This window comes from Brachypodium distachyon, chromosome 1, assembly GCF_000005505.3.
Source record: "Brachypodium distachyon strain Bd21 chromosome 1, Brachypodium_distachyon_v3.0, whole genome shotgun sequence".
NCBI classification, from domain to species: domain Eukaryota; kingdom Viridiplantae; phylum Streptophyta; class Magnoliopsida; order Poales; family Poaceae; genus Brachypodium; species Brachypodium distachyon.
Genome location: NC_016131.3, coordinates 71,325,083 through 71,386,030, shown reverse-complemented (window position 1 = coordinate 71,386,030; position 60,948 = coordinate 71,325,083). Strand labels below are relative to the sequence as shown.

Genomic DNA, 60,948 nt, shown 5'->3' with positions numbered 1-60,948 from the left:
AAATTTCAAAGAGAAAAGCCGGCTTAAGGCTTCCTCAGGCTGAAGCCAGTGGCGGATCCACGTTAGAGCTCGTGAGTGCAGCTGCATCCACATGATTCAGATAACCCCTTTACCATTCTTTGAATTTCATGTGTTTTTAACTCTATAGATCGAATAATAATCAGTGTTTTTGCATCCATTGCACCCTCACATGGATCTGAAGCTGTTATGGACAGCTAAGCTCGAGCTTGCCAAACCGTTTCAGAAGGTCCCGGTACCCCCTTTGGATTCGAAAAGAGAGAGGAAAATCAGAAAATGGAATGAAGCATGTTGGAGCTGCCCAAAGAGGGGCCACCCCTAACAAACAAAAAGGCATTCTCCACGCGCCAACGAACCCTCTCCAAGCAAAGATAGACCAAGGGTTTTTGTATTTGCCATGCAATTGGAAGGAGGAGTCATCGTTGGAGTGGGACGTGGTCACGTAGGGAGGCCCTGGAGGGGCAAAGCAAAGCCGAGGTTGAGAGAGAGCTGATGGTGGAGTGGGGCGAATCAAAAAACGGACCCCTGAGGCCACAAACCCAACTTGTGGCTCTCGACCCCTCTGCCCCACGTACGCCACGGGGCCGGGCTCCACCAGCGTTCTCCCTCCTTATTAAACACCATGCCCCAATAATCCCATCCACACTTGCACAACTCCCAGAGTTCGTCAGGAACAAAAAAATCTCAGCGCCGTTTGCTTGCTTGCTTTGCCGCCTTCTGCTACTGCTAGTAGCTGTTGTCTGCGAGCGAAGCATAGGAGAGTACTAGCTCTGGTCCAGGGGAATCCAACAAGGAAAACTCGGCCGAGAAACAGAGCGCCGAGCGGGTATAGGAGGAGGGAGAGATGGGGCAGTGCAGAGCGGCGGCAGGAGGAGGAGACTGCCTGTTCAAGCTGTTCGGGAAGACCATCCCTGTGCCGGCGGACTCCTCCGGAAGCGTCGTCGATAAGGTTGGTGTTTACATGCAATTCTCAGATGTGTTTTTCTTGTATACTCCTATATCGGTTGGGGTTGGGGAGTTGGGATTGAAGCGAGGATGAGCGGGAGAGAGCTCTGGGCCCTGTGATCTGGTGATTCTTCTCGTCATGGGGCAACTAGTTAGAATCGTGTTTGAAGTGAGATCCTGGGAGTTTGATTGGTTTATTGAGAGCGTGGAAAGAGCTCATTTTTTTTTTCAAGGCCGTGTTTGGATTTGATCACGGTAGAGAGTCATATGAAAAGAAGCTAGTACTAGGGTGTTTAGCTTCCATTAGCGAGATGATTCTCCAAAGTGTCTCCGCTTTTCGCTTTGCCTTTGCTGTTCTCTGATAGCAGTTTCCTAGCACAGGATTTAGTTTGAACTTCTTGGACCCTTTCTATTTTTTTTACTTAACCCGCTGGACTCACCCACTACAAATTACAGCACCCTAGCTTCTTTTCATAAGCTACAGTTCTGAACATGTAAAGTATACAGTTCACTATCAGTTGCATCGAGCTCCAGTATTATTAGAGTAGAAGTTAGATAGAGCAGAATTGAAACAAGCAAACTTTGTCAAACTTTACACTGAGGGGTGGGGAAAGCATGTGGAGTCACGGGGTCAATTAACCCGAATATACACCCTGTGGGCATGAACTTACAGTTCACAACAACATAATTCACAACTTAGACTCAGCAAGATTTCTGCATCTTTACAGGACCAACAGCACAGTGGCAGCAGCACGGCTGAACCAAAAGTACAGGAAAATATCCCTGGGGACTCCACAGGTTCACCTACACTGCCAGAGGTCGTGGACACCGACGACTCGTGTGCTGTCAAGAAGTCATCAGCGGATCAAGAAGAAGAACAGAGTGACACGGCCAACCAGAAGGAGAAGCTGAAGAAGCCTGACAAGATCCTGCCCTGTCCTCGGTGTAACAGCATGGACACCAAGTTCTGCTACTACAACAACTACAACATCAACCAGCCACGCCACTTCTGCAAGAAATGTCAGAGGTACTGGACGGCTGGTGGTGCCATGCGCAATGTCCCCGTGGGTGCAGGCCGCCGAAAGAGCAAGAGTATATCAGCTGCTTCCCACTTCCTTCAGAGGATCAGGGCCACCCTGCCCGGTGATCCTCTCTGCACCCCAATTAAGACCAACGCCACGGTTCTCAGCTTTGGCTCCGACACATCCACCTTAGATCTCACAGAACAAATGAAGCACCTAAAGGACAAGCTCATTCCAGTAACCCAGATCAAGAACACCGATGACCCATCAGTAGGGTCTTGTGCTGAAGGATGGGCAAAAGGAGAAGAGCAGAACCAAATGAACTCAAGGGAGGAAGTTACAGCAGATAAATCCACAAATGTTGCGCAGCATCCATGCATGAACGGGGGAACCATGTGGCCATTCAGCTGCGCACCTTCACCTGCCTATTTCACCTCAAGTGTAGCAATTCCGTTCTATCCAGCTGCTGCTGCTGCTGCTTATTGGGGCTACATGGTTCCTGGAGCTTGGAACACTCCATGGCCACCGCAGTCTCAATCTCAATCTAGCTCATCACCTAATGCTGCTTCTCCAGTATCCACAATGTCCAGTTGCTTCCAATCACGAAAGCACCCTAGAGATGGTGATGAGGAAAGAGATACCAATAGGAATGGCAAGGTGTGGGTGCCAAAGACGATCCGGATCGATGACGCAGACGAGGTGGCCAGGAGTTCCATCTGGTCACTGATTGGGATCAACGGCGACAAGGTTGGGACAGATGATGGCAGAGGGTGTAAGATCACGAGGGTTTTTTATCCAAAGGATGAGGCAAAGACGACAACTCACAGAGTTAACAATAGCCTCCCGTTCTTGAAGGGGAACCCAGCTGCACTGTCACGCTCAGTGACCTTCCAAGAGAGATCTTGAGCACCATCTAGAAATTCTTCATGCTGCCTTCTGCTTCTATAAAGAACATATAGCATGATCGAGCTGAAATTTTGTACATTAGAGAATTGTAAACTAGGTAAGGGGAAATGGAGTGTACAACAATACAACATAGCTATAACCTGACCCAGCAGCTGCACTAGGTAACTTGTAGATAGCTATTTGAGCTGGGGGAATATTCGGTCGGTAGTTCCCTTGTTTGTAGATAAATATGATATAATTACTGGAATATTTAGCCAAAAATTTCTTTGTGCGACAGCATCTACAAAATAGGTAGCTGTGTAAATCCAGTCTATAAAATCAGTCCACTGCATCTTTGGAAATATGATACTTTTGAGCACATCTCAAGAATCCTTCCATCTGTCAATTTCTTCTGTAACTAGAATTTGCTCAGACAGCAAAAAATCTGATATATTAGTCCCATATCGTATTTTCCTTATCTTCCTTATCAGTTTCTTTTATTTGTTTCTTTCATCCTTTTAATTGAGATAATTGGATCATGAAAGTGATGCAAAAAGTGGAGGAAGGCATGGAAGAAAGGAAGAAAGAAAGCGATAGACAGCTACTTGATGTCCCACTGACCTTAGACGTGGGAACGAACATATTATCTCCTTCACATATGCTGCACAGGCTGTCCTGTAAAAAAAATTCAATAAGTAGAGGTCTGAACAAAGAAAATCTTTCAGTTCACACAGGCTCTCATATAAATAATTTTTTTACATGCTCATATGAATATCTCGTTAGGTGTCCTTCAGTTATCAACATGTTATCATCTGATAAGAACATCAGGTCCTGACAAAAGAGTAATATCTGAAAGTTGTACCATCATATCAAGATATTACATTAATGCTAGACGAAATTTCTTAACTGTTAGGTAACATCCTACTTTCAAATGTTTCAATAACATGAATTATTGTCCCCATTCATTCTGCTTTTCAGTCATTGACATCTGGCAGTGCAACTTCCACTTACACCATTGTCAATCAGTTTGACGTTTAATAGGCTAACATGTTTGACCTTCAATCAGATTTCCAATGTGCACCGTACTGCCATTCTATAATTATCAGAATACAAACAAATTTGCAACCTCTTCCCTTCCAAAGAGAAACTAAGGCAAAAGACATAACCAAAATTCAAAGATCAGTAAAAAATAATCAAACAATTAGTTTGGGAAGAAAAGACACTAAAGATTTTCCAACCAAGCATGCCTCTCAGTATCAATATTCTGACTCCTTCTCTATGAACAGTCTTCTGGTGGTGAAAACTCATGTTAAGCATGATATGCTAAGAATATCTAATTTTTCTTCATGCAACGTGACAGGAAAATAATCCTATTTTCTCAAGTATTAGAGACGCAGTGGCGCATCATGTCTATGCTTGTAACTTTCGGCCATGATATGAAACAAGTGAAGCAATCCTTTGAATATTTGAAGGTCAAATACAACAAGCAGTTGCCTTTAGGTGTCTACACATCATTGGCAGCTAAAACCTTAGGACATTATAACTTTACTAAACTTTTGTAGAGCACTTTCCCATCAAAGGCACGTATTCCAAAAGCTTCACTATAGTGCTAAAGTGGACACACTGTTCTTAGGAAAATAACTATTTTCACAGTACACACTAAGTATTTAACAAACTCATCGTACTTGCTTTTGAAAAATATTCTATGCATGAAGTCAAAACCTGATACCAAGGAAAACGAAAAATATATATTAACAGTGAGGTTTCAACATATCCACCATGGACATGGTTAGAGCATTGAGCACTCATCCGCAAAGAAAGAAAGCATGCACTACAATGAAATACCTAGAAAACTTAATTTGTAAACGTTTCAATTCCAGGTTTATCTATGCATGAACACGAAACGAAAAATGGACAGAAACGGTGGGGTTTGGGTTTCTTATACTATTAGTGTGTATCACCAATTCACCATTCATATAGTTCCTCTAGATCTGGAACATCAGATGGCCTGTGCGAAGTTCCAGCGAGCTTCAAACTAGGGCTATACCAATCCAAAATCATATAGGCAAAGAATATACAATTCACATAATGAAGTTCATAGATTTCCTCATGTTTCATACATCACATAAATGAATATTGTAGCTAGCTGCAAAAGCTGTAATTTGAGTATAACTTCTGGATCTTATCTGGTGTATCTCCTGCAAGTAATTTGAAAATTGACTGATAGCCCCAAACCCTTCAGCACTATTAATTTTGCTAGCTAATGTCAAACTTGGGGTAATCTCGTAGAATACTTATTTTCAACATAAACAAACATTAGCATGTGATATTCAATGTAAATACATTATACATATGGCATGTTCTCAAAAAAGATATTTCTCAGGAATGGCAAGTTCGTGACTTCTGATGAATTAAGTTAGTTTATGAACTATCAATAAACTTATGAAGCAAAAATTGGCATTACCACTTGAGTATCTCAACATATGAAGCACAGATCTATTCACACTACAAAAATTCAGAGCAACGAGACACCTTTTGCATTTTGTCTATTCCAAACTACAAAAAACATGCAGTAAATTACAATAAACTCCAACTCAGAAACTGAAGTTAACTAATACTCAGATTTGAAATTTCAGAAGCGGTCTATGGATGTAAAAGAAGTTTTAGGGCATACTGAAAAAAAAATCCCAACACAACCAGTCATTGTCGCTTCAGTGCCTGACTTCAGTGGCACCATCATGCCTTGGATCTCAATTGCATCATTTGTGGGTTGCAAGGTAAGATCATACATCTCCATGAGTTCTCATCCGCTCATTCATCTGTGGATGCAAATGTTAGATCAATCAATTTGTGTGGAAAGATTGCATTATATGTGTCCACAATCCTGTATGCGTTAAAACAAGAGAAATCGGTGGAAATGTGATGTTTTGTGGTTAAAGCAACTGCATTATATGTACTTGCGCTGACTGCACTTTGAATTCTTGTATTGCAAACAAAACAATAAATCCCTAAATCAGGATTTGGTATCTTTGACCACCATCTTGTCGTCTTGTCAAGTGCAGCTAAGATGACACAACTCACATAACAACCCTGATGATCAATCCTCTGGAAGGTGGATGAAGAATGCACATAGCTTCTCAGTACAAGATGACCTCAATGGAGTTCTTACGAAATTGAGTCACCATAAGACAACAAATATATACAGTAGTGCAAATATTAAGAGAGAATACACAACTTATCAGCTGTCAGTCCCAACGTTAGTCAAATTGAACACTGTTCCTATGAATAGTTTTACTCGCATTATATTTCCACATAACTCATATGATAGTAAAGTCTCCATGCTGTAGAACTGGAGTAACAAGAAAAGGCACTGAACACAACTGATATCGGGCTGCAAAGTAGCAGATTTTTTTTCTTCGATAATTCATTCGGAGCGTCAAATTAAAGACAAATAACTGAAAATACTTGACACAGACATCAACCAAGCTTTCTTTTCTCAGATTCGAGGCAACTGCCTGAAACTGGTTAATATCACGCAACCCTATCTTCTTCTTTTTTCCCTATCTTCATTGGATTTTGCAGCCCCCTGAGTCTGGGCCTCGTCGAACATTTCCGAAGGCAGAGAGTTCAAAGAGATCCATATCACGTCCTGAAAGTACCAGAAAGAGTTGCTTAGCAAGTTTGGGTACCTGAATATTTAAATTTTGTGCTAGGTGGCTGCTACACTAAAGGCAGCAGGCTCATTTAAGGTAGATACTACTTGCCTGAAACACGACAATATGCACTCCTCTGTGCCAGCTCAGATTTGGATATCTCAGTTTTGTTCCCTTTAGATCGATTCACGGTAGCCTGCAAGCAGGAATTGATATATTAGCCGTGCTTTGTAGAATAAACTGACAAACATCACAGTACTGAATAATTATACAAGCATGACTACTTCAACAGATCTGTGGCTGAAGAAAGCAGCACACATGCACAAACAGCACGTTATGAGGTAAACAATGGAGACCAGAGTGAGGCAACAAGGAATATGCACCTGCAAAACCTGGCAGTTCTCCAACGTGCTCTTCCCGCCCTGTCAATTTAAGAGGATCAGTGACACGGGAGAACATGCAGAAACAAGTATCAAGCAAATAGCGAGAGAAGTTTAAGAGCAGAATTGGAATTGGAATCGGTCTTGAGACCTTGGAGTAGGGGACAATGTGGTCGTAGTCATGGCAGAGGCAGCCGGGGCAGCCGACGAGTTTGCGGAAGACCATGTTGCCGAGCGCGTCGCGGCGCCACCTCTCCGGGTCGCGCCCAGGAACCTTCTCCGCCTTCTCCCAGCACTGCTGCTTCACCGCGTACGAGAAACTCCGAGGCTCCGACGCCGACGGCGGAGGGGCCGTGAGGAGCAGCCCGTCCAGGTCGGCGGAGACAGAGGCGGCGGAGGCGGAGGTGGGGGAGCGGGGGGAGTTTGGCCGGGCCGTGGCTCCAAAGGACTGCGACGGCGGCGGTGGCGGGTGGTCGGCTCGGCGGCGGCGCATCGGCTTCCGGCCCACCATTATCTTCCTATCTCGAGCCCTCGAGGAGTTCGTCGCTGTGTGCCTGTGTGGTGCTGGGATTTCGAGGTATGTTTTGCTCCGTTTATTTCCAAGAGGCTTCCCGGTGGGGTCTATTTTGATTGGAGTAATTCATAGCTGGCCAACGGGGCCCGAGCCGGCCCGCTCTGCTGCCTACCGGGCTTAGCCCAGCCAGTTCCTAGGTCCGCATATAAACGGGTCGTGCCGGCAGAAGGCAGATACAGTAGCCCGGCCACGCCCGTGAGGAAAATACAAATAAAAATGTGAAAAAAGGAAAAAATGCTCAACGGCCCATACCATCGTCAGCCCGCAAGCAGAGGCCCTAGCACGGCCCAAGACGGATCACGGGCCAGCACGACCCGTTTAGCCGCGTCACTAGCCAGGCCAGCCGTGGGGCTTGTGGCCAGTTATAGAGTAGTAGAGATCACTAGTTTTTTTTTCTGCTGCCAATTTGCGTGGTTATGTGGTTCAACGACCTGCACTTTTAAGGTGACAGATCACGGGCCAACGATCTTCTCCTGCCCAAGTACGTTCAACATTCATGACTTTTCATCTTTTTAGTTGGACGACTCAAGGAGCTTTTTGAAATCTTTGAAGATAGTCAAGTTTGTGGAGTGATACGAGTGACGATGATGCCGCTCCAATCTAATTGCAGTCTGTTTGTTCAAGCCTGGACAGATTTCGTGTTGCAAAGATTGATACCACGAAGAATATGTTTTAGACATATTTCATCGTAATTCTTAGTCATGTGGGTTACTTTGTAATTTTTTGTGTTTATGACCCGGAGCATTTTACATGTAATGGTTTTCGAGTTTGAATAAAATTATAAGTATTACTAAAAAAAAGGTAGATTTTTTCCTAAGGAATATGGCATGTTATTAATCACAATGTCAAATCAAGCTCACTACATCCATTAAGAGATACATATTGTATTAATTTGGTATAGTAGATTTTAATAACTTTTCTTACAAACTGGATAAAAAAATAATTAAGTTTGGCGGTCAACAAAATTTACATCCCTATATTTCATTAGGAAGAGAGTATTAGTTCATTCTCGTGCTTACAATGAATTTCGTCTAACTAACTTGCCACTACGTTACACGTATTGTAACTTTTCAATAAATGTGAAATGAATATTGCGAGTTTTCAACAAATGCAGAGTAATATCACGAATTCTCAAGAAGATAAGAAAAAAAATGGATGATCTATGACTAAACAAACTCAAGCTTTCCATGTCTCTCGCCTTTCTTTTCTCTCTATGACAAATGAATGTTGAGAAACAACCGGGGGGTTGAGACTAAAACATATGCGGCACCTCCAGTTGCACCGCACACACGTTGAGGACCTACCAAAATGTCTTACGTTTAGTAACATAGAGAGTACTTATCAAAATGTCCTGCATTCAGGAACATAGAGATTAGAGAGTACTTGTGTTCTTTGCATTTTAAGGCCACCGCCTTGCAGCATTAGTTGAACCAGACTCACCGGCAAAGGTTATGAAATAAGAATGGCAATGATTATCGTCTATAACAACACAAATCAAAGGTGTAATGTTTTAACACATCACCGTACTCTCCTTCATATATACATAGTACGTTTTATAGTATAGTAACCTTTAGTAGCTCAAAACAGAAGTTACATCATGCATCAAGGCTACAATGTTCTCCAATCAAACATTCGGTAAATGGCGCCTGGCACTGTGATGTTCACCTCTACAGTACATTAATCCTTTGCCATGATTAGAAATGGCTCTCACCCGCATGATGGCCTTACCAGCTATTTGGAAAACCATAAGCAGCCGTTGGAGGAGGAAGGAACAATGGCTGGGGCTGGGTGAAGGGTACAGCTGTAGGTGCTCGCATCCACACCTGAGGTGTCATCGGTGCGTTCAAGGGCACAGCCTGGAGCGCTACCATCCGAGGAAGTTGCGCTAGGAAGCGGTTATCCAGCGGCATTGAGAACCATAGTTGGCCATAGGCGTCAGTGTTCAGCACTGGCATTGGGTACATTGACTGAGCGTTCACCGGATGAAGATATCCTTCATCAAAGTAATGTTAGTGATAAGTCGGAATGCATATAGTACATCCAATAGAGCAAAATTACGGAATGCATACACCTGGTTTCGTGAATAAACTAATGCTTTCGAAGTTCAAAATTCAAAATCATCAGGTGCGGGTGACCTGTTAAGGCTCGTCTTCTGTTACAGCTTTTGCAGACTAGCTACATTCAGCTTTCTTACAACAACTTCATTTGCAGTTGAAGGTTTGTACTCTCGCTTCAGTATATGTTTTCCCCTGTTGAGAGTTTAACGGTTTTTGCAAGTCCTAATTTAATGACAGTGTTCTTATTGATTTGGCAGGCCAAAAATAGGGTGCAATTTTCAGCACAGATTATTACTTCAATTCTATCCCTTTTGATAGTGATGCTAAAGAGAAGCTCCAGTATGTTGCAATTTGACAGGTCATGAGAGCTGCCAGAGTTACAACAGGAAAACAAAAGGTGGCCCTTTTATCATTATACACAGCATTTTGATTTGATTACTTATCTCATGAAGTTCTGTCCAGAATTTCAGGCTTGACAAACAAGGGCGTGAAACATTTAGTTACACGAAATTTCAACCAACTTATAGTATCTTTATGGTAATATTGGCAACTGTAATCGATAGAAAACATGGCAAGCATGGTGGGTAAATCTTTTGCACGTTTTTCTTAAATTATGACATCAAAGACTATAAGGTTTAGTAACTTCCAATATCTTGAATAAAAAAGAAGGGATAAAGAAGAGGACAGCACCATCTCACAAACATTTGATAATTTTCTCACCTGATCCTGATGAAGTCAAATTGGTTTGCGGAGTTTGTGAAAAATTGCACGGACATATGAACTGGGGCTGCAATTGGATTGGCTGCTGGGAGTCGTGGTAGCCTGGGTGTGTGGCATCACAATGTTCATATGAACTTCCATAGTATCTACCTGCATTCTGCATGTTTTGTAGTGGTCTCTGTAAATAATTCTTTTCTAATAGAGATGGAAAATGGAAACATACCTAATTGAAACATGCTTACCAGATTGTTTTCATTGTTATAGCCGGATGGAAGATGATCATTCGACACAGAATCTTGAGCACAGATGTCTTCTTGCGCACACAACCTTCAGCAAATAACAAGAAAACAAATATGTCAACGCCTAGGTAAAATGATTTGTGGGGAATTTGGAAAAAAGAATACTCCCTTCGATCCATATTAATTGTCGAAATATTACATGTATCTAGACGCTTTTTAGTCATAAATACATCCATATTTGGAAAAATTTGACACAATTAATATGGATCGGAGGGAGTAGTAAATTTGACAGAGATGTATCATTTTGTACTAGACGAACAAGTCAGAACGAAAAACATGCCTCGTAGCATTCAGATATCTGGAGAATGCAAAGGCAAGGAATGCCTTCTGGTACAAACTGTATCTCCCAGCAGAAAATTGTTCAAGTACTTCAACTGTCTTCTTTCCAAGGTCGACACCAACAATCCATTTCTTCGTATCATAAGCCCCGACCTTACAAATAAGGTATACCACATCACTACCATCAATGCTAAGGGCCGGGCAACAAGTTCTCAGGTTCCTCAGTGTGTATCTTCCAATGTCAGCATCCCACAGCTCACGCAACATCATATAATGCTTTGGGTAATTGTCCAAGATGTCATCAACATGAACGGTGTGCCCCTTGCGCCAATGGTTCCAAGAGGTATGCCTAAAACATGTCTGGATCTTCCAAGAATCAGAGTAATAAGTGGATTCCTCTTCCATGAGATCCTCATCATCATCGACTAAGAAGAGCTCTGAATCATAGATAATATCTACGCTGTCAAGATCCGTCGTCGTCTTGAAATTCAACTTCTTATTCCTCTCAACAGTAACAAGTGTCTCATTATGCTCTATCTCAACAAACTTGATAACACCATTACAACAAGTGGCATCACGGATTTGTTGCGGGCCACCTTCCCCGCGCAAGTTGAATTCAGGCTTTGGTTATCATGCCAGAGAGAAACAGAGTTGCCACTTGAGACAATACACTGAGCTATTTGTATAAATCCATCAGCTTGAGGCAATCCTTCCACCAAAATGAACCAATGATATTACCAGGAAATGTATCATTGTGGTAGTAGGCATTCCAAATAAGTTTAACCCACGGAATGTTATGTTTATTGAAAAAATTGTGCAAATTCTTCATGATAAGTGCTCTGTTCTGAGTTCTCATATCTCAGATACCGAGTCCACCAGCAGTTTTAGGTCGACATACCTTTTCCCATTTAACCAGACATTTACCACGCTTATTGATGTCTTTACCACTCCAAAGAAATCTGATAGTTAATGGAAGCATGTTTGCACACATTGCATATGTGGGAATGGCATTGATAACAGCTTTGACAACAGTTAATCTCCCATCATATGAAATCATGGTGGGAGATTCAGTTACCTCTTCATCTCCACCCAAACACATCTTCGTCTACCCTTCCACCCAGGCAATTTCTTGGCGCTTCAACGACGACGCGGCGGCCGATCACACCTCGTCGGCAACTATTTTGTGAGGATGCCGCCCGAGCCATGGCTCTCGGTAGGATGATGGATCACCACAGTATGTGTTAAGCTCCTTTTTCGCCTCACATCGTTTCAATTTTGGATCATTTTGGTGGGGTTTTAGATAGGGTTCTCAGTAGGCTTAATCTTGTTTCATCTAGTAATTTAATGGTCTCAAATATGATGTGTTTGGGTGGAGTTGTAGAGATACCTGAAAGGGGTTTATTGTCAAATTTACATTGAGTCACTTTGCCTATGTTACCGGGAGACCTACGTGTGATTGTTACAGCCCAAGGGGCTTTTTGTGAAATCCCCCCCGCTCCGATGAAATTGTAGGTTGCCGTCACGTGTCCAGTTCAGACTAATTGGCACATCATCAAAGGTTTAGAACTAGTTTTCCCAAGTTGGACTAAAATGATCACACCTCTCAAGTAGTCCGACCAGTGGTGCAACTACCTCTATTTATAATTGAATTTAGAGCTTTGGTCGTTGTGAGGAGAATTCAATGGTACATCTGTTATTTGTCACCGTACAGTAGACTACTAGGGAACTCAAATGGCTTGCATTTGAAAATAAATGCGTTGACGTGGCTATGTGGTGGGCTTACTGAGGTAGCCTGCTTGTATGTTGAGAAAAATCAGACAATGAGATCTTCTATTTAGATATAGAAAAATATGGGCCAATCAGAATCAAACATTTTAAGTAGAGATAAAAAGCTGCCTAAACAATGAATCATCTAACGTGGAACAAATCTGACACAATGACGTCAAGCCAATATATGGGTTGAAGTTTAGTAACAAAATCCCGAATCCCTGCTTCCTTTGAAATGGTGATCTTTGGACAATAAAATCAAGATTCATCTATATGGGTGGTTGTAATGTTGTATACACCCTCAGTTGTAGGAAGAATAGTACTGTGACCATGTATTTCTATGGAATAATGAACTCATGCATAAAAATATCAATCAAAATCATAAATATTTGTGTGGCTTATGAATGCCTATCAAAAATTGATTCATCCACTCAAGAGTAGACATAATAATAAGGAAGTGTCTATTTCTCAGTCGTCTAAGAAATAGTTATTTCTCAGTTGACAATCGTAGCCATCTAATGAAGATTTTCCTATCCATCGGACATACATTGATCTTACACGAATCTCAATGATTGAATCAAAATGTTGTTATCGTCGACTAAGAAATAGTTATTTTTCAGTCGCCTAAGAAATAGCAAAATCATAATAATAAGTAAGGGAAGACTTAACACTTTCTAAAACAAATTAAGAAATGTAAGTGGTCTTATACATGTCTCTTTTTTTTTACGAAACAGCCGCAATGAGCTATTTATTGTCAATAGGAGGGTTGAGAGAATCAACCCCAGGAGAGGGTCTCAGCAAGCTTGTTTCGGGACCAGACGATGTTCCTTGATATTTTTGGGCTTTCTTTCTTCCTAGTGGGCTAAATTCTCTCTTATAGATGCCTTTTCATCCACTGAAGTCGATGATCTTGGATAACAACGGCGGAAGAATTTCAGATGGGAATACAAACCAGCATGTGTTACGTTCACGGATAAAGAAACCAGATGAGTATCATAGAGAGGCAACATTCTAGGTAGGAGAGGCAGGCAGGAGACGGGGACGGACCGCTGTATGTCGCCGCGCACTGCCGCCACTTTGGACGAGAGGGAGTAGGAGCCTCTGTATGTACCGGAGCTCATGGGAGGTTGCAGGCTTGATGGAGCTTGGTCGTAAATCTCGACGACGACGAGAACGATCATTGTTCAAAGGACTTCACGGCAAGGACCATACGAAAGGCACTACAGTCTACAGGGCAGCGTCGGTGTTGTCCACAGGACCTCACTGCATGAACGATTCCAGAGGCTCTACATGCGGGCTGCAGTGGGGCGGGTGTGCCGTGTGCTGCTCGCTGAAGATGGCGGTTCTAGTCCCTCTTTGATGGAAGGGGAGTAGCACTATACGCTCGCTGAAGATTGCATCTCCTGCGGTACAATAGCAGACGGACCAACACTAACAAGTGGAAGGACAAATTACGCTAGCAGCACTTCTAGTGTGGACATGAAGGAACCCAAACAGCTCCTACTACGAAACATGAAACATTAACAGCTCCTACTACGAAACATGAAACATTAACACCTCCTACCACGAAACACAACCATGATAAACAAACTCTCTGTTCTTGTTAACACGGCAGTACAACATCGAGATATTCCTTAAATAACTTGCATGAGAGAGAACTTAGTTAAATTACATGTCAATACTCTACAAATCTGCAAATTATGCAGGAGGCAGGAACAGCTGGGGTTGGGTAAAGGGTACGTATGTGGATGGTTGCATCCACACCTGATTCATTGGTCCGTTGAAGGGCACAGCCAGGGATGGTCGCATCGGAGGCAGCTGTGACATGAAGCGGCCATCTAGTGGCAAATGCATCTGTGTATTGAAGGGCACAGCCGGGGGCGCTGGCATCTGAGATAGGAAGCGGTTATTCTCCAGCGGCCTTGAGATCCATACTTGGCCGTGGGGGTCAGTGTTCATCACTGGGTACATCGACTCGGCGCTTACAGGATGAACATATCCTTCAGCAAAGCAATGTTAAGTCAAAATGCATATTACATATTCAATATAACCAAATTAATTGACACACAATTTTAATTAATAAAATAATGCATTGGAAGATAATGATAATTTTAAATAATTAGCGGTAGTAACCTGTTAAGGATCCTCATTTTTCAATGCTTTTGCAGAATGAGCTAATTTTCGTCTTTTCTACAAGGACTTTATTTAGAGTTCCAAATTAGTACTCTCTCCTGCCTTCCCTTTCAAGAGAAGCTGAAACAAACTTTTCGTAAGTTATATTTTCTTAAGTGCAATAGTTTTTGCAATTCCCAATGATTTTTTTTTAGTTCATTTGATGGCTTCTATTGTTTATTTGGCATGTCAAAAGCCAATTTTTGACACATGTAGTTATTTCATTTATTTTTTCTTTTTTTATAAGATGATGCAGTTTTTGTCATTTGTCTCTTGTATAATTACTTCCAGATTTGACTGGTGAAGAGAGCTACCTAAGTCACAACTTGAAAAAATGGTCATTTATCATAGCACACAATCTTTTCATGTATTTATATATCTCATGACGTTCTGTCAAAGTTCAAGTCTCGACAACAAGAGCGTGAAACATTTGATATACATGAAATTTCAACCAACCTAGTATCTTAATGGTAAATCTGGAAGATATACTCCATATAAAGCATGGCACTATGATGGGTAAATCTTTTGCACAAGCTTTTAAATGACAACAAATACTACTGTTTAATAACTTGCAATATTTAGGGTTAAATATTAAAAAGAATGGGTAAATGAAAAGGACAGCACCATGTCACAAGCATGGATAATGTTCTTACCTAATGCCGACGATGTCAAATTGGGCTGCAGGCTTCGTGGAAAAGAGCACGGGTGTACAACGAACTGTGGCTGGATTGGGTAGTTGTTGAAGCCTGGGGGCGTAGCATGACCATGTTCACTATAGTAGCCACTTACAGTCTGCGTGTTCTGCTGGGGTCACCATAGAGACATAGTAAAATCTTTCTGAATACAGATGAAAAATGGACGCATACACAACTGAAAGATACTGCTTACCAGATTGTTTTGAATAATATATCCTGTCATATGATGATCATTTGGCAGAAAATTCCGGCCAGAACTGTCTTCCGGCGCACATGACCTTAACCAAATAACAAGAGAGCAAAGATGTCAGATGCCATCAGGTAAAATAATGTGGGGACTATGGAAAATACACAGTTAGTTTGGCAAGTCTGTAACATGGTGCACAAAGATTCATGGAACAAACATATATCAAGAGAGACGAAGAAAAAAAAACATGCCTTGTAGCATTCAGATATCTGGAGAATGCAAAGGCAAGGAAGGCCTTCTGGTACAAACTGTATCTCCCAGCAGAAAATTGTTCAAGTTCTTCAACTGTCTTCTTTCCAAGGTCGACACCAACAATCCATTTCTTCGTATCATAAGCCCCGACCTTACAAATAAGGTAGACCACATCACTACCATCAATGCTAAGGGCCGGGCAACAAATTCTCAGGTTCCTCAGTGTGTATCTTCCAATGTCAGCATCCCACAGCTCAGGCAACATCATATAATGCCTTGGGTAATTGACCAAGATGTCATCAACATGAACGGTGTGCCCCTTGCGCCAATGGTTCCAAGAGGTATGCCTAAAACATGTCCGGATCTTCCAAGAATCAGAGTAATAAGTGGATTCCTCTTCCATGAGATCCTCATCATCATCATCATCATCGACTAAGAAGAGCTCTGAATCATAGATAATATCTACGCTGTCAAGATCCGTCGTCGTCTTGAAATTCAACTTCTTATTGCTCTCAACAGTAACAAGTGTCTCATTATGCTCTATCTCAACAAACTTGATAACACCATTACAACAAGTGACATCACGGATTTGCTGCGGGTCACTTTCCCTGCGCAAGTTCAATTCAGGCTTTGGTAGTGGAATAAAATGGAGAACAGGGTGTCGTTCAAACACATCGCAAACGACAATGCCTCGCCAAAGGTCGATCCAGCCGATTGTACGTGATCCGAGCGCAATCACCTTGTGGGGTAAGCTGGGCAGGTCTTCCGTCACGACAGGAGAGAACTGCAACTCTAACGGCCTTGAGATCCACTTGTTCGTCTTGGAAGAGAAGATGTGGAGGGTGTAGTGCCCAATATTCCGTGTCATAGCAAGATCGGCCACAAGAAAATTCCCATCATCTTCGTGGCACGGCAAGATGCTGGCATACGATTTAGTCTTGTCAGGCCTATGGGTAGTCGGGATCGGAGTAAGCGACGGCTTACCACGGCCAGTCTTGTAGACGAAGTATTCAGCCAGATGAGGATTGAGTCGGGTGCTTCGGGGGCCGACGGTGAAGGCGAAGCGGAGGAGGACGAGGTCCTTCGCCGAGAAAACAACCTCGGGTTGGAGGCCGTAGCCCCCGATGTCGAGCTCAGGCATGTCAACGGAGACACGGGAGAGAGCCGGTGGATCTGCAAGACGGAAGGTCACCTTGACGTTGTGGCCGGTGCTCGTCTCGGCTTCAGCGGTGGTGGCGTTCTCGCCGTCGTCGTAGAAGGCCCCTGGCTCGAGGAGAACCCAGGCGGGATAGCGGGGGCTGCCCGTGGTTGCAGCAACATCGATGGTGGGGCTAGCCGCGGCGGCGGTTGAAGTGGGGGTTGCGATTCTGGTTGCTGCGGCATCGACGGTGGGCGGCTGGAAGAAACCCTCCATGGTTGTCCTTGTTGTTGACAGCAGACCGCAAATCAGAATTTATGAGGCGGATAACGGCGTGCTGGCGGAGCCTGGGTTGAGTTGGGTTCGTATTGGAAACGATTTAGATCGTCCGTCCGAATTGACGATTAAGAGCAGATTTGGAATTGGAATCGGTCTGAACACCTTGGAGCTTGCGGACGACCATGTTGCCACCGCTCCGGGTCGCGCCCACGCACCTTCTCCCCCTCTCTTCCACTGTTGCTTCACCGCGTACGAGAAGCTCCGGGGCTCCGACGCCGACGGCGGAGCCCCCGTGAGGAGCAGCCAGGCAGCTCGTCCAGGTCGGCGGAGTCGCCTGCTCGGAAGCACCGATCGGGGCAGGGATGCGGAGCAGGCAAGCCCCGTTCTTCACCGCCCACGCCATCTGCACCCATTTTATTTACCAATCACCTGTTCTCTTTTTTTCTTAATCCCTCTTGCCAAATGATTAGTAGATGGATGGGTCTATTTTTCCTCTTTCTCTCGTCTGTCCCCTTTTTCACACCCCGCCTCCATCTCTCATCGCCGCAGATGGCAGATCTCAGCTTGCCGCGGCCGTGCACACGATGAACTCGCATTGTTTGTCCGCTCGCCTCGCCGCCAACTAGTGGCTCCTCGTCCTCCCTGGCAGTGGACCCCGACGAGGAGGAGAATGCGCAGGGGTGAGATGCCGCAACAGTAGGAGAGGAGGGGCGTAGTCGTTGTGCTTTGCTGCGAAGAGGAGGAAGGGAGGGGCGTCATTGCCGCACTGGTAGGGGAGGGGTGTCATGGCAGGGGAGAGGTCGGGAGCGTCGCGGCAGGGCACGGGGGGTGCCTGATACAAGTAATACATTTTCTTTCAATCATCTCTTTGATATAAGACACATTAAACTACTTTGATGAACTTACGTATTGGCAGCCCCGAGTGGCTATCATGATGGGAGTAGATACCATGGATGATTAGCGTCTCCGCTTGGTTCCTTGCTGTGTGGGTGCAGGAATTTTAGGGTCTATTTTTCGATGTTGATTTTCGAGAGGCCTCCCGGCCCGGATAAAGGATGGGAGTTTTTTTAAGAGGGGTGGGACAAGTCCATAGAATTTTTGTCAAAAGAGTCGAGGGAAAAATGAGTACACAGAAAAATTCTGCAGGTCTCGAACTAGAGGAAGGAAAGGAGTGTTAGTTCATTCTCTTCGTTACAGTGAACTCAGGATAACAAGCTACTCCCTATGTTCCATATTTTTTGTCGAGATATTACATGTATCTAAATGTCTTTTAGGAATAGATACATCCATATTTAGACAAATTTGAGACAAGAATTATGGGACGGAGATTTTCCAAACACATAGTAATTTTTTCAATTAATATCAAACAATATTATGAGTTTTGAACAAATGTGGAATAACATTACGAGTTCTCAAGAAATTTGAAATAATAGTTGGATGATTTATGACTACATAAACTTAAGCCCTTTTTTTCTAGATCCATCACAGATGAATGTTGAGGAACCCATCAGATAGGTGGAGACCCAAACTAGAGGCGGCGCTTCCACTGTACCGTACGCTAGAGCACCCTGAGAAGACATGCTTTTCTTTAGAGTGACATACTTTCGTTGATATATACATATTTTTTTCAGTATAGTAACCTACAATAGCTCAAAATATTAGTTAACCTCATGCATCAAAGTTAGAGTTGCTCCAATCGAACATTCGGGAGATGGTCCCTGGCACTGTGAGCTAGATCACGAGCCACTCAATCCGTTGTCTCCACTACATATTGTTCGCATACTAGTAAAACACTGAAAAACTAGTTTACTTACATTTTGAGGGTCCAAAAAATTATATTCACCTCTATTTTAGCAACTTACTGAGACTGAACAAGGGAGGACGAGCTTTTCACATATGTGATGTTCACCTCTAAGTACACAAATCTTAATGGCTCTCGGCCGCATGATGGCCTTACTAGTTGTTCAGAAAACCATAAGCAGCCGTTGAAGGAGGCAGGAACGACGATTGGGGCTGGGTGAAGGGTAGAGCCGTGGGTGCTCGCATCCACACCTGAGGCATCATAGGTGTGTTGAAGGGCACAGCCGGGGCCGCTGCTGTCCGAGGCAGATGCGCCACAAAGCGGTTATCCAATGGCATTGAGAGCCATAGTTGGCCATAGGCGTCAGTGTTCAGCACTGGCACTGGGTACGTCGACTGAATGTTCACTTGATGAAGATATCCTTCACCAAAGTAATGTTAGTGATAAGTCATTATATATAGTACGTCAAATAGAGCAAAATTACTGAATGCATACACCTGCTGATTTTTGTGAATAAAGTACTGCTTTGGAAGTTCAAAATTCTAAATCATTAGCGGGCGTGACCTGTTAAGGCTCCTCCTCTATCACCCGCCAAAAAAAAGGCTCCTCCTCTATCACAGCTTTTGCAGACTATCTACATTTAGCTTTCTTACAACGATTTCATTTGCAGTTGAAGTTTGTACTCTCTCCTTCAACATATGTTTTCCCCTTTTGAGAATTTAACGGTTTGCAATTCCTAATGATATTTTTTCGAGTTTTTTCAGAGTTAATCAGCACAGATTACTACTTCATATATCCCTTATGATAGTGATGCGGAAGAGAAGCTCCGGTACGTTCCAATTTGACTGGTCATGACTCATGAGAGCTGCAGGAGTTACAACTGGAAAAGTGGCCCTTTATCATTACACAACATCTCTATATAATTAGTTATTTCATGAAGCTCTGTCAAAAATTTGACGCCTGACAAACCAGGGTGTGAAACATTTAGTTACACGAAATTTAAACCAACTTAGTATCCTACCGGTAACATTGGCAGCTGTAATCTAAAGAAAGCGCGCGTGTGGATAAATTTTTGCACATTTTTCTTAAATTTTAACATCTAATAAGACTATAACGTTAGTAACTTCCAATATTTATGGTTAAATATCTTGGGTAAAAAAAAGGATAAAGAAAAGGACAGCACCATCTCACAAACATTTGATAATGTTCTTACCTGATCCTGATGAAGTCAAATTGGATTGCGGGGCTTCTGGAAAACTATGTGGCAGTACAAACTGGGGCTACAATTGGATTAGCTGATGGTAATTGTGGCAGCCTGGGTGTGTGGTATCGCCATGTTCATAAAAACTCCCATAGTAGTTGCCTACGTTCAGCATGTTCTGTTGTGGTCTCTGTAAAGGCATAGTTAAATCTGTGTTAGTAGAGAAGATGGAAAAAGGACACATACATAGACGAAATAGGCATGATTACAGCATACCAGATTGTTTACATTGCCATAGCCTGATGAAAGATGATCATTCAACGCAGAATTTTGAGCATGGCTGTCTTCCTGCGCACACAACCTTCAGAAAATAACAAGAAAAGAAACATGTAAACGCCATTAGGTAAAATAATTTGTGGGGGATTTGGAAAACTACATACTAAGTTTGACAAAGATGTGTCTGTTTGTACACAGTAAGTATGAGAGAGTTGTATCATTTTGTACAAGACGAACAAACCAGAAAAAAAAAACATGCCTTGGATTTGTATTCAGTTGTTCTGAGAATGTACAAGCAAGAAAGGGTATCTGGTACAAACTGGTTCCCTCAGCAGAATATGGTTCAAGTATTTCCACTGTCTTCATTCGAAGGTCAACACCGACCACCCATGCCTTCTCATCATAAAGCCCCACCTTAGAGCTCAGGTAGACAACATCGTCCCGATGAATGCTGATGACAGGGCAGCTTGTTGTCAGTTTCCTCAACGTGCATTTTCCAGCGCTATCATCCCATAGCTCAAACAACATCGTATACTGCCTTGGGTTCTTGACCAAGATGCCGTCAACATGAACCGTGTGCCCCTTACACCAAAGGTTCCAAGAGGTATGCCGATAGCATGTTCGGATCTTCCAAGAATCGGGATGATAAGTAGGTTCCATTTCCACCAGATCCTCATCGTTGACTAAAAAGAGCTCTGAATCATAGATAACATTTACGCTGTCAAGATCCTTGGTTGTCTTGAAATTCAACTTCTTATTGCTATCAGCGGTAGCAGGTGTCTCATAATGCTCCATCTCAACAAACTTGATAACACCATTGCAGCAGGTGACATCACGGATTTCTTGTGGGTCGCCTTCCCCGTGCAAGTTGAATTCGGGCTTTGGTAGTGGGATAAAACGGAGAACGGGTTCCGTGTCAAACACATCGCAAACGACAATGCCTCGCCAGAGGTCGACCCAGCCGATGGTACGTGATCCCAGCGCAATCACCTTCTGGGGTACACCGGGCAGGTCTTCCATCACAGCAGGAGAGAATTGCAACTCTAACGGCATGGAGATCCACTTGTTCGTCTTGGAGGAGAAGATGTGGAGCACATAGTGCCCAATATTCAGTGTCATAGCAAGATCGGCCACAAGAAAATTCCCATCATCGTCGTCGTCGCACGGCAAGATGCTGGCAAACGATCTAGTCTCGTCAGGCCGATCGTCAGGCGGGATCGGCGTAAGCGACGGCTTGCCACGGCCAGCCTTGTAGACGAAGTATTCAGCCAGATGAGTATTGAAACAGGTGCTTCGGGGGCCGACGGTGAAGGCGAAGCGGAGGAGGACGAGGCCCTTCTCCGAGAAAACAACCTCGGGCTCGACGTGGAAGTCCTTGTCCTCGAGCTCAGGGCCGTGAACGCAGAAGTAGGAGACGGCCGGTGATTCGAAGGGAAAGAAGGTCACCTTGACGTTGCGGCCGGTGCTCGTCTTGACTCGAGCGGTGTAGGCGTTGTCGTAGTCGTCGTAGTGGGCCTCCTTCCTCAGGAGAACCCAGGCAGGAAATCGCAAGGTTGCCGCGGCATCGATGGTGGGGCTAGCGGCGGCGGCAGCAGTAGTTGAGGTTGCGACTCTTCTGGTTGCTGCGGCATCGACGGTCGGCGGCCGGTAGAAACCCTCCATGGTTGTTGACGCGCAGCTCCTTTTCCGCAGAGCGCAGATCGAATATTATGAAGGCGGAGAACGGCGCGCGGGCGGAGCCTGAATTGGGTTTGGATTCGGCTTTCTCTCAGGATTTTCCAAGAAGATATATGTAGCTAGAGTACGCCTCCGAGCCGTGAAAGCGTATTCCTCCTGTTGGTTTGGTTTTGATCAAAATGCCATTTCTCCTTGCGATATACAGTATACAGGCAACATCATAGTACCTCAGATTCGCAAGCAATTTGTTTCCCAGATAATGTTCTCTAAACATGCCAGCATATAAAAGCGTCGGATCACAAATATATTACAGGTTTTTTGCAAAACCAAATCGAGGAAGCCTAGACTAAAATTGCTAAGCTGTTCTTTGCAGCGGCGCCCAACAACGGAGGCAGTGGCAGCAGTTCTTTCTCAGGCCTTGATACAGCACTGGAAATAGCTCAGGAACCTCTTCCTTCCCTGCATCAACAATTCCAGGTCAGCACATCTAGTTATAAATCAGGTTATACAACAAAATCTATGATAGGTGCTGAACATAAAAAGCCCATCATGTAATAGTTTTTTGAGAACTATCCTAATCAGGCTGCAGTTTCATATCGATGTACCCATCGAGTACCCTTGTAAGTGACAGCGACATCTGACAGATTGCAATTCTGAATGTTACGGCTAAACTATGTTTGTGAAAGAACTGTCTGACTTGTGGACATGGGTTTTCTTGGCAAATAATTTATCCACTGTCATAATCAACAGAAGAAGGGAATACAAATTGTGCTAATTAAGAGGACAATTGCTTGTAGCACACTGCAGGTTGTTGGTAACTACTGCTCAGGTTCTTCAACCTTATTTTGCCACTTCATCCCATACCTGCCTGATCATCTCTAACACTCTAACTAACTAGCTTATATCATCTTACCTGACTCAACTAATCATTAGCTCTTTCTAATCATCTTAACATAATTAATTGGATGCCCCCATGGACAGCGACATAATGGATATCAGTTATCACTTTATCAGGACAGCCTTTCATAGACATAGTTGCATAGAGATATGGAGCATATGACTAAGAAAATATGATCATTTGTGCTTGCCAATCAGCTGTGAGCTGTGACAAAGAACTGAATGCAAAAGGTTGGAATGGCCGGTGCTACGGCTCGACATATTCGATGACCTACCTATATGTGTTAACTGGCTTTGACATATTCGCTGACCTACCTGTTAACTGACTCCACTATCGATGCGGGTAGACAGACAAAGGCCATAGACTTGTTTAGGGCCCATCATATAATCATCTAAAATTGCTTAATTATATAATACTACTACACAGTCACATATGCGGTTCAACTTTTTGGTGCCTGTATTTATTTCTCCAGATCATCATAACAAGTTTTGCACTAAGAACATCATCAGGCAAATGCAGAGTTTTGCACTTGTTTTGGGTACCGTAAAAGGTCATTCCGCTTTGTTCTTTCCTTTCCTGGCCCTGTTTGACGACTTCGTACGGGGGAAACGTGTGTAATTAAGGCGTTAGTTAAATATTAACAAGTAGTGCTCCAATACACGGGTGCTACCACTTCCACATGCATTTGCACTATCAATCCACGGTCAAATGAGCTGTGTCTCGGAATACGAGTTTGACCAGGTAAAACCTCATGGCTGTTGTTTGTTGACTGCTCCTAGTACTTGACTTTGTAGTAGCACGAAACAACAAGCAAAACTACTACAGTAGGACTAGATGCCCTACTGCAGTACTGCTACTGGCTTAAGTGCTGAGAAACTGTAATCATATACTCGTACTACTATGATGTTCAGCATTCGTAACCCTGCATTCAAGAACGAAATCCGTCACCTGCCCATTTGCTAGAGTTTACCCTCGTATTAAGTATCAAAATTCAAAACATACAAAGGTTCTAGTATTTTCAATAGTACTTCCAGTACTACTCCAGTTAATACTCAACTGTTTGAGCAAGAAGACATTGTGGAAATCCAGTTTGGCCTTGGGTGACAGCAAAGAGATTACCAGTAAGTAGGGAAGAGGAGCTTACCGTTGGGGAGTCGTCGCGGCCGTGGAGCGGCCGGCGGTGGTCGTTTGCCGGCCGGCCGAGCTTGGGCTGCTGGGCCTTGGCGGGCTTCTGCTGCTGCTGCTGCTGCTGGGACTGGGCGAGGAGGTCCTCGTCGCCGCCGAGACTGGCGCGGGAGAGCTCCTTCTTGTTCTGCTTGCGCATCTCCCGGATCTTGGAGAAGTCCATGGAGTAGTCCGGCATCGCGCCGTTCTTCATGTCCCAGTCCCCGAACGCCGGCACCGTCATCCACGCGTTCACCCCCGCCGCCCCCTGGCCCTGCACGCACCGGAAATCTCTAAGCTTCAGGGGGAAAAAACGCATCACGCAGAAGAGAAATTCATGGAGATTTGTCCACGGGAAAGCCAGATAGGGGTCGATCCGGGGAGACGGAGCTTGGAGCTTCTTACCTCCTTGAGGTTCTCCATGGATGATCTAGCTCGCAGTCGAGGATGATGCTATCTTCTTCTTCTTCTTCTTCCTGCCGGAGGTGTGGAGCAGAAGCAGATTCAGAGGCTTGCTGGCCACCCACGGCACAGTGCCGAATTTGTCTAGCTCGAAGAGGTACAGATGTGCGTGGAGAGTGACTGGACTGGACAGAGGAAGGAGAGAGATCGATCGACAGAACTCCCAAGTTATATAGAGGCTTGACGACGAAAAATAAGAAATAATTTCCACTACACCTCCAGCTGGTACCCAGTATAGCTAACGGTGGGCTGCCCACTCTACAGCCAAATCTCAGGGCTTAACTAACCCCTTGCTAATGATCAGTCTGTATCTATCTACCATTAGAGCTGGGTGTGATTAGGCCATGACTCTGGCCGACCAAGACGCTGTGGCACGCGTTGTACTGTACGCCACGCGTCTGGGAAAGAGGCTACAGCTGGTGAGGACTGAAGAATTGATATCCGTGCCTCGCTTTGCTGGGCCAAGGCCAAGCCCACACGGCTTTGGGACGCACAATTGCCTTTCCCCGGAGCAAAAGGGCGGCGAGAAAAATCGGCGAACCCGTGTGTCCAGCTCAGGTGCAGATTGCAGCTTTCTTGGCGCAACAACGCATGGCGAGCGGCAGCTTGCAGAGAATGTATTGTTGCTATCTGTCACACGTCGACTACGAGGTTTCAGTGGGCTGGAAACTTGTGTTTGGAAGGGTTTTGGCCGTTCGTTTATGGGAATTCAAGGATATGCTTAAGAGACGTTTTTGGGAGTATAATCAACTAATCATGCGACAGCGGTGGACACCTGTGATTGGAAATTTGGAATGTTTATGATACTTTCGGTTATGTAGACTTGGCTGGTAAGCGATTCCGTTGCAAGCATCGCAGAGGCGGGATGAACGGAACTTTGTTCGTTGGGAAGAGTAGATGCTCACATTATTGTGTTTTCTGGAGCTTAGAAGTTTTAGCTTTTCTTCTGATATTATGGAATGGTTATAGTAGAAAAAGTTGTCTGTCCACTTGGCGAGTTAAATTCGTTTTGAACTAAATTTCCTTCTTCTTTTAAAACGATATAAGAAAAAAAAATTAAAAGGAGAGAGTACCCTCGCCTCTGCATCGAAGCAAGGTAAGATTTACAATAAAGTTTCGTAAAATGAGAGATGTTGTTGAGCACCGTGGATGGCATGGAGACGACATAACAGAAGACGTGAGAGTTCCCATCTTTCCAAACCTCCCATGAGGTGAGCATGACTAAAGGACCAAGAACTTTTGTTTTTTTCCGCAAGCCGCGAAAAGTACACATCCACCAATCCTTAACTGAGTTGAAGCTATCCAAAAGGGGGGGGTGAAAACTGTTGATATCAAGCCGAGTTTAGGTAGAGTTCTAGATACACTTTATCGGCACTTGAAAAGCAAGTATTGTAGTTTTCTGCTCCCACTTGTGAGGCTTACACAAATTACATAGTTTGCCAGACCAAAGTGTTAAAAGTGTTAGACAACCCGCTGTCCATATTTTGCAAGTCACCGAAACAGAATTACACTTTTGGCTGAAAAGATCATCTGTCTATTAACTTCCATTTTCCGCTCGAGACTTATCGGGTTGGCAGACAGAAAACTCTTCAAAGACAAATTTTATCAGCATTTTGTTTTTATGGAACAGTAAACTAAATTTTAGTTTGAATTGGATATATGCCTTGAGAAAGGGTCTGTATTAAAATTCGAAGGAATTGAAATAATTAGCCACACAAAACATTACATTGTCCAAAACGCTGTTCTTGTAACATCCACATCACCATATGGATTCAAACTCACCGCGCGCTACATCGGATCTAGCAAGTTCTTTTTTCAAGTTCTTTTTTCTTAAGGCGGGTGTAACAAGTTCTGACACTCTGGCTGTTATCAAAGTGGCAAATCCTCCTCTAAAGCTTTAGATGAGCAAGTCCTGAAGAGGCAAAATAATATTTCTCTTGTTACGTTATTCACTGCCCATGTCCAACTACATTATTACATCAAACATGGCTAATCTGACAAGTTTTTTTCGATTTGGTTGGGGTGCGCCAGCCTAAGCAGCAGTGCAACGCACTGGGCGACACGCGAGTGCCCCAGCAGCAAGCTACTGTGGTGGACCCTCCACATGGCCCACATATCAGATATTAAACTGATAAGAACAGATGCTACACTTGATCTTAGCCAAAAGCCGAGAAAGGTATGCTTCTACCCGTTACCCTAACTCTCGTTATATAGCGCGTCCTGGCCTGCCTTGCGCTGTCGCTGCGCGATGTGGGACTAAACGATAGGGGAGCACCGCAGCCAGCACGGTGTCCGTAATATGGCCGTAAGAGAAGCAAGCCCAACATAGATGGTCTGGTGTCCGTAATATGGCCTGACAATTCAACAGAGCGTCAAGCCTGTTCTCAAAAAACAAAAAACAGAGCGTCAAGCCTGATACAAGAACACGGGTTCATGAGTGTCAAGCCTAGTACTATTCCAACATCAAGGTCTCGGAAAACAAATCTACTTCTTGCAAACCTACTGAACAACAAGTTCGAACAGGAATCTGCAGATAATTGTACGAACAAAATTCTTAACTTTAGTATATCCTCTACAATGATTTTCTCATGCAGTTTTTTTTTAATGAAATGATAATGACTTGATGCCGATAATAATAGTGGAAATAGCTGGAGTCGGGTGCGTGCACAAGACGATGCTCGGACGAACGCGCTTTTTGTTTTGTCTCGTTAGGCACCAATCATGCCGGATTTCTAAGAAATGTGGTTTATTTAATTTCATTTTGTCTCGAGGTCGGCATGCAAACGCGACGGTTTGATCGGCAAGATCGTGGCAACGAATGGTCAAGGAGTCAAGGTGTTTAGCTTGTTGGATGTCATGTTCACACGATATAGGCAGGAAGAGGATGCGCATACTGTAATGGCATTTGCGCAAACTAACAATTGACATTTTCTTCCCCCATATCGAGTGAAAGTGACCGGAAAGCGTGTTGTTCGAAATCGACGATTGCCTCGTGGTGGTTTCCTGCTGAACTAAGCTAAGCACGTTCAAGAGCCAGGAAGCTGACAAGAATCTTCAGAAGGTCGTGCGTGCCAAGAACTGACAAGGTCGCTGCAAATGCAATTGATATTGAGAGATCAAGCGAGTTTACATTTTTATCTCTTCCCATATACGTATAATTTGTAACAGGGGATTCATTTATCAGTATACACATTAGCATCAGAAAAAGAAAAAGAAGAAAAAAAAGGAAACAACTGATGAAGAAATCAGCAGAAACGTCAGGCGTTCTGGGAGTAGAAGTCGATGATCTCCCGGAGGTCGAGGTGGAGGAGCGAGACGGATGAGCGCTGGCAGGCGAGCCAGAGGATGTGCTCGAAGAGGATGGCGTCGACGTTGAGGAAGACCGCCTTGCTCCCCCTCCGCTCCTCCTTCCTCGGCACCGTCTCCAGGAGCACCCGGAACGTGTCCACAGGCGCGCTGCAACAAAAAAGAAAAGGAGGAGCCACAGGGTGCTGCAACCCTCGCCCGCAAGGTGCTCGGCAAAATGTACACGTTCTACCGCCGGTACCCGCGCAAACACCAAGTCGCGGCCGCGCACTGCCGCCCGCGCACTGCGTGCGCACCTAGCCACGCGCGCCTAAGCCTCGTCGTGCCGCGCCCGTGCTCTGCCGCGTGCGTCCGCGCCCGCACTCGGCCGCCGTGCCCGCGCTCGGCCGCCCACGCCCGTGCTCTGCCGCGACGCCCCCGGAGCGCTCGGCCGCCCGCGCCCGTGCTCTGCCGCGACGCCCCCGGAGCGCTCGACGGAATGCTCGCAAGGATTGCCAACTCAAGAAACGTCGAGAACGAGGTCCCCAAGCCTCCCCCAGCGCGGGGCCGAGCGAGCAGAGGAGCGGCGCCACGTGGGCGCGCGCCAGGCGCCCCGGTGTGCAGTTTTGCTAGGGCAAGGAGTGAGACGCACGATGCATTAAATGAGTTGACAGGACGGGAGTTACCCGTCTAGTCAAGCAAACAGTGGATGTCCAATCTTACCTGTTAGGCTCTAGACCCCTAGCAGTGGAGTTGGCGCTCATGCATGCATACCGGCACACCGAGGAGGAGTTGCCCTAGCTCCTGGCTCGCCACTTGTAAACCATGCACCGTGGCACCTGTGGTATCTCCTTGGCTATAAAAGGAGAACTCCCGCTCATGGTCAAAGGGTTCCGGTTCAGTTGGTTCGTTTCCGATCAGCCTAGTGCAACATCGGCGATAGCCCAAAGTAGGAAGGAATACTTAGCCAAAAAGAGATCACCCCGGGGCTTCCCCCCGGCAACCCTGTAAACAGCTAGTTCTTCGGTAATACAAGCTCAGGCAAGTAAGACGTAGGGTTTTACACCACAAGGTGGCCCGAACCTGGGTAAAAAGCATGTGCATGCACCCCTGAGTAGTGTTCTTGGTGCACTCTGCGCTTTGCATTGGTCCCGCTGGCGATCGCCGGAGCGATCCCCGTAGCCCACTGCCGAACCTAAGAAGGGGGTGCCGGCGCACCCCCGGTGTCGGAGCCCCGTGCGACGACAATGTGGCATGGCTGGATGCCCTGCCATACCAGAGGATGGAGAAAGCAGAGAGCGAGAGAGAAAGCGGGGAGGAAGAAGGCGTCTTCGGTGCCGCTTCGGGAGAGTTGGGGGCTAGCTGGGCTATGCGGAGAGAAGATGGGCCGAGGCGGCTGGCTGGGCCGGCTCGGGCCAAAAAGGTAAGTTTTTTTTCCTTTTTCCTTTTATGTTTTCTCTTTTGTAAAATATTTTTTTGCCCTTTTCTTTGCAGATTTTAAAATCAAATATCATTTTGAAAAGAAGAGAAATAGGAGAATCCAATTATGGCACTAATAGTTGGAAATATTCAAATGGGCAAAAATGTACAAATCAAATCCCATTTCAATCTCGTTTGTAAAATATAGAAAAAGGAATTTAAATCCAAAAGAGAAGGGGAGGAAGATTCATATTTGAATCTTCTAGCAGACTTGCAAAGACCAAAGTGATGTTGACAACATCAAAATAAAGAGAGATTAAAGTTGATCACCCAAATAAAACATGTGATGACAAAACAACAACAAGAATTTATCAACAAGCAAAGTGATTCAATAATTCATCTGAAGTAAAAGTAAATATGACATGGCATGGATGCAAAAGTAAAGTCATGGCAACATTAATTAAATTACAAACAGGTCCAACAAGGGCTTAAAGGAATGTGTTGCTCTTGGACTGTTACATTCGGTTAGCACATCCTCCATATTCTTCAAGCATACAATTGATGCCTTTGTCATGGAGTTCATCCCCAGGTATGATCGGTAATCCTTCATGGATTTATTGGGATCCATGGATGCATCATAATTCTTTATATCACCAAAGGGTATGGCTGAATCTATATTCATTTGATTAGTTGCAATTATTGCTAATCCAAAAGGCCGAAATATTTGAAGTTCATGATCAGGTTTGTTGATTATTGCGGCTATACATACTTTGGTGGATGGAATATGCATGGTTCTTTGAGCAAAGATATATGGCCGATATATATTTATCGCCCTTAGCATATACGGCCGATTAAGTGTTAACATCGTCCTTAGATAAATGTGCTACAAATTATTTTTCAGCACACAAGTTTGCCGGAAAAAAAGGAGGGGCATGTGTTGTCAACCAATTTTGGCTTACAAAGGGAAGTCGACCAGAAGTTCCGGGTGCAAGGACGGAAGTTCTGCAATTTGCTCGAAGAGTAACAGAGAGCACCTGGAGGTACAGCCGAATGTGCGCGCGGAAGTTCCGGTCCTGGGAACGGCCGTCAAAAACAGAGATAAATAGGCATTAAGATCTAATCGGATTGATAAGCTGTCAACATAAAAGTTCTTCATGTTTTCGTGACGAACAACTTTTCTTTTGGAGGTATCGCATCAACAGATTTCGAAAGTTCGGGCCAAATCATCCGAATTAGACTCAAATTAGTGTTTTGGACGCGAATCCAAGCCCGTTTCATACAGGAGGGGTGCAGGCCGATTGTATGAACACCAATCGAACAAACACATCTACTAATTTCTTCTTTGCACCGTGAGGTCCAAAAGAACCACTTATCCTTCTTGAAGAGAATAGAGAAAGGAAGGTGACCTTGTAGAAGTTAGAACTTTAAGAAGCTGGAATTTACCTAGAGTGTAAGCCACACATTTCCATCGGTCCAACATAACAAGAGCGAATAATAATAATGATCGACGGGTGATCAGTCCATCTCACACCCAAACAATCCACTTGTACATGAATAGGTGGATTGAGCAACTTAACCCTTGGAATTTACAAAGGTAGCTAGAGAGATGGTGCAACAAGATTGGATAGAACAAGAAAGAGATCTTCAACAAGATATTCTTTGGATTGGAGTTGTCGAGGACATCGTTGAAGAGGACCACCAAGAATGTCGAGATATTCCAAAAACACAAAGTGAAGAGACGGTAAAAGGTTGATGAAGCATTGGTGAGGCCAAAACACATGATTGTGTACTCGTAAAGACCAAAATGAGTGGTGAAAGGAAAGTCTTTGGAATGTCCTGCTTTCGGATTTTGACTTGATGGTAACCCCATTGTCAAATTGAGTTATAGAAAAGACTTGCACACAAGAGCGCTGATCCCATGTATCTTTCTTCTCGTTCTTCGTCGTTCTTCAAGTTGGAGAGCGAATCCACGAGGCCCTGGGGGCGGTTAGGCCGACCCAGGGCAACCCATAGCCGCCACCACGCCCTGGCGGGGTCCCCCCCGGGCGAGCGGGGTTTCGGTCAGCAAAAGCGTCCGCCGGACTGTCCTGCGTATCGCGCTTCCGGTGAGCCTCCCTCGACGCGTGCTGCCACGCATCGCGCTCGGCGTCGGGGGTTACACGGTAACGTGTTTGTGTGCGAACAATGGGTAAACGGGTGTGGGTTATGTATTCCCATACCCGTACCCCTTCTACCCGATGGGTATGGAGTTTTTTCGGGTTAAAATTCTAGCCAAACCCGTACCGTAACGAGAAATTACCCACGGGGTATGCGGGTAATGACGCATCCCCATCCCTAGTTCACCCTGTCGCCTGGGCACAAATATAGGTGGCCAACCGACCGGCCCGGCACAAGCACGTCTAAAGATAAAACGGGCTAGGCCCGGGCGCGGCCCGTTAAGCCCGCTAATATAGGGGCCGGCCAGCTCGAAAAGTCCTCCTTCAGCCTAGACACAGCATCGAGCCCGGCTAGGCCGGCCCGGGCCCGTTGAGGCCCGGCTGGGTCAGGAAGGCCCATCAGGCCATATGTGCAAAAAAATAAAAAAACTAGTATATGTGCCAAAACTAGTTGATAGGATGGGCCAAATGTAAAAGTAAGTTGGATTGTGCCAGATTTTTTCGAGTTGATTGGCCATATCTTAAAAAAAAAAAAGATAAATGGGACCGGTCCGGCCTGAGCACAGGGTGGGCCTGGCCCGATTATTTTGTGCCAGGCCTGACACAAACGGCCTAAGCCCTGCCGGGGCAGCCGGGCTTTAGGGCTTGCCAAAAGGCCCTGCCCGTTGGCCACCTACAGGCACAAACACGAATTTGGGAATTTGGGACTAGTGCAGTAGTGCCTTCTTCGCAGGGATGCCCTAATAAGCCTGCGAATAAGCTAGCGCTCCCGTAAACATCTCGTCTCCCTCCAGATCTGCTTCTCCAGCCTCTTCTTTTCCATATCCCAGGCTCTTCTTCCAAATATCCGGCGGCAAAAGTGGCGATGTCGGCGGCGGCATGGCGGTGGGTTTGGCAACAGCCGGCGTCTCTTTCAGATCTATGGCGCCTTACTCGGATGGCCGGCACCTCCTCCTCTCGATGTCCGTCGGCATCGGCAGGGTGGTGGCCTCGGCCGGCAGCATGGAAAGATCGGAGTTTTACCATGCCCGAGCCAGCCAGATTCTACTATTCAGCGGCGAGTCGTGTTGGCCACTTGGGCACAGCTAACCAGCGGCCGGCGTATCTTTCAGATCCAGGGCGCACTCCTCTGTTCTCCGGACATCCGTCGGCACAGGCGATGGCAGAGGTTGCGGCATGGAGGCGGCCGACGTCTCCAACCTTTTCGTCCTCTCGAGGTCAGGCGTCTGGTTTTATTGATAGAATGCCCTCTCCTTCCAATCCCCAGCACCTCCTTCAGTTCTTCGGCGCCTCACCCCGATCTCTGTCCGAGTCAGCAGGATGGCGGCGGCGGCAGACAGCATGGAAAGGTCGGATCTTTGCCCTGCGCAAGCCAGCCAGATTATTCCTTTCAGATCTGGGTCAGGCTCGCCAGTTTAGCACAGCAAAACAGCAGCAACGGCAGACCACGAAGCCACATCTGTACCTGGTACTTGATGACTACAAGGAAGGATTCACCATTCACAAGATGGACATAGACATTGACCTGAACGTCGACTGCGGCTCTGCAGAGACTCCGGGGTGCCTCCCCGAGCCACCTGTCCTCCGCATACACTATCCATCAGATGTAAACTTTGCACAGATTTCCGCCCTTGGCAGCCACATCATCGCCATATGTCCCTCTGCCCGATTGGTAGAAAGCGGCACCGGTGCTACTATCACCTTTGACACCAAGACAGCCCTGTTTAGTTTATCCCGTATTTTACCGAGAGAGTTACTATTTGGCTATGAAGCAGCCATAGCCGTCAGGAACAGACTATATGTGTTTGAATCATCTACGGACCTTAACGACGGTGCAAACGGTGTATATTTCGGTGGAGGTTTACACTGTCTAGCTGCTGATCCAAATGATGATGAGAGGTACAAGCCTTGGCGATGCTTGTTCTATTCATCGCAGTTCTCTTGGAGTTGGACTAACAACCCTCCTGTGTTTCTGTTTGATCCCAAGAGGATAACTGGCTATGGGGTGCACCCACAGACAGGCACCATCTTCTTGTCCGCTTTTTGGTCTGACAGCTGGGGTACTTTTTCCTATCGCTTGGGAGGTAGTGGTCAGTGGAAGCACCGTGGTGATTGGGTGCTGCCGTTCAAAGGCCCTGCCCACTATGACAAAGTGCTGGGTGCATGGGTTGGGCTTCACCTTGGTTCTCTTGGAAGAAAGGATGCTGATGGGTACCTTTGCGCATGCTGCGTCGTATCTGGCTGTCAGCCGCCCAAGTTGGATGTAGGCAGGGAGAAGCTTTTTCTGGAACTTGCAAACTGGAGACACGTGGATGCGAAGCTCGTTTACATGGGTGAGCCCAGCAAGTATTGCCTCATGGAGCGCCTCGTACCTGATGGAGCAGACAGAATGAACATTGTGATCCGCCTGACCACATTCAAAGTCATGTATGGTGAGAACGGGGAGCTCAGGACCATGGCTCACCGTCCTGCTCGCTTCTACAAGGCACCCAGCTATTGTTATAAATTTGATGTACAAGCGTTCTGGATGTAGTCTATGCTCCAAGCTTGTTCATCTACCCAGCTTAGTTTGACAGATTGTATCTGCCAATCTTTTCATGTTTTCTGCTATTTATATTTGTTTGCCCGTTGTATTTGATGAGCTGGTGTTTGTAGAATCTTAATAGTAATGAGAGATAACGTCGTGTTGTATCAAATTCGATGGTGGCTCTCTTTATATTGATACCAATTCGATGGTGGCTCTCTTTTATATTTTCTATGGCTTGGTTTCATTACAGCTGATAATTTGCTCCCAAACAAAATCTTCCTCATAATATAATTTTTCCTGTTGTGCAATTTAGTCTTGCATTAGAGTAGCATTCCTCAAACGATACCACCTTGTCTGGTTCGGATATACTTTTTTAAAAACTAATTTGCTAAATTTCTAATTTTGTTTCACCGTAGGATCTATGTTTCACCGTTTAATCAAAACGACCTGATGAGAGGGTGAAAGTATGATCGTAATTTGTAAGCATAAGTCTGTTTGCTTTCGGTCACACCTTTCCACTTTACCAAGATTGTTTTTCCATGCCAATTTTTTGTTAAACTCATTGAGATCTGTTCAGCTCGCTTTTGCATAAAACAATTGGTTAAAATGGAGTAGACAAATTTGTAATTGGCAGTATTGTTTCTATAAGAGGCTTTTGAACAGATGTTGAGATATTAAACAAGTCAGGTAGATAAAAGACTAAAATTTTGCAAGCCAGCTGTTTACATATATGAAAGACATGATCTTGAGATATTATTCAATCGTATTGATTATAGTTGACCATGATCATCTAACAGACTTGTTATCATTTGAAGTGAACATAAATACATTGGTTGGGAGGTCTTATTACTGACCTGATGTGTTCCTATCCAATTTGCAAGTTTCTTTGATATTCTATATTTATTTTGTGCACACTCAGGATTATTTCAGCATGTGGTACTTGATTAAGAACTGATATTGTTATATAAAAAACTATGATTTGATCTTGTATGATTATTGCTAATGCTAGCATGTGCCTCGCCAAAAAGTAATTTTACTATACTTTGCAGATGCAATGTTGCCATGGTGGCGAATTGGTTTAACGTGGGATGCACCTCATTGTGCCACACTTTCATTTGTCGAAACAATGCTTGGCAGGTGTGCATTCTCTTTACTCTTCCCTGATTTCTTGGTTCATACATGTTTTTCTTATCCTACGGTGATCCGTTAATTGGTGTTGGCTTCAGACGTGTTACCAGAGATATTCTTTTTCTTCTCCTTTCCCTTATTTGATATAATGGAGTGGCAAACGATTGTTAATGACTAGGTACATGTGATTTGTTTTCGCTATTATGAAGTAGGGAAGCCAAAGTGTGCTGCTCTGGAAAAAGATATGCAGTTCAGATTGACGTATTATGAACCTGCAATGGTAGCTCGTCATGACAAACATTATGAGGAAGTAAACAAAATTCTATTCTTAGCTCTTTTCTGCTCCTTTTTTGATAACTAAGTTTGAAGATGGACAATACGCAATACGGATATACTTTTTCTCTATTTTGTCAGAAAATGTTTCTACAATACCAAGAACAACGTGAATATACTATCTTTTTTTTTAATAGTGATAGCTTATCAAATCTACATAATTGGTTTTGGTGAAATTCTTTATATGCATGCTTGCAATTGCGAGGGCTGCTGCTTGATTCACTGAGTTGGAGAAGACTGGTAAAAAGTTACACAATGTTAGTGCAACAATTATATAGAAGAGTGATGTCATAGTTTCAGATAAAGAGAAAGAGTGATTATCAGGACGGTAAAAAAACTTAGTTTTTGCCATGCACACTCGCCCAACTGAACCAGTTGGTCAATGCCTATATATGTCATTTTGTTTTTCTGTAGCAATTAAGCACTATATCTCTATTCTCTAAAGCTATTGCTCTAATTTAAACCATTAAGCTGCGAAGAATGTGAGCCCTCTGGGATAGGCCACGTCGATGAGTACTGTAGCTATCTGTCGCGTTGCGAAGGGCAGGCGGGTCTGCTCTTGTGTGCTGTGCTGGCGGCCGATTCGAGCGAGCCTCCCCTGGGTGAAGACAAAACACCTGCCCCGTGAACCCTAACAGACGCGACCTCCCAGGCTTCCTCAGTTTCTCTTCTTCTCACGCTGCGGCTCGCGGATCTGGCTCCTGCCTTCCTCCGCCGCCACAACTTTTCCTTACCACCGCAACCGCCTTCGCCGTCCACCGATGGCGCCTTCACGTGTCTTCGAGACGTCCACAAGCACGCCCTGGACCGCCACTGCAGGATCCAGGCCGCCAGGGACGCGTCGGCCGATGCAAACAGTCCCATCGCCGCCTTGGCCTGCTCCGACTCCGACGAGGTGACTCGCTCCTCCTAGGCTTATTAGGTGAAGAAGTCGAAGAAGCCCAAGGTCACGATCCTCGAACCGGCCCGCCTGATACGGTGCTTTTCGTTGACATCTCAGTAATAGCCCCCACCTCTCCCTTCCTCAATGCGATTTCCGTTCGTGTTCTTTTACATGCCGTCGATTTCGATCGTGCTGTCGTGGTAGAGGTTTAGCAGATAAATTCTCCTGTTGCTTTGCGTGCGCACCGATTTGGGGCTTGATCGTTTCTTTACGGATGACGTTTGTTGTTGGTGCTGCAGGTTGTGGTTGTCTTCGTCAGTGATCTTCTTTGGTCAAAGTGTATTTTACTTCTCTCGGTTGTCTTGGTCCGCGTTTTGCAGGTGAGTTGCTCCCGTTGTTCGCCTGGTCGATGTATATTTCCAATTAATGGTAGATCTGGTGCTAACCGTTTTCTCAATTACGCATGCTCTTGTTTCCTCGGTATATATTTTTCTTTCTTCAGAAGTATTAGTACGAGACTTCTTTTTCTCTGACATCATAAATTTTAACAACCAGTGGATTCAATATTGGTGTGTGCGTAGGATGGAATTATAAGGACTGCTGGGTCAATTTTGGAACTATCAGATAATGTGGATCTGTCGAGGAAATCTTGTGGATCATCAAAAGCAGATAAGCTCCAAGGTGGTGGGTAGGTGAGATAAGCTCTTTTTCAATACCGCTTTTTCTGCGCTGGCGTTTGAATTGTATGAACTATATCTCTTGAAACCAAGGTGGTGGGTATGAGCTATTATTATTATAAGGCCGATTTCCCCGAAAACAAAATGCCCAAATCAAAGGCCGATTTCCTTCTGGAGCCTGATCGGGAGTACTCCCATCAATAACTGATCGCGTGAATTTTGACACCACATAACTTTTCTGTTAATTAATTGCTTAATGATATTTTTAACTGAACAAGGAGGCTCACTTCATCTCATGAATTTGAACGAACCAAGACATCATCGACAGTGAAAAAAGATATTTGTAACATAATTAAATTCATACGGTACAGCTTGATGATTGGAACAATAGAACAATAAACGAAAAATAATGGAATAATTGTATCTGAAAATTTTAATAGGCAACATGTTTTTTTTTTGTAATATAGTTTTTTCTTTTGTTCTAGGTCATGCCTTCTAATTCTTTACCGTCAGTCTGTCATGTAATCCACCAAATTTCTTTAGTTTGGTAGAGCTGTTGTTGTGTTGGTATCCAAGATCTTCCTGGCAAGTTTCATGGTGCTTGGAACGAACTTTATGCTAACTGTTTTCCTACTAACTGCTTAGTCATATTCATTGGCTTGCAAGATACTGTTTCTTGTGCTACATATTGCAGATGAAAGGCTTAATGATATTGTTGGAAGTGCATATTATGTCGCCCTAGAGGTTCTACACGGACCATACATTATGGAAGTAGGCATTTGGAGTACATGTGTCATAATATGTGTATTTAATATTTTGTTTTATGGTTAGTCAGGATTACGATAGTGATAATTCTTTCAACATAGCTGCTGATGCATCCAAAATGATACGTGAAAACCTGACTTGGCTTGTTCAAATGCTACAACATTCATCACCTGCTCTCGATGTGAGAAATCACAGGCATGTAATTATCGAATGAGTTATTATCCCTATTTCCTTGTGTGGTTGTTTTCCTTCTGTTTTTGAGGGATCCTTCTGTCAGGATACACCAAACTATTGCTGGATGGTGACAGAACACCAAACAACATAACACAAAACTGATATAATAATTTGTTCACATCATTTATTTCGTCCCACAAAGTGACTTTATTAGGAAACAATTGAGTCAATTATGTTGAATTTGTTTTTCTGCTTGCCAAGGAGCATGTAAAAGTATTTACACTGAGATAAGATAACCGTTTTCTGCTGTCATTAACTCATTATGACATACATATGCTGGCCTGGTGGTAATAAATGGGTTTTCTGTGATCTTGTGTTTTACAAGACAAAGTTATATGTTTTAGTACCATTCTCTTTCTATCTGTTATATGACGCTCTCCTCTTATTATTTGTTGATAGGGGGGCAGGGCTGTTGGAAATGAACCTACCTGATTTACTTCCTGATCCCAGACCACACCAACTTCGTGCAGTAAATTGGATGATTCAATGTGACAAGGGAATACTGTTTCGTTACCCAACGCAGGAGATGTTCATTCTGCACCCTATTGTGTTCCTGTGGATTTTGTTGGCACAAAGTCCAGGATGTTCTAAAACCCTTTCAGGTAAGAGTCCAATGCATATTACTTGTACTTGTCTGAACTGAAGAAAAAGACTGGTGTTTGTGGGTTAAGTATCTTGAGATTTTTTTTGTGTGCCAAGGTTTGCGTTGATTTAGGATTTCATTGAGTCATGGACACAGAACAAAGCCGCATGTTATTTGGACTAGCAGGAGTGCCCGTGCGTTGCAAAGAAATAGAAAATGTGTTGTTATGACTATGCTCGGGCAAGAAAATTATTATCTCGTATCTTCTCTAATCATAGTTTTTCATGATTATTATCTTGTATCCAAGAGGACAAGTTACATAATTTTTCCTGGAGCTAGTTCTTATCAATTTCTAAGTTATAATGGCTTGTCCTATATTCATTCTTGCAAGTGATGTTTGCATACGTACATCATTGGTTTTGGACTCTTGGTAGCTATGTTAATAAGAAGAAACTCATATGGACAAAGTGACGAGCTTTACAGTTTTGTGTCCATATTCATTTTATTCAGAAAGTGTTTTGTTCCATTTTAGAGGTGATGATGGCGAACTAACACTTGGTGTAAGGAGAGCTATTCAGCTTAAAAACGAGTCCCTGTTCAAATCTTTCGGTAGCAACATCTCAAAGATGCGCTAATTCCTTGAAACATAGAAGTCTTTCCCTTCTGAGAGAGGTAAAATCAAGATTCTTAGCACCTCAATAATGTCCTACATACTCCGTACTACTTATGCCTCTGGATGTGTTTCTGCTCGTTTTGCCATCACGGAACAGAAGATTATGAAGGCTAGGCACCGGATCTGCATATTTCGAATTATCAAGGGTATCAAAGCTTCGAGCAAAGCCACAGAAGATGATACTGCATCTGCATAATTCGTATTAAAAAAATTGAACTCAGAACCAGTGACATGTAAATCACGAGACACCCAGTGAGTTGTTAAACTACATGCTATATCTCCTGTATCTATCTGGCCATGGTTGTAACCTCTTCTGTTTAAACTAGAACTAGAGATAGAATCAGGTTAGATCTTTCTTGCAGATCAAGTCTTGTAATCCTAATCTTGTACGATGGCCTACCCAAGGCGGTAACTAGCATCTATAAATAAACTCCCGCGGCTCCCATAGGGAGTAGGAACGCTTAATAGCTTTACATGAGTATCTTGTTATTCGAAGATAAACATACCCGTATGCCATTAAGCAGTTGCCAGAGCGTCTGGTCCGTGCGAGCGCCGGCTTCAATCAGGCAGCCCAAGCGATTGAGACGGGGAAGGGAGGCTGCTACCCTGGAGCCCCATGACGGAGCTGCCCTCACTGCAGCCCGGAACGGCGGATCAGGAGTTGGTGGCAGCGTCGGTGGGTTAGGGGCTTGCTTGTGGACGCAGACGTCCTGGGGCGCGCGCGGTCAGGAGATGATCGCGGCATGGGGGATTCAGGAGATGGTGGTGGCCAGCGAGATGGCACGGGGGGTTCGGTAGGGGGAGAGGAGGCGGCGACCGTTCGTCTCAGATTTGGATTCAGATGTGAGCAACCCGCCGAAGAGGACAGTGCGAGCGTGAAGGAGACGGCGGCGGGGCGCAGCAAGGGCGCGTCAGCAGCCGCGTTAGTCTGCTGCGGCAGCGAGGGCACGGCGGCGGCAGGAGAAGTGACTTGTGCGGGTGGGAGGAAGAGGCGGATCGGGGCAAGGTGCAGAGGGACCGATTGAGATCGGAGGGCGCGGCGTGCGAGGAGGAGAGTGGATATGGTCGGGTCGGACCGGTCGGGCCGCGTGGGACGAGATAGCCAGGAGGCCCAGGACGTACGGCGCCCGCGGCAATCACCACCAACTCCAATTTAATAAATAGATAATAGATATGTTAGCGTAAACATCGTAGACTCCCATGCATAAATGCATATTATTATTTGCTTTGCATATTTGTTGTCTTACTCAGCTGATCTTTGTTTTCTGGAATATATTTTGTCCATTGTTCTGGATTTGGAATTGTTCCTATCAATATCCTTGAGTAGTTCAGGTTAATGTAACCTTTTTACTTTGCAGTGCTATTTAGTTGCTTGATAATGCTCGCTTCATGATTATCATCATGGTCTGCTACTGTATTTTCCCTCTTATTTCTGTATGTTAAACTGTGTTCATCTGCTTGAAAATGGAGTAGCAGAAGTAAGTCCTTTCCTATCATGATTTTGTTTTCAGGTTTGAATCATCATTAATTTAGTGATACAAAACCAAATTATGTATTTTTAACAACATGAATATCAGGTTGTGCGTGCCCATCATCTTCATGTCAAACAGTCGAAGCAACAAAGCAATTTATTTAGCAAATATGGGGCTTGTAGTTATTGTGGTATTTCTTTGTTTTTCTCCTGTATAGCTGCAATTATCATTCTGATATCTCCCTCGATCATGATTTTGCTTTGCAGGTTTAATAAAGTTTTGACTGATTCAAATCAAACCATATTTGGATAGTGGGAGACTGTACAAACATAAGGTGGGTGCATATGAATGATCTTCAGATTAAAAAGATACAATATTTTGGTTCAAAATAGGCTTATCTGACCGGGACAGAGTAGACTAATTGTAGGGATATCCATAGCTTCACATTTATTTTGCAAACCTCAGATTTCCGTCTTAGTGATGCTATCACAAATGAATTATTAGTTCAAAATTAAGATTAATTCTTTTGAGTTGAGTACTCTCTTCTCTCTATTTATAAGTTACCTTTTTCTTTTCCAATAGCTATATGAGAATCAGAATAGTAAGATGTCTTCCTATGACCCTCGTCCGAGATCCTTTCGATGAGTTCAGAAAGCACACGTCTATTCAGTACCAATGGTACGGTAATTGGAGGTTCAGGCGGTTCAGGCCTAGGATAAGAGCTAAAGGTTTGTTGAGGGGTAGCTATGGTTTCAGCTTCACTGGAACAGCTGGTAGGGACATTTGTTGTGGTGTTCTAGGAAAATGAATCTTTGTGATTTCAATCTTCCTGTAAAATAGTTGGCCACTGTATAGAAGGCAAAATTGATCAGTATTGTTTTTCATAAACCGAACATATGGACCTACTTCCGCACACTTGACTGCTTTCAAGGTAAGCATTAGGATATATGTACTATTGCAATGTTTTCCTCTCTTTAATCGCTATCCATTTCTGCATTGGTACTGAATAAGTTGAGATTAGCCAAGTAATGTTCACCATAATTAGTTAAATGATTATTACGAAGTAAGGTACGTGTATTGTATTTGACGGAAAGTGAGATATTTAATGTTTTTTTTGTAACACCATATGTGTTCACTTCTTAATTGATAGCTGAGACATAATCTTGCTGGTAGCTCAAATATCCTCGAGAAATAGTATTCAACCTTAGATCTAGGTTCAAACTTCTTGACTAACTCTGTTTCTTGCTATTTTGCTGGCAGACAGCCTGAAAGTTTCAATGAGTTGGCTCTTGATCTCCTACAAAATTCCTCAAGTGCAGGTTAGGTTCTACTTTGTTAATTTACTTGTTTTATTGAAGGTTTAAAATAGCTGGCTATAGCCCTCCTATAGCTTTTGGGACCTAAAAAGCTAAGCGATGGGCCATCGGTTAGCTGTACAAGCTACTGGCTCTATAGCTTCAAATGGCTCCTATGTTTGACTTATCTTATAGCTAGAGATAGCCCAACTATTCTATTTAATTTATGAGAAAATAGTATGGTCTTTTTGAAATGCAAGTTTTTTAGGAAAAACAAAACATGTTATCATGCTACTTTTATTTGTTCCATACTTGAATCATGTTGCTGATCGTGCTCCTAGGCTATGCAACGTCGGACGGCATTGTGCTCGTCGGGGCGCGAATGTGTTTCTGGCGGCCCCCTGTTTGTTGCCTGGTAGAAGAGCTGCAGGTAATAACGCCGCCCCAAGGTATTCCCATCCCCTTTGTCTCCTCTCTCTCTCTCTGTCTCCCTGCTCTGTTCTTCTCCCATGTCCATATTTTGAGTGACCAATGTAATAAATGTCGCAGCTTGTTGCACTTGACCCAGTCGAATATGTGAACCTTTTGCTCCTTGCACTTAATTGTAGGTTTAAATTCTGTAGATAAAGAGTGCTCTTGCAAGTGCTGAGGCCATGAAAGCTTAATGATGCAGATGGATTTATCCAGTTGCAGGTAAAAAAAAACTCCTGAGCTTCAAGCAATTTGCTTGGATTCTTTGTGTTAATATTTGAATACTGAAGACAAAAAGCATAACATATGCATTTTATTTTCCTTGTCATGTCAGTTTATCAATTAAACAGTTGTGGTAACATTTCAGCTAAAATAATTCTGCTATGGCCCTTAATTCTTTTGGTGCATGAAAATACAATATTGCCAGTGCTTATAAGTTTTAACATTCACCTTCATTTGTGTTTCTTGTTTTGGTGCATGAAAATACAATATTGCCAGTGCTTATAAGTTTTAACATTCACCTTCTTGTCATGTATTTATAGCCAATAAGCAACCTTATTGCACAGCATTATGCATAATCAAGTTACCCATCATACCATTGGTTGGGCTTATGTTTCTGATATTTTGTGTGCTATATAGATGGAAAACCACGATGTATCTGGGCTTAGCTTCAAAACCCACCCCAATATCAACAAGGAGTTGTTTAACAGCCAGCAAATTGTTGGAGCAAAAGATCCAAACAGGCGTTTCCCAAGTGGTCAAAATGAAACACTGCTTGTAAAATGCATGGAGAATCTCAGGTGCCCAATGACTTTATTCTCTTGTGGTATCTGTGGGTTCGGACACTTACTTTTCTTGTTTGTGTAGTTAACTGCTGGCGGTCCGTATCTGGAAATGAAACCCATGTCAACATTGAATATGAGGTTTCTGAGATGTTTGACCTGAACAATGTTGTCATATCTATTCCTCTACCTGCACTTCGTGAGGCTCCAACCGGTAAACAGATTGATGGAGAGTGGAAGTAATGTTTTGAATTCCTTTTTAGTTTACCTTTTCTGTTATGTTTTAATTACTTCAAGAATCAGTGACAATTTTTCTATATGCACATGAGACTTGTGCTATTGCAAATCCAGTATATGCATGGTATTCCGCACTCCACTTTCTTCCCCATTTATTTCCCATGGTCCATATCATATTCGGCGGTGCTATTAGTCTTAATAAATAAGTAGCGATGGCTAGCATTCAGGCTTTTGTTCTTAGCGCCGGTGTTTCAAACTATTATGAGACAATTAAGGGAATGAAGCTTGTCCATTTGTATCCTATACAGCAGTGCACTATATAGTACTGAAATACTGCGGTGTTGTTGTCATTAAAATGCAATACACAATCATAAATTACACATGCCTCCCTTTCTGGCCTGCAGCTGCATATGTTTGTTGTTTCTCATAAATTGAGTTTCTCTCTCTCTTGTTTCATATTTCATGTTTGACTACTTCAGGCTCGAGGGCCATATGTCCAGTCTAAAAAAATTCTACCTTCAATTGATGTGCTAATTTTAATTGCATTTCTATGAGATTGACACAATCGTGGGTTTCCTCTATTTATAGGGACAAAAGAGCCAAGCCAGATGAGAAGGTTAAAAAAATGTGCATGGTTACCAGATCTTTGTAACTTTCGCTATTTCAGTTTCTACGACAATAAATGGAAATGTTGGTTAATATTAGGTTCTCCTTAGAATTGTGCTTCTGGTCTAAACCAAGTTGCTTTGGATATAGTTGCACTAACATTATAACCTGTAGAAGTCTTGTATAGAAGAGATTTTATGGTTGCTTAATTCTGAAGCCACATTGAGTAATTATTTGTGATGCATTCATGGTTAGCAAACATAATCTGGCCAATGCTTTAATGTTTATGTTGTGACATGACAATGAGATGCTAATGGTCATGTTTGGATGCCTTTTCTGTTTTTGTTCCAATCCAGTGGCGACTAGCAAATTTGTAGAATCATTGAGCTGAATTAGTTCATTCTGTTGCAACAGAGTTCCTGACTCAGAAAATCCGTCTTAGGCCTCGTTTGGCTGTAGTGTGTTATAGGGTGTTGGGGAGTATTTTCCCTAGAGTATTTGGTGAAATTTTTCCCAACACCAAATACCCTGAAATACTCTTCCTCCAAAATACGCTACAATCCCTTCTCTCAAATGTGTTGTTTGGTAGGCAGGGAATTAATCAACACCGAAGCTATTATTTTGATCACATAACTGTCTACATGAATTTGTGCGTTGAAAATTAATTAGGACAAGAGTCACCAAATTCTTTTGTGTGACTCTAATCAGACACCATTTCCCTACAGAGCGATCCATCAATAACATAAATAGTTACATGATCAAGACTGTCATTTCAATAAGATGAACACATTATCAAATTATGACAAAAATAACACAGTTCGTTGGTAAACACAAAAAAATCGCTGAACCCTGTCTTGCTTTCAAAGATTTCAAATAACTAGGAGGCGTTATTAGCTTGAGTGCCCTGACCCTGGATGGCAATCTTTGGCACAAATCACTGACCAACAGGAGTACTGTATTTCACACACCAAATGTTGCTTAAAACTCATGGGGATGCCACACAGCATAAATGAAGAAAGTAACATGTCCACTATGCCCACTTAACAATGTGTCTCAACTTGCTTGCACATAACAGAGAAACGAAGGTCCATGCTAAGCAAGTAAATCTTTCAGAAAATTGGCGGCCATGGCATCATAATTCAAAGAAGCGTCTTTCAGAAAACATTTTGTTCTAGATACATGCCAAACTGCACTAGGAAAGGCCAAAGTGTCAAGCTTCATGCCGAACTGTACGATGAGAAGCCAAAATTGAAGCAGCCTCAGCTAATGGACCTGCAATTTTATTTCAGCAGACAAAAATTGTGTAAAAGCTATATAAGTGATATCACATACAGACTTGAACACAATAGCAGAATTTGTTATGAGAGGATCAGGAAAAGGAGTTGGGGAGAAGATCAGACCCAGACACGCTGCAGCTAATTGAAGTGTACATTCTGTTACTTAAATTGATAATTTGGTATTGCAAAGATTTGTATTTTCAGTCTTTAGCCTTTTACAAGTATGTTATACTAGGATCAAGTTGTTAGAATATGTGTGTGTAGGTATATGTTGTGTATAGGCTATAGTTAGCCCAAGCCCATGTTGGCCCATGTAACTTGTGCATATAACCCTAGCTGCAATAGAGAAGAGATTGATTTGGCCATTTTCTGAATATTATTATCACAAGTAACACTTGCAAAATAGAACACTTAAAATACATTTCAGGTCTTGCTTAAGAACATGTGAAATCTCTAGTTTAGAGAGAGGTTCATGATCTGAAAAAAAATGCTACAAATACAAGTCACTAGTACAAAATAGGCTATACGCGATCCCCATCGGTGTCGTGTGCACCTCACACGACACTGATAGGTAACTATCAGTGGCGGGTACAACACCACATGCCACTGATGGACTGACCGCGCTCCCCTGTCTCGTCCCACGGGTCACCATTAGTGACGGTCCGACTGGAAACCGCCACTGATAGCAAGGTATCAGTGGCGGGGTGGTTATTAGTGGCGGTTTCTTGGTAAGAACCGACACTGGTAGGTGGTCTATCAGTGGCGTGTTTCTAACTGAGAAACGACACTAATGGTTCGATAGTATCAGTTGCGGTTTCTGCAATGTGACCGACACTGATAGGTTTGCCGTATAAATAGGCCCAGCGGCCGCTGCTGGTCGCGCGCTGCGCGTCTTCCCCGACCAGCTGCGGCCGCCATACTCCTCCTCACGGCGGAGCTCTGCCGCGCCGCGGAATGGCACCGCCGGCCACCAGGTAAACCTCCTCTCTTCCTCCCCCGGCCCTCCTCTCTTCTCCTTCCTCCCCTTCTTCTTCCTCTGCCGGCCCGGCCCCCTCTCCCCCGGATCTACTCACGCGCGCGGCCGCCAGGCCGCTGGCCCCGTCCTTCTCTCTGCCCCATCCTCTTCTCCTTCCTCTCCCCGGCCATCCTACTTCTCCTTCCTTCCCTTCTTCTTCCTCTAGTCCCTACCCCCGGCCCCCGCCCACTTCTCTCTGCCCCATCTACTTCCTCTCGCCTCTGGCTCTCTCCCGCATCAGCCGGCGGCGGTACAGGGTCTCGATCCCCATTAATTTGCCCGATCCCCATTAATTCCCCCCCGCCCCAACTCCCACTGCCCACTATCTGCCTCCCGGCCGGTGATGTAATTTACGACTGATTGCTTCAATTTCTTCTATGCTTTTGTAGCTCGTCTCTCCGTGGTTGGATGTATGAGGAGAGAATGTCGGCTTCTTGGGTAGCAAAATGGGCCACATTCTATGATTTCGCGGTAGCTGATATGAAGAGTAAGGGCAATGTGAAGATGTGTTGTCCATGTGACAGATGTCGTAACACAACGATGCACCTGCCAGTGGATGTTGAGATGCACGTAATGGCAAATGGATTCGTAGAAGCTTATTTTGCTGGACTTCGCATGGGGAGGTTGCGGTAGAAGTGGATAGTGGCTTTGAAGAAGAACACATAGAGTTCGACCAAAGTGGTGAAGAATATCGTGGTGACGACGCCATGGATGAAGAAACACCAGTCGATGAAGCTCCGCGTGGTCGGATGGGGGAAATGCTAGATGACGTGCACTTACAGAATCAACTGAAGGACCCCGACAATGCCACAGATGAGAAGAAGTTCCAGAAGCTAGTCGAGGACGCAAACACACCAGTGTATGACAATGCCGGGCATCAACAATAATGTCCTAGAAGTGACACTTGAACTTCTTAGGATAAAGGCAAAATCTGGGCTTTCTGACAAGGGCTTCACGGAGATGTTGAGTTACCTTGCTATAGTCTTTCCAGAGGGCAACAAATTGCCTAAGAGCACATACGAGGCGAAGAAGATTACCTGCCTGCTTGGATTAGGTGTTGTGAAATATCATGCATGCCCACTGGACTGCATTGTATACACGGGACCGCACAAAAACAAGGACAAATGCCCAATATGTGGTACTTCACGGTACAAGAAGAAAGATGGCAATCACGACGAAGTCGATGAGGAAGAAGTGAGGAAAGGTCGGCCGACGAAGATCGTCTGGTATCTTCCAATGGGTAGTCGGTTTGAGCGTTGGTTTCAGAACTTGAAGGATGCGGTGAGACTGGTCTATCACGATCCGAGTGAGAAGATGTACGATCCAGATGGAGAGTACCGTACAGACAATACTGAAGCTGGGATCCTCAAACACCCAGCCGATGCGGCTCAATGGAGGACCTTGGACGCGGAATTCCCAGATTTCGCCGGTGATCCCAGGAACCTAAGGCTAGGGCTGAGCACTGACGGAATCAATTCATTCGGCAACATGAGCAGCACGCACAGCACATGGCCGGTGATCATATTTGTGTACAACCTTCCTCCATGGTTAATCATGAAGAAGAAGTACATCCACCTGTGTATGCTCATTCAAGGCCCAAATCAACCCGGAGCTGACCTAAATGTTTATCTTCAGCCAGTGAAGGATGAGCTTGCTGAACTTTGGAATACAGGTAGAAAGGTTTGGGACGCTCGCAGGGAGGAGTACTTCACCCTTAGAGCAGTGTTGCTGACTTGTGTGCATGACTACCCAGCAAACGGTAATACATCATGCCAGTGCACAAAAGGGTACAAGGCATGTACAAAGTGCGCGGAGAATACAATATCGGAGATGTTGCCCACATCACGCAAAATTGTGTACATGGGACACCGACTGTGGTTGCACCCTAAAGACCCGTGGAGGCTTGATGCGGAGAGCTTCAACGGAAAGGAAGAGCATGAGGGTAAACCTAGCGAAAAGTCTGGCTTTGAAATCTACGATATTGTCAAGGATCTGGAGGTTAGGCCTGGGAAAGCAGAAAATGTCAAAGAATACGGCCCGGACACCTCCGTGTGGAAGAGGAGGTCTGTATTCTGGGGCCTGCCATACTGGCCACACTTGCGATGCTGACACAGCGTTGATGTGATGCACGTCGAGAAAAATGTATGTGACAACGTGTTGGGATTGCTGATGAACATCCCTGACAAGACGAAAGACGGACCAAAGGCAAGGAAAGACTTGGAAATTTTGAAGATACGGAAAGAACTGTGGGCAGAAGAAGAAGAGTCACCAGAAGACAAAAATGGTTTCGTGACGGTGACTACACGTTTTAATCCTGCTTGTTACAATCTGAGCAAGGACGAGCTGCATAGAGTGTGCGAGTGCTTTCGAGGCATCAAAGTCCCTTCGAACTACTCCTCCAACATCAAGCGGCTCGTTCACATGAAGAGTCGCCAGCTAGTTGGTATGAAGTCTCACGACTGCCATGTGATTATCACGCAGTTACTTCCAGTTGCAATCAGGGGTGCCATGGAGCCTGGGGTAAGAGAGATAGTGATGAAGCTTTGTGACTTTTTTGACACGATCTCGCAAAAGTCAATTACCGTGAAGCATTGTCTCTTACTGCAACCTATGATGGTACAGATATTGTGTGAATTTGAGAAGTACTTCCCTCCGACATTCTTCGATGTCATGGTCCATTTAATGGTCCATATCGTCGACGAGATATTGTGCCTAGGGCCATCTTTTTTGCACAACATGTATGGGCCCGAACGATACAACGGGGTTTTGAAGCGCTATGTTCGTAACCGAGGGCGTCCTGAAGGTAGCATCCTCCAAGGCTACCTGGTAGAAGAGTGCGTCGAGTTCTGCACAGATTGGCTGGCGGATCAGAAAGCAATAGGCGTGCCGGAATCAAGGCCAAGGACTTTTTGGGCAGAAGTATATCGAAGTACATTCAAAGAGGAGAGCAGCTGACTTTAACAGAGCACATTTGGTGGTGCTTCAACACATTGATGCGGTCCGGCCTTACCAGGAAATGCACATGCAAGAGCTTCAAAACAAGAACCCTACTAGAGGACAAATTTGGATCCATAGAGAGCACAATAAACATTTCGCTGAGTGGCTAAAGGAGTATTGGTATGAGAGGGAGCCGGTAGATGAAAACGAAAAGATGGTGCTAAGGTTGTCGCGGGAACCAGCTTATCACGTCGCCACATGGCAAGCCTACGCTATTAACGGGTACACGTACTACACAAAATCTCAGGATTGTAAAAGTCAATATCAAAATAGCGATGTAGTATTGGTTTCCGAAACTGCAACTGATAGCCAAGTCAAGACTAAAGAAAATTGTGGTATATTAACCTGGGAATTAAACAAATTAAACAATTTTTTTCAGTGCCGTAAACCTATCAGTGTCGGGCCCCAACCGCCACTGATATCCAATAGAAACCGCCATAGATAGACTATCCGGGCATGTCGCGTGGCTCGCGGGGAACCTATCAGTGTCGGGCGCCGACCGCCACTGATACCAAATTGCAACCGCCACTGATAGAATATCTGGGCCTGTCGCACGGCTCACCAGAACTTATCTCTGTCGGGCCGTGGGGCCGATCAGTGTCAGTTTGCTGGAACTGACATTGATAGGTGTCCCTATCAGTGGCGTGTCCCGACACGCCACTGATAGCTGTGGCCAGAAGTCAGTGGCGTGCGGCCCGCACGCCACTGATAGCCAATTTTGCACGACACTGATAGCCTGTTTTGTACTAGCGAGTGGTTTTTGTTTGCATGAAAATACCTATTAAACTGAAGAAGTGAAACATCGGTTTCATTTTAGTATCATTGTCAGGTTTGGGGCAGCAAGTGTCTAATATCAAACAAATGTGCTCTTGTCAACTTCAGAGCATAAATCTCTAACATCTTTCCTGATTCTAACTTGTGAGAAAACAGTAAAACATGTACAAGTCAGAACTTGTGAGAAAACCAGTTAGCACTAGGACCTGATTCGAACTTCAGAATACTAGTAAATTATCTAATTGTACTGCTGAGCTTCAAACCAATTTCATACAGAGGCATGTGAGTAAATCATACAGAGGAATCCAAAGTTAACTCGCCCATGGATCTACCTAAGCTCTCTCCTTCCCTAAACCAGCTAACAGTCCCAAGGATCTTAGGCCAAGAACAGCAAGAATACTAGAAGAGCAAGAACCTAGACAAACCTTTGGCGAAAATTCCAGCCTGACGTGACGAGGAGCCGCGAAGTTAGGAGAGACAGTGGCGGGACCAGCGGCGGCAGTTGGACTCGTCGGAGTCGCCAGAACTTGTCACCGACTCGTCGGCGTCGCGCGAGGATTCGTCGGCCGCCGCGGAGTCATCGGCAGCACAGAGCGCCCGTCGGGATCGAGCTTCGCCTCCGCGAGAGCTCGCTGCGCCGCAGACGTCGCCCGAGGATTCGCCGGCCGTCGCGGAGTCGTCGCAGGACGGAGCGCCCCCAGTCGGCAGGACGGCCTGAGCGGCCCCGGGGTCGAGCGCCGCCCCGTCTCGTTGAAAAAACATGAGGCCCCCCTCGCGTCTCGATTTTTCGCCCCCGACACGTGTATCCAGGGTATTTTGTGGGCTTACACTTCCCAAAACCAGGCTGCCAAACGGGCTGACTAGTGGATTGGCGAGGATAAAATCGGCCCGGTAAATTACACGTGTTTTGTCTAAATTCCCAGCCTACCAAACGAGGCCTGGAGGATGAGCAAGGTATAGCACAACATGGTCTGGTCCAGCTTCATTGTCATATGATATCATGATGGTCCATATTTTGAGTGACCGATGTAATGCCGCAGCTTGTTGCACTTGACCCAGTCGACTATGTGAACCTTTTGCTCCTTGCACTTAATTTTATGTACAAATTCTGTAGATAAATTGTGCTCTTGTATATGCTGAGGCTATGAATTTTGTGTCTTCAGACTGGAGAAATTCAGAACATTAACATCAATCACGCAAAAAGAAGCGCGTGCCCCAGCCCCTAATTTATATCATGCTTGCTGGAGAGGCCGCATTCTGCTGCGTACGGGAGGTAGGAGGTGTGCATGATTTAATCCTCTGGCTTTTCCACTCCCGTCTTAACTGTTGCAGCCCGTTTCAATGCTTTGATTTATACGACGCTTGCTTGGTACGACAAAGCTAGATAGTGGACGGCTCAACTTAAGACATGTTAGCGGATGTTCAGACTGTAAAAAAAAAAGATCACAACATGTTAGGTTGGTGAAATTTTTCCAGTCTAAGAATTGCTGTAGCGCTTCCTCTCAATTTAGGTTTTAGATTTAGAAGAAGCTTTGTTTTATCCTTCCATTATTTCATAGCTCCACCTTAATGCATTGTTGCCATGCCTAAAAGTCTATTTTTGGCGAAAAGTTATTCATTTTAATGTGCCGCACATGTTGTTCTATGAAGTTGAATCGTCCTTGATGAGAAAATTACTCAAATCCATCACATTGGGGCAACCGTCTAGAAAAACCTCTATTAATATTTTTTTTTTCAAATTGCCACCGATTTTGGGGTTGTTGGTTGCTCTGGCCATTAATATTAAGTTAAACACAAACTGACAGCAATCCTGACGCTTGGGCCCACCTGTCAGATCCAACGTGGCATTTTTCCGATCCAACGTGTTTTCCTCTGCCCTGAGGTCGTCAACGGTCCAGGTCCGGTTCCCCTGTCAGTCATCTCAACGAATATTAGATCTTTATTTGTTGTGTGCATTCTCCATAGAAATACCAACTTGTGATATTATACAGAAAATGTTTTCACTTTTGATGTACTAAGAAAATGAGACAATAACAATAGCTAAGTGTCCGTGCGTTTCAACGGAGAAATAATCATCATATCGCCCTTAATAAGAATAGCAAGCATAAAAAAGAATGACATGGTTATCACATAACAAGACATTCCTTTTACAAATAATATAATCGATATGAAAATCTTACGAAAAAACTAACTGCAGTCCACAGACAACATTTTGCTCCTTTCATTCACAAGTTGGCCTTCACCTTGCTTTCCGGCACCAACGCAGACCCTGTGGGGCCGCTTCTCAGCATCACCTTCCTCTCAGCCTCAGTCGGCAATCTCAGGGTATGTTTGGTTTGAGTCCCAACTACCCCTACCAAAGTTTTGGCATGACCAAAATTTTGGTAAGCTCTTGTTGTTTGGATTGCATCCACAATATCTACCAAATTTTGGCAAAATGGTTGGGCCTCCATTTGGTTTGCAGCCAACCCCTTTGCCAAATTTCGACCCACCTAATTAAAACAATATGTACAACTTGCCAAAATAGATGATTGGGTGTTTAGTTATTTATACTGAACGCATATAAAAATTCATTTATCAAGAGAACATATACGTATGTGCACAATAGAATTTTAGGAAACTGAGATGGAGTTGGGGCAGATTAAGCTCCTTACTTTTTCTGATTTGATTTTTTGAGAAGGAGAGATTAGAGAGAACGGTTAGTATGATATGGTATTCATGCACGCGGTTGCACTTGCCATCTCCCTGAAAAAAAATGCGGCAGAAACGAACAGGACAAAAGACGGAGCGTTGGCAGCCAAATATTTGAGGAACGATTTCGGCGTCGGTGACTTGCCCTGGAGTTGGCAAAAAATGCACTGGCATCCATCGGCTGGGCTGGGCTAGCCAAAAACTTGGTACCGATCCAAACAGCAGCCAAAAGCAGCGGGCGCACCAATATTTTGGCAAGGCACGGGTTGGCTCAAAACCAAACGAGCCCCCAGACTTCATTACTAAAAGAAAACATAGAATCTCTTCGATGGTCTCCCCTGCATTGGCTATATACACTAACTTGGGCAAAATTATCTCAGGCCAGCATATATATAATCAGTAAGAACCTTGAATGGCAAAGATAAACATCTACTGACTGATGTTTTTACCTCAACTTCAGACAACTAAAACATATAGCTTCTGAGCATATGCCTGTTTTCTTGTCTTTGATTTGGTCTAATCTTTGCACAAAAAATTAGGGGAATGTACAATACCACACACAAGGAATCAAACTCTAGCAAGTTTCTAATTAACACCACGAAAAGGTCACCTGTGGAATCAATCTGTAATAACTCAAACTTTCTTTCTTTCTGTTCCTTATTTACTGATGTTTTTACAACAATGGAACAAAGCTGCAATCAAAAGACACAATTAATCATTCCTGGTTCCGATTTGAGATCTTTTCCTCCTTCTCAGGAGTTAGCAGTGAAGATGGCCTTGGGCGCCAATGAAACTGCACAGTTCAGTTAACAGATAAAGGCAGAGCAAACTATAGGTGTTCGTTCAAAGAAGCAAGGATGCCGTCGGAGCCACGAGGGGGAGGAGTCAAGCGATGATTCCTCCGAGGTGGAGGTGATGGACGCCGCCGACCCGTCCCTCCACGGCGCCAGCCAGCGCCCCGGGGACCAAAGGCTCCCGGGAACCAGTGGCGGCGTGGTGGTAGAGGACAACGATGAAGACGAGGAGGACGACGCGCCTCTGTTGAGGCGGCCGGCAGCTCAGCGGGCGAGCCAGCGCGCCGACCCAAGCCCCACCGCCTGATGCAGGAGCGGGGGGGGGGGGGGGGGGGGGGGGGGTGTTTAGCCAGGGAGGGGTTGCCACAGGCAGCCCCGTCCTGCCGGCAGCGCCACCGGCGCCACCGTCTCCAAAAGGACCTCCGGCGAGGAGCATCTTCGACGACAGAAAGCTCGTGCTCAACATCTAAGAGGCGGAGGCGTCGGGGGGAGGTGACTTCCCGGCGTCCTCATCATCAGCAGCCGGCTCTGTGCTTGTGCCCGGAGCGCCATCTCGTCTACAACGCCCTGGACGGCTTCCCGGTGGGATCGCTCGTCTTCTTTGTCCGACCAGGCGTCGAAGACGGTCTCGAACGGGAAGTCGGGATGGACGGAGTGGATGCGAGGAAGGATCTGCCCGGCAACTTCCTGGGCACCAATGCCCGCTTGCTGGTCCGCGAAGGAGTTGATGGCGTTGGGGAGCCCCTCCATTCACCCCGTGAAGTCCGAGAAGAAGGTGACGAAGCTCTTCAAATCAGCACCGTCGAACGAAGCGGTGGGGATTCCAATGGAGCTCAGCACCGCACTAGCCGCGTTGGCCAAGCTTTTCAAGCTGGCCACCTCGTCAAGTTCGCGCGCCTGGGAGGTGCGGAACTCGTGCCGGGCTAGCTCCGCCTTCTCCTTGAGCTCCCGGCACTGGTCCTTCAGCTTCGCAATCTTGGACGCCTTCTCTTGGTTGTCCTCGTCGATTTGCTGAAGCTCGGACCGCGACGTCTCCAACTCGCCTTGCAGCGAGATGTTGGCATCCTTGGCGGTTTTGAGCTGTCTGGAGAGCTCGACCTCACGGGAATGGAGCTTCGACTCGTTCTAGTGGCAGAAGCAGCACGCCTCGGTGATAGCGGAGCTGGAGGCGGCACGCAGGGAGGCTGAGGAGCAGCGCCTGGAGCTGCAACGGCTTCGGGACGAAGTTCAGCAGGCGCAGGGTGCTCGTGCAGCCGCCACTGATCCTTCAGCCCGTGAGGCCGAGCTGCAGCGCCAACTGCGGGAGCAGCAACTCGAGCACCAGAGGGCGCTCGAGTTGCTGGAGTCGTCGCATGCCAAGGCCGAAGACGAGCACAAGGCGGCGCTGGACACCTTCTAGGAGCGGCTCGTGGAGAAGACAACCCTCATCAACTCCTACTCCCAAGAGATCCAATGGGTACGCCGGGAGAACGGGGAGCAGGCCCAGGCCGCGCGGGTTGCCGGGGAGCCCGTCGCGCAGCGGGAGAAGAATCTGGAGCAATAGCTCCGTTCCCGGGAGGTTGATCTCTCAGGGCAGCTCAAAACCAGCCAGGACGCCAACGCCTCGCTGCTGGGTGAGTTGGAGGCATCGCGGTCCGAGCTTCGGCGGATCGACGAGGACAACCAGGAAAAGGCGTCCACGATCACCAAGCTGAAGGACCGACGCCGCGAGCTCAAGGAGGAGGACGAGCTGATCCGGCACGAGTTCCACGCCTCCCAGGTGCGTGAATGCGATGAGGTATTCAGCCTGAAAGGGCTGGCTGATGCGGCGACCGCGGTGCTGTCTTCCATTGGAATTCCCACTGTCTCGTTCGAGAGTGCCGACCTGAAAAGCTTCGTCACCTTCTTCTCGGACTTCGTCGGGCAGATGGAAGGACTCCCCGACGCCATCAACTCCTTTGCTGACCGGCAAGCAGGCATTGGTGCCCAACAAGTTGCCGGGCAGATTCTGCCTCGCGTCCACTCCGTCCACCCTGACTTCCCTTTTGACACGATCTTCGACGCCTGGTCAGACGAAGACGAAGAACAGTCGCACCGGGAAGCCATTCAGGGCATCGTGGATGAGATGGTGCTTCGGATGCAGGGCCAGGCGGGCCCTGGTGCGGACCCGGCTGCCGACGACGAGGAGGCCGGGAAGTCGCCTCCCCCGATGCCTCTGCCTCTTAGACATTTTTAGCTTTCAACCTGTATCCCTGCAAGTGTCGCATGGCGCGTTTTAAACAATTGTGTTTACTTTTGTCAGTTCATAAACTTGTTTTTGTTCCAGTGGATTTCGTTTCTCATATTCCAGTGCAATTTCTGTGTTTGAAATTTGCGTGTCGAGTGAGCCGTTCCGCGCTCGTGTGTTACGCCTTGTGTTGCCGGGGACTTGCTCACCACACACCCAGCCAGCTCAGGGACACGGGACGGACCCGTGTTGCCTACCTGGGGCTGATCAGCGCCGGCCAGCCACTCCACTTGCAGGTTAACTACTCCACCGCATGCGTCTTCGGGATGGAGCCGCAAGCTACGCACGGGAAGCGTACTCTCCCCACAAGCGTCCTTCCTACACTCTACCCACACGGAACCGTGCTCACCTCGGCAAGCCAATCTATACCTATATAAAAAGTACGGATCGTTCCCTTCACCAAAAAATTTCGTCGCCTGTCAAACTTTCCTTCCCTCACCCCACGCTCTCCTCACCCGATCCCACGCCCCAGGCCCAGCACCCCGCAGGCCCAGCAGGGCCTGAAGGAAGAGATCAATCAGGCCTAGCATCCCGCAGGCCCAGCAGTGCCCGAAGGAAGAGATCGATCGGCATGCTCGCCTCGCCTACCAGGTTCTTCCGATCGATCTAGATCAGGCAGGAACTGCCATATACAATAATCACGTAACTGAATCCAATACGGCAGCGACCATAAGCGGACGCGCGCATGTATACATAACCCGTATCAGTTTAGGTACCACCCAAAATACCCCAGGAAGAGATCGATCAGGCACTTTCCTTCCCTCGCCCCACGCTCGCCTAGCCCACCCCAGGAAGAGATATCCATCATCTGCTTTCCAGCAACAATCCACGCCCCCAGTCCCTGCGTCTCACCAATCAATCCATCTCCAACCATAAGGTATGATCCTTTTTTCGCTGCAAGTTTTTTACAGTTAAGATGATAGCAGCAAACCAGATTTTGGCAGCTTAGATCTTGAAACTACCAACAAACATGGAAGAAAAAAAACATATTTAGTGCTTGTGTACCTCCCAGTTAGCCCAGCACTGTAACATCCCAAAAATTTCAAACTTTTACATGTGCATAGCATCCATAAGCATCATGCCACAATTGCATATTTGAATTCAAATTTGAAACTCAAAAGTCTTTGAAAATATTTTATTTCAATTTAAACCCTAGGGTTTACACCCATTTGAGTTTTGAATCTTCAAACCAATAGGGTTTAACTATAAATGGGATCTATTGCATACATGAGCTATCCCATAATTTTTGGATAATTATTTGGAGTTGAAAAAGTATTTTATTAAATAATTATATAGCCCTAAAGACATTTATAGGGAAAATGTATTTTATATATTTTATTTTGAAGGGAAATGACTCCCAAAAGTTGAATCATGATAAAACATGATTTTACAAATTTTCTGGAATTTATTTTGAGTTCAAAATCAAAAGATATCAAAGAATTAAGGAAAAGGGAAAAAGAAAAGGAAAAAAAAGGGAATCCGGACCGGCCCGACCACTTGGGCCGAACTAGCCCAGAACCGACCGCGCCCGACCGCACCCGAGCCCGCTCGGTCCGCGCGCGCGTGCCTGCAGACGCTGACAGGTGGGGCCCACATGTCAGGTCTTTCTTCCCCGGAAGGAAAGCCGCACGCGCCGCCGCTGAGTCCGCGCCGGACTCCCTGCGCCGCCGCAATCTCCAGAATCCGGAGATTCCGACCTTCCCGAAGCTGCGCGCCCGCGTCCCTATAAAGCTCATCCACTCCCCTCTTCTTTCCCCCTCTTTCTTCCCCGTTTCGCGGCGCCCACGCCGCCCAATTCTTCGCCGAAGTTCACCCGCGCCGCTGCTTGATTTGGTCGCCGCCGCCGAGCTCCGTGAGTAAACCTCGAAGCCGTCTCCCCTCTCTTCCCCTCTCTCTCTCGCGCATCCCCTGACGCGCCCCGTTTCTTTTTTCGTGGACCACAGCCGTCGCTCGAAACTCGCTGGAGATCCGCCGCAGTCCGCCGCTCACCGCCGCGTTCGGGTCGTCCTAGGCAAGCACCCCGTCAACCCCGAGGAGCGCCGACCCCGTCACCAAGCTCGCCGTGCCACGCCGCATCCACCCAGCTCGTCCCCGAGTCGCCCACGTCGCCGGAACACCCCCGCGCCGCCCCGCCCGTGACGCGCTGCCGCCGGAGCCGTCGCCGGAACCCTAGCGCCGCCAGGTGAGCTCCATCTTCAATCTCGTCCGTCCATTCTTGTTCTACGGTTGATATTAGATCGGGATTAATTCACTTAACCGAACCGGTACGCGCCAATGAGAAGCCGCCACGTGTCACTGCGTAAATAAAACGAAAATCCAATTTTAATTCCCGGAATAAATAGTAATGGCAGTTTTGCATAAAAGCCCCTGTAACTTCAAATGCTCATAAATTTTAAACCCTTTGGCCAAATTTGACAAACCTGACCTTTTTGGAAAGCTCTCAACCTGTATAATCTTTTGGCACTGTACAATTTCAAATTTGAATATTCGAATCATAGTCAGTTTACAGAATAGGGTTTGAGGCTATTTAAATCATAACTAATTATCTAGGGGTCCTTTTTAAATGAAACCAGTGCCCAAAAATTTGTTTTATTGTCCTCTGTCCTATGGGACAGAGAAATAAATATTTTGAGTTAATTTATTTGGCTGATGCTAATAAAACCTCAATTTAGGATTCAAACCCTAGCCTTTGCTATTTGTTTAAAACCCTAATTACATATGCTTAATTATTAATGCCTTGGACCAGTAGATCACCTGAATAAAATCAACCCACTCATGTCACATGTTTTGCATTACATCATGGCATACATATTCTTTTGTTTGTATGGTGTGTTTATGTATGCATTGTTTGTATTGTTTAGTTTTCTCGCAGAGCGAACTGTTTGATTGTGAAGAGTGCTTGAATACCAACTGCTATCAAGGCAAGTTCACTTTGACCATCATCCTATTATTTTATTATGCACTAGATTTTAATAGTTGCATTATTGGTATTATTATTGTATCTATGCTAGCTATGATCTCTCCTAGTAGTATAGGATACCCTTGTCATGATCCTTACCACCAATTGCCATCGTAGTAGAAAAATGCTATGCTATGTTAATATATGAAGCGATCCTCCCCCTTACTAGGGTTCGATCTCTTTGCTTACTGTGCTAGTTCTGGATTGACTCACTAGCACACACAGTTTCATGATGAAATATACAGAAGCAAATGTCAAAGTAATTTATTACATCACATAATCCAGAATTTAATAGTACTTACAACCTCGCATGACCTCTCGGGCCAGCATAAAACAAATACTGTTTCAACATCATAAAACAATGTTCAAAATACTGCAGCGGAAAAGGGTAGAACAAAAGGGCCTCAACTACTCCAAGGTGAGAGCATGTTGGAATGTAAGCACATGACCCATGACAAAACGACGAACCTCACTCATCGTCGAATCCACCTGCATTGTTAATTGCAGCCATTACGTGGTCAATACATTTGAATGTATTGGCAAGTTCACCGGAGTTATAAAGGACCTACCAAGTACATGCATAATTTGGCTAAGTGGGGTTTGGCTATTTGCATAAAAGCATCATTATTCAATCCTATCATTTTTAAACAAATAGTTTTGAATTCTATTGGACACGGGGTAGAAACACCCATGCTCCTATTAACCTAGGCACATTGAGTAGAAACATCAATGCTCCTACCCAGTTCAATCCATTCATTTTATTTGGAAAATTGGAATGAGCGAGACCTTCCTTACAGCCCCAATATTTAGTTGCTCATAATTGTCCGTAACCGGGGACACGGCTAAGTACGTTTGACACTCTCGAGAGGTGGTACACTTTACCCACAAGAAATCGACGTGTTAATCCCTTGCTGTCCTCAGGGTAGAGTAGAAACGGCATCGACTACAGGAATTTTCAGAACATAATCCCCCAGACCACCTGAGGGACGCGCCGCCACCTACACTGCTACATACCGATGTCACCTCGGATCCGGGTTCATACTTCTTACATCCATCCTGGCAGAGCCCATAATACCATGTGGTTGTACTGGAAGCTACTAAACAGGAAACTAGTCCAGTCTCTGGTTATCCCGGGTGGCATCCCACATTGTGACGCAGGCGCTCCCCGAATGGCACGGGGAGACGACCATGGACGCTCCCGAATCTCACGGAGAGACGACTCATTGGGTCCCATAGAAATGGACCTAACGTCATGACAACCGAAAACTCAAAGCACCCCACCCAGGACGATTCATTGAATTACTTGTTTTGCCATACACTAGGAAAAATCATAATGTAATTCAATTGTATCACATTGTAATAATACCACCCTCGTATATTATCATAGCATAGCATTTTACTACTACGATGGCAATTGGTGGTGAAGACATGGCAAGGGTATCCTATACTACTAGGAGATATCATAGCTAGCATAGATAAAATAATAATACTAACAATGCAATTAATCAAATCTAGTGCATAATAAAATAATGGGATGATGGTCAAACTGAACTTGCCTTGATAGCAGCTGGAGTTGAAACACTCGTCACAATCACCGGCGTTAGGGTTCGGCGATGAGCTCCGGCGAGCGGCGGGGAGCGGCGGTGGGCGGTTCTGGCGAGGGGGCGCGACGGGGAGGTCACAGGGAGGCGCGGCACGGCACGGCGAGCACGGTGATGCGGTCGGCGCGGGGTTGGGCGGTCGGAGGTGTTGCCTAGGTTGGCGCAGGGACGGCGGCGCGGGCGGCGGACTCCGGCGAGCTTCGGGCGCGACGGGGGCGGCGCTGCTGTGCACGAAACAAGAAACGGG

The 60,948-nt window shown here is 45.2% G+C and overlaps 5 protein-coding genes, 3 long non-coding RNA genes and 1 pseudogene across 31 annotated transcripts; 3 read left to right on the top strand and 6 right to left on the bottom strand.

Moving 5' to 3' along the window:
- The first annotated feature begins 644 nt into the window (after window positions 1-644).
- Window positions 645-3,251, top strand: LOC100825862 (cyclic dof factor 1). Its single transcript, XM_003558674.4, has 2 exons — window positions 645-967; window positions 1,692-3,251. The coding sequence occupies exons 1-2, from the start codon at window positions 863-865 to the stop codon at window positions 2,889-2,891; spliced, it is 1,305 nt and encodes a 434-aa protein (XP_003558722.1). The 5' UTR covers window positions 645-862; the 3' UTR covers window positions 2,892-3,251.
- A 2,901-nt stretch (window positions 3,252-6,152) lies between these two features.
- On the bottom strand, window positions 6,153-7,497 carry LOC100825547. The gene is made up of 4 exons (XM_003558673.4): window positions 7,055-7,497; window positions 6,907-6,945; window positions 6,635-6,719; window positions 6,153-6,519 (listed from the first exon to the last, which is right to left on the bottom strand). Exons 1-4 carry the CDS (start codon window positions 7,412-7,414, stop codon window positions 6,437-6,439), a joined length of 567 nt encoding a protein of 188 aa, XP_003558721.1. The 5' UTR covers window positions 7,415-7,497; the 3' UTR covers window positions 6,153-6,436.
- Window positions 7,388-10,470, top strand: LOC112270163. Its single transcript, XR_002962546.1, has 3 exons — window positions 7,388-7,480; window positions 9,602-9,694; window positions 9,792-10,470. It is a non-coding gene; the product is annotated as an uncharacterized LOC112270163 (long non-coding RNA).
- A 3,679-nt stretch (window positions 10,471-14,149) lies between these two features.
- On the bottom strand, window positions 14,150-17,766 carry LOC100841809. Of its 3 annotated transcripts, XM_014897034.2 has the most exons (5): window positions 17,485-17,766; window positions 15,905-17,390; window positions 15,660-15,744; window positions 15,425-15,575; window positions 14,150-14,599 (listed from the first exon to the last, which is right to left on the bottom strand). In XM_014897034.2, the coding sequence occupies exons 2-5, from the start codon at window positions 17,317-17,319 to the stop codon at window positions 14,298-14,300; spliced, it is 1,953 nt and encodes a 650-aa protein (XP_014752520.1). In that variant the 5' UTR covers window positions 17,320-17,390; window positions 17,485-17,766; the 3' UTR covers window positions 14,150-14,297. The 3 variants fall into 3 exon arrangements, with proteins under 3 accessions (XP_014752520.1, XP_010229126.1, XP_010229128.1); XM_010230824.3 differs by having other exon boundaries at window positions 15,905-17,766; XM_010230826.3 differs by having other exon boundaries at window positions 15,425-15,572; window positions 15,905-17,765.
- A 456-nt stretch (window positions 17,767-18,222) lies between these two features.
- On the bottom strand, window positions 18,223-22,293 carry LOC104582423. The gene is made up of 4 exons (XM_014896346.2): window positions 20,860-22,293; window positions 20,601-20,685; window positions 20,337-20,514; window positions 18,223-19,544 (listed from the first exon to the last, which is right to left on the bottom strand). Exons 1-3 carry the CDS (start codon window positions 22,260-22,262, stop codon window positions 20,404-20,406), a joined length of 1,599 nt encoding a protein of 532 aa, XP_014751832.2. The 5' UTR covers window positions 22,263-22,293; the 3' UTR covers window positions 18,223-19,544; window positions 20,337-20,403.
- Window positions 22,294-22,484: 191 nt separating this feature from the next.
- Window positions 22,485-25,191, bottom strand: LOC100824941. 2 transcript variants are annotated; one of them, XR_001405557.2, is made up of 3 exons: window positions 24,745-25,181; window positions 24,320-24,613; window positions 22,485-22,736 (listed from the first exon to the last, which is right to left on the bottom strand). It is a non-coding gene; the product is annotated as an uncharacterized LOC100824941 (long non-coding RNA). The 2 variants fall into 2 exon arrangements; XR_002962545.1 differs by lacking the exon at window positions 22,485-22,736 and adding an exon at window positions 23,609-24,097 and having other exon boundaries at window positions 24,745-25,191.
- Window positions 25,192-26,818: 1,627 nt separating this feature from the next.
- LOC112270307 lies at window positions 26,819-26,981 on the bottom strand (annotated as a pseudogene).
- A 5,358-nt stretch (window positions 26,982-32,339) lies between these two features.
- Window positions 32,340-44,670, top strand: LOC100840794. Of its 21 annotated transcripts, none has more exons than XM_024455267.1 (13): window positions 32,340-33,560; window positions 35,238-35,325; window positions 36,832-36,912; window positions 37,114-37,220; window positions 38,608-38,810; window positions 39,324-39,463; window positions 39,565-41,270; window positions 41,519-42,255; window positions 42,573-42,680; window positions 42,840-42,924; window positions 43,342-43,502; window positions 43,570-43,723; window positions 44,310-44,670. In XM_024455267.1, the coding sequence occupies exons 1-6, from the start codon at window positions 32,527-32,529 to the stop codon at window positions 39,341-39,343; spliced, it is 1,533 nt and encodes a 510-aa protein (XP_024311035.1). In that variant the 5' UTR covers window positions 32,340-32,526; the 3' UTR covers window positions 39,344-39,463; window positions 39,565-41,270; window positions 41,519-42,255; window positions 42,573-42,680; window positions 42,840-42,924; window positions 43,342-43,502; window positions 43,570-43,723; window positions 44,310-44,670. The 21 variants fall into 21 exon arrangements, with proteins under 21 accessions (XP_024311035.1, XP_024311032.1, XP_024311038.1 ...); XM_024455264.1 differs by having other exon boundaries at window positions 39,562-41,270; XM_024455270.1 differs by having other exon boundaries at window positions 39,324-41,270; window positions 41,519-41,867; window positions 42,197-42,255; window positions 44,310-44,659.
- Window positions 44,671-45,250: 580 nt separating this feature from the next.
- On the bottom strand, window positions 45,251-51,177 carry LOC104581864. Its single transcript, XR_730078.3, has 2 exons — window positions 50,816-51,177; window positions 45,251-45,599 (listed from the first exon to the last, which is right to left on the bottom strand). It is a non-coding gene; the product is annotated as an uncharacterized LOC104581864 (long non-coding RNA).
- Between the last annotated feature and the right edge of the window lie 9,771 nt (window positions 51,178-60,948).

Bases quoted from the DNA above. Each gene is read 5' to 3' on its own strand.
- LOC100840794 (XM_024455258.1), top strand. From the start codon at position 32,527: ATGTCGGCGGCGGCATGGCGGTGGGTTTGGCAACAGCCGGCGTCTCTT. The intron at 32,879-32,977 runs GTCAGGCGTCTG...TGTCCGAGTCAG, and splicing joins AACCTTTTCGTCCTCTCGAG to CAGGATGGCGGCGGCGGCAG.
- LOC100825547 (XM_003558673.4), bottom strand. From the start codon at position 7,414: ATGGTGGGCCGGAAGCCGATGCGCCGCCGCCGAGCCGACCACCCGCCA. The intron at 6,946-7,054 runs GTCTCAAGACCG...TTAAATTGACAG, and splicing joins ACATTGTCCCCTACTCCAAG to GGCGGGAAGAGCACGTTGGA. The intron at 6,720-6,906 runs GTGCATATTCCT...TCCTGCTTGCAG, and splicing joins AGAACTGCCAGGTTTTGCAG to GCTACCGTGAATCGATCTAA.
- LOC100841809 (XM_010230824.3), bottom strand. From the start codon at position 17,319: ATGGAGGGTTTCTTCCAGCCGCCCACCGTCGATGCCGCAGCAACCAGA. The intron at 15,745-15,904 runs GCATGTTTTTTT...TATTTGGTTAAG, and splicing joins AGATATCTGAATGCTACAAG to GTCATGTGCGCCGGAAGACA. The intron at 15,576-15,659 runs GTAAGCAGTATC...TGGTGACCCCAG, and splicing joins ATATTATTCAAAACAATCTG to CAGAACACGCAGACTGTAAG.
- LOC104582423 (XM_014896346.2), bottom strand. From the start codon at position 22,262: ATGGAGGGTTTCTACCGGCCGCCGACCGTCGATGCCGCAGCAACCAGA. The intron at 20,686-20,859 runs GCATGTTTTTTT...TATTTTCTGAAG, and splicing joins CAACTGAATACAAATCCAAG to GTTGTGTGCGCAGGAAGACA. The intron at 20,515-20,600 runs GTATGCTGTAAT...ATGCCTTTACAG, and splicing joins ATGGCAATGTAAACAATCTG to AGACCACAACAGAACATGCT.
- LOC100825862 (XM_003558674.4), top strand. From the start codon at position 863: ATGGGGCAGTGCAGAGCGGCGGCAGGAGGAGGAGACTGCCTGTTCAAG. The intron at 968-1,691 runs GTTGGTGTTTAC...GCATCTTTACAG, and splicing joins CCGGAAGCGTCGTCGATAAG to GACCAACAGCACAGTGGCAG.